This window comes from Gossypium hirsutum, chromosome A07 (genome assembly GCF_007990345.1).
Source record: "Gossypium hirsutum isolate 1008001.06 chromosome A07, Gossypium_hirsutum_v2.1, whole genome shotgun sequence".
Lineage (NCBI taxonomy): Eukaryota > Viridiplantae > Streptophyta > Magnoliopsida > Malvales > Malvaceae > Gossypium > Gossypium hirsutum.
Genome location: NC_053430.1, coordinates 95,507,322 through 95,579,410, shown reverse-complemented (window position 1 = coordinate 95,579,410; position 72,089 = coordinate 95,507,322). Strand labels below are relative to the sequence as shown.

Here is a 72,089-nt window from a genome sequence, read left to right as displayed (position 1 = left end):
CAAACTGTACGAACATGGGATTATTTTAGCCCCAGTTATTCTTCAAAAGGCTTGGCTTGGTCAACGTTGTACCATATGCATAAATTTTGATCTAATATATAATTTGATAAATGTATTTTAGTTTTGATTCAATCATATTTATTAAATTTTTATTTTGATTCAAATATATATATAGAATTTTGATTTTGATTTAATTATATATATACGAGGGTATCTAGAGAGTCTGGCAGGGACCCGATCTCCCTTAAAATGAAAAATTTTCCATTTAAGCCATTTAAAATTTTTAAAATTTTTAAAAATTTAAATTAGTAAAAGTAAAATTATATTTTGGCCCCCCTAAAATTGATAAAAAATTAATTTAATCCTTTAAATTTTAAAAATATAGGGTATTCAAATGGTGAAATTGCATTTTTACTATCATAAAAATTACTATTTAATTTCAACCCCCTAAGATTTTTTAGCTTCACCCATGTGTACACATTTAAAGAAACGAATAAATCAATTTAATTTTATATTATATAAATATACTTATTTGTATATGCAATACGCAAACAAAAAATAGTATTTTATCGATAACAATGCTAATAGTTTATGGAACTCATCAGAAATGGCTCTCTGCACCCTCACAAAATTTGTAGATTCCCACCAATGGCGAAGTCAGTGGGAGTTGGCAAGTCCCCGGTCTCTTTAAAATGAAATTTTATTCATTTAAGCCCCTTTAAAATTACACTTTGATTTAATCCTTTAAAAGAATTATAAAAACATAGGCTATTAAAATTGTGAAATAATATTTTTGTTATCGTAAAAATAAATAAACTAATTATTTTACTACTTTATTCATACACATTTCTCATATTTGGTCTTGGTTAGCTGATTTTATAATTAACGTGGACTAAATCAAATTTTTATTCTAAGGGCACATGCATTTGGGGGGGCAAATACAATGACCACAATCCATGTCTTATATAGATATAACCCTATCCATCTGCATTTTCTATACATGTTCTTCTTGATTCATAGACTTGAAATTGAAACAAAATGGAAGCATCCCAAAGAGGGAAGAGGAAAATGAAGAATGAGATGGAAAATGGGGGAGTTCAATACAGGGGAATCCGCAGGCGACCATGGGGAAAGTTCGCAGCCGAGCTTCGTGATCCGTCGAGGAATAAGCACACGGCTATGGCTCGGAACTTTCAAGACGGTTGAAGAGGCTGCTAGGGCTTATGACAGGGCTGCTTTTGCTTTCCGGGGTCACTCGGCAGTTCTCAACTTCCCAAACGAGTTCCAATGTCAGAATCCAAGCTTTTCTTCATCTTGTACTTCAGTTGGAAGAGTAAATCCCCAAAGAGGAGGAGCAAGTGAAGTAATTGAATTTGAGTACTTGGATAACAGGTTGTTGGAGGACCTTCTTGAAACGCAACATGCATGGTCTATAAAGCAAATCAAATTTTTGAGCTAATTGTTTATCATATGGCATTCATTAATTAACCTTGGAAATAATTCAAAAAAAATTAAGGAAATGATATATTACTGTATGTATATTTTATTTGGATTAGTGATTAGAAAAATTTTACTCGGAAAATTGAAAAATAAATTTAAATTTTGATTAATTAAATCGAGTTATTTGAGTTATTCGATTTTTGAATGAACTCAAATAAATAATTTAGTTTTATGAGTTTAAGTCAAATTGAGATTTTACAATTTGAATAAAGTAAATTATAAATTGGTGTAAATATACCTTAGGTCACTATCAATTTTGAGAACGAGGACATTGGTCTCTCTCGAAAAAATTACAAAAAAAAAAAAACTCAAAACAGTCTTTGTTAGTGACAATTAGAACTATCAATTTCGATGCCAATCACAACTTAAGAAAAAATCGATAAAACATTATAACTTGTCTTATTTGATTGCCTGCTTTAAGAAATCGGTTTGGGCAATTAATTGTTGAATATCAAAGATTATTAACAACTTATTTGAGAAGATTTTATGGACAAGAATCAAGACAAGTAAGATCGAATTTAGACTTTCAATGTAATCAAAGTTCTCCTAAATAAAGGATTTAATCTTTATAGGAGTTTAATTACTAGAACTTTACTGCTAGAGGTGTTCATAGGTCGAGCCAGGTTGATTTCGGATTTGGCTTAAGTATAATATTAACATATTTTATACTTGTCCAAGCTTAATCGGGCCTAAAATATGGACCTAAAATTTTGTCCAAATCTGTCCATATTTATAAATGGCTAACTCAAGCCCATATAAGATAGCCCATATTATTTTTTAATCTTTTTGAAAAAAATAATAATTTAATAATTATTTTTTTCAATTAATAATATTATATTTATATATATAAGCATCTTAACATTTTTTAATGTTTACATTATAATTGTATATATTACTAAAGATTAATTTTTTTATGTTATAAATTGCATAATATATAAAAATAATATAATATAATATAATAAATTACGAACTTAGAAAAATAAGTTTGGTAGGGTCGGGCTTGGGTTGGCCCTTGAGTGCTCAAGCTCAAGCCCTATCCATATTTAAGCGGGCTAATTTTTTTTACCAAAACCTATTTTTTCAGCATAATATTTTTCTTAAATCGTCCCAAATTTTAAATGAGCTTTTAAGCTTAGACGAGTAACCCGACACATAAACAAATTTAATCATTGTAAATATGCTAATTATTGAAGATCCTTTTAAGCGACTATTCTGAAGGAGTTAAGTGACTATAATTGATTGTATTTCAAGTTTTCACTTTAGGTTATAAGTACGAATGAGAGAGCACATTACTTGTTTAAGAACTATTTTATTAGTGTAAATTTGTAAGTAAACTGTTCTTTCCCAACTCCCGTGCAGGCTGCAACATCAACCCCAGCTTACGCTCAGCTTTGCATTGCTCCTGCCACAAATTCGGTGATTAAATGTCATTTTTTATTAATTGGATGTTGAAAATAGTCTAATTGTTTTGTTTGTTCTTTTATTAATTGTGAACTACTTAGAGAAACGGGTGGGGGCTGTGATGGTAAAAATCGCATTTTACGTAATGTCTCTACTAATCGAAAGCTTTATTTTCTTTTTTTTTATAATTTAATTTTTTTCATAAAATAGCTTTAAACTTAATGAATATGTGAATCAAAATTCAAACAAATTTTTATTTCGATATTCGATATTGACGGTCAGATCGACTTGGATTGAAGATATACTTTTTTACTCATTGATGAGTACTAATCAATTATACCAATCATCACTTGTAATTCACTGATAAAATTTTTTATAATAAAAGAAATTAACAATTCAGTGATTTAAATAAAAAACTTTAAATAGCTGAATGAATTAAATGAAAATTTAGCTTACCTGAAAAACCAAGTATAATAAAGTAGATAAACTGCAAAATCCAAATCAACCAAAACTGCAATACGGGGTCTCCATATAGGCCCCTGTTATGTTACACTACTTTTTTACAATAACTAAATGCAAAGAGGTTATACAGATGATTTTTGCTTTGCTGACAAAGAAACCATGTTATTTCCCAGGGATAACAACACCCCCTGCTTTATTGCTGAAGCAAGTCAGAGTTAGAGAAAGAAGAAACCACGTGTTTCAGTCTTTCTTAGTGTCTTTATTATCAAAATCAAGGAGTTGCTCTAACAATTCGTCATCCAAGTACTCCAACTCCAAAACTTGTGTGTCATGCTCTCTCTTCCTTTCTGCATTTTCTATGGCTGAAGAAGAAGAAGAAGAAGCCATTGATGAAGAAGGTGGAGGATTGGTGGTGGGTGAAGCCATATGTTCATCTGGGAAGTTTAGAATAGCGGAGGCACCCCTCATTGCAAAAGCTGCTCGATCATAAGCTCGAGCGGCGTCTTCCGCTGTATCAAAGGTTCCTAGCCACAACCGAGGTCCTCCTAGCCTCGTCGAGTCCCGAATCTCCGCTGCGAATTTCCCCCACGGTCGCCTTCTAACACCTCTGTAACGGATGCTGGAATCTCCCTCTCCCGCTTTCTTCCTCTTGTCACCTTCCATGGCCACCTTGAATAACAACCGTGACTTACACTTTGCCATTTATAGTAGGTGGCAATTGGCCCATATTATAACAAAATGGAAGATCCGCTTACACCTATCCAATTAACCAATGCCAAGAACTTGACCTTTCAATCACATAGATTTTGGTGCAACGAATATGAACGAATCACACCAAGGGAAAAGGTGAATTTACTTTTTGTGTATATTTTAAACATCCTGTCTGCAATTGTTTATTCTTATTGTTCCTTTCCACCAAAAAGTAAAAGAAAAACAACTCTTTATGTTCCTTTATCAATTCCTTATTTTATTTTTCAGTTTGATTCCAACAGGTAAGTTGGTGTTGATGTGAGACGGTAATTATTTCAATTAATTAATTTGATAAATAAACAACTCGAATGGTTCCATAGATTTTTAATCGGCTCGTGTCAAATGGAGTAATTTTTGTTTACAGGTAAACGCGATATGAAGATTTTTAGACACGGTCAATGTATAACTCTATTTTTGTATTAATTTTTAAAGCAATTAAATTCAAATCCTATTATCTTGAGAGGTTAAAATATAATTTTATCATTGTATTAACTTGTAATTTCAAAAACTTTAAAAAGGTTAAAATGAAATTTAATCACTTTGGGTGTTGGGAGAGAGAGAGGCACGACTCCTACATACTCTCTTAGGATTGCGGTTTGATGGTGGACATGAAGCAATTATGATAATTATGGTCGCTTTATCAAATTATCACCCTTATATATATAATTATTAAAAAGGTAAAAATATAAAAAAAAATATTAAAAAATCTATTACATTAACAAGGTAGAACAGTGATAAAAGTATATAACTCTCATGAAGGTGGTAATAGTTCTCAAGATTATACATATAGTAAAGTGGGTGATGAGTAGAGATGTTCATGTGTCAAGTCAGGTTTGGCTTAAACATCATATTAATATACTTTATGTATTGTAAAAAATTTATATGTAGGGAATTTAAACATTTTTTTAATGTTTACATTATAGTATTATATATTATTGTAAATTTAGATTATGTGTTATAAATTATATAATATATAAAAATAATATAATATAATATAGGAATAAATATCAAAGCTACACATGAACATTGATTTAATATGCAACGTTATACATAAAACTTTAGTTTTATGCAATTTTATATATGAAATTTTGATTTGATTTAATTTTTATAAATCACTGACACCATTATCAAAGTAACACTTTTTATTATATGTTGCATACATAAATAATTATATTTATCTAATGTAAAAAATTGATATATTTATTTTTTTTAATTATATATAATTGAACCAATATCAAAGTTTCAAGTATATATTTGAATCATAATTAAAGTTTCATGTGTATAATTGCATCAAATCAAAGTTGATTTAGTAAATTGCACATTAAATCAAAGTTTATATACAATTTTAAGCTTTATCCGTGTAATATATTATTACAAACTTAGAAAATAAGCTAGAACGGGTGGAGTTCGAGTTTTAAGTGTTTGAGTTTAAGCACAATTCATATTTTAAATAGATCTAATTTTTTTTGTCTAAACTTATTTTTTAAACATAATATTTTGCCTAAAATTTTTTTCAAATTTCGAATAAATCTTTAAACTTAAATGAATAAGTTAACTTTTGAATAGGTATAATGATAAAGTACAACATATGAACATTAGCCTCCCTTACATCAAAATCCTTAATAGATTTAATAGCAACAACTTTTAAAAGTAAATTTGTACTTTTATTGGTGGGATAATTTCTATTTGCATAAGCATGAGTGATGTTACTCATGAGGTCAGTCCATTACGTTAGCTTAATCCATCGTCATCTTCATAACATCATCTTTATTCTTTAGTTATGGTTTTCACTTTTCATTAATTAAATCGAGAAAACAACAATAATAATAAGATTAAAGAAAACACACACACACAGACACACCTATATGTGTAGCATCTAACGAGGTTGGATCTAGTCCTCGGGAAGACTAATTTCTCAATTAAAACAGCATCTGAAATCTGATATTCCGGAGGCGACAATTCTATGGCTTACCTAAGTATATGATTCGTTTGATATACATGGTCATGCTTTCGTGTAAGTGGCTGAGGTAATTTGATGGCGTCAACACGTTTTATCACCATGGTTATGCCAACTGATTCCTTATGTCACTTGATGAAGGGAGTAGGATTTTGAAAGAACCACAATTATTTGTTTAATTGGTTGATTGATTAGTGTTTGATTTGAAATCCTGATTGTTATAGACCAATATAGCAATCAAAATCGAAATGCAAAGATAATATAGCTGAGGTGCTAAAAGCTTTGTTGTCATTAAATTAAATGGAGATGCTGATGTTAATTGCTGGAATCCAACTAATCACGTCACTGATTTAATGATAAATTTATTTAAAATATAATTTAATTAACATGAAATTTAAGGTTTAATCTCTATATTTATATTAAATATTAAAGGAATCCAATACCCTAACTCCCTTCCATACAATATTTGGATGTACTGTTGACATAATAATGGTGGTCCTTCCTTTTTTTTATTCGATTTTGCTCTTAAAATTATTTAATCATTGTGCTTTGTATTATTAGAGTATTATATAATAGAGTTGACCCATTAGCAATAATGATCACCCAAAGAGAAGTAGCTCTATAGTTTAGGCAACCCCTTGCATGAATCTTTTTATTATTTTATCCATGGTTGAATGGGGAAATGTTCTTATATTGAAAATAGGGTATAGTGGAAATATAAATGGATTATAATAATTGGTAGGCTGATAATCAATCTATGAGAAAAGGGTCTGTTATCAGTAATATGCATGTACTTGAAATTTGTAAATGCAATCTTCTTTACCATGTGGGCTATTCCATATGTTCCAAGTTCAATGCAGGTTGGCGCTGAGCATTACAAAAAACAAATCAGGAATTTAGCAATTTGGTGGTGGCTTGCAGGTCAGATTTGAGTATAGGGATTTCTATAATATTTTTACCACCTAAAAAGCTCCGCATCCATGTAAAGCCTACCTGCAATCATCTGTTGGAACTAGATGTAAACAGATCATTTACATGGACATTAATTTTCTGTTGGCGTAAGCAAGAGTGATGTTAGCGATGAGGTGGGTCCATTACGTTTGCTTAATCCATCGTCATCTTCACAAGCATTATGATTCCTCGTTATGGTTTTCATATATAATATATATATATGTTGGATCTTGTGCTGGGGAAGAGTAATTTCTCAATTAGTCTAACAATGGCTTACCTAAGACTATGATTCTGGTCGTGCTTTGGTGTAAGCAGGTGAGGTAATTTGATGGCGTCAACACGTGTTATCACAATGGTTATGCCAATTGGTTCCTTATGTCACTTGAAGAGGACCATCAAAATAATCAAAGTTATCCAACAAGCTGTAATGTAGACCCAAACCCAAATAAAAATAAAGGAGATCACACCAAAAGTCAAGTTACAGAACTAAATCCAAATGACAAGAAAAAAACACCTCACCCTAATATAACATCTCATATTTGAGCTTAGATGCATAAAAGAAGAAGAAGGTGAACATCCAAGCTAGATCCCCACAATTTCATTTTGAAAGTTTCTGGTATGCCTTCAGTACCTACCCACAGCCAAGACCAATAGCCAACTTCCTCCATTAAACAGCCTTAAGTTGAGACCCCAGATGAGAAAACACCCCCAAACAATCCAACCAGAAACTTACAACCATTTCTTAAAAAAAATGCTTATATGTCCAAAAAAAAAAAGTCCTGCGAAAAAACTCAATTAAACTATTGTATTAAATTTGCATTCAATTAAGCTCTTTAAAAAAAATCAATTAAGTATTTCCATTAATAGTTTTCATCATTGACAATGTTAACCGTTAAAAAAATTGACAGACCAATCGAATGATGACATGTGACAGCTTCTAATTTAATCTAATATTTTCCCATAAAAAATATTAAAAAATCAGAAAAGATAAGAAAAAAATCATAAAAATCATTAAATATTAAAGAATATTAAATTTGATATAAACTTATAAAAATTAATAAAAACTTATAATATTATAAAAATAATAAATTATAAACAATTTTTAAAATTAATAAAAACATATTTACAATTTTATTAAAAAACCTATAAAACTTCTTAAAAACTTATAAAAATCATAAAAAATATTAAAAAATATAAAAATAAAATAAAAATGATATAAATTATTAAAAAATCATAAAAACATGAACTATGCCGAATCAATTAGTTGGACTAGTTAGATCGAAATCGGCAAAGGTACCAATCTAAAGAAAGACATTAGATTGGTTAACCTATAAGCCGAGTAGTTGAACCAATTTTTTTAATATATTCTTTAATTAAATTGGATGGACTGGTCAAACTGACAAACCGGTAGCCTAACTAATTTGACCTCGGTCTAATTCTGAAAACCTTGGTCAATATATTTCATATTGACATACACTAATAGTTGGATAGTGAAATTTTATAAAATTAATAAAAAAATTCAAAATTAAGTTTTTTTTAATAAAGTTAGATCAGTGATCAAGCCACCGATTTTTCAATTCATCCAATTTAATTAAATAAAATATTAAAAATTAATTTAATTTCTTGGCTCCCAAGTCGACCAATCTAATGGCTTTCTCTAGATTGGTACACTTGTTGATTTCGGTATAATCGGTCCAATCAACTAATTCAGTCTAATTCAAGTTTTTATGATTTTTTAATAATTTTTATAAGATTGTATCGATTTTAATGTTCTTAATAATTTTTTATGATTTTTATAAGTTTTTAAGAATTTGTATACGTTTTTATAATATTTTAAATATTTTCATTAATTTTTATAAAAGATTTATAATTTATTAAAATTTATTAGATTTTTTATAATGTTTATAAGTTTTTTATTATTTTTTTATGATTGTTATAAGTTTATATTAATTTTAAAATATTTTTAATTTTTAATTTTATATTTTAAAGAATTTTTAATCATTTTTATGGGAAAATATTAGATAAAATCATAAACTGTCACATGTCACCATCCGATTGGCTCGTTAATTCTTTTTAACGATCAATATATTCACGACAAAAATTGATAACAGATGGGCTTAATTAATTTTTTTGTTAAAGACAAGACTTTAATTGAATGCAAATTTGATATAAAACTTAATTAATTTTTTTCGTATTTTTTAAGAGCTTTTCAACATATAAACCAAAAAAAAAATAGAGAAAAATTTTATTAATTACTTAAACAAACTTCCATTGAATGAATTAATTGAAGTTTTAACAATTACCCAAACCGAATTTATGAATTAACCCATTCCAAATAATTTTATTTTTGGTTATTTTTGGTTTTACTAAACAAATATGTAGTATCCTATTGAAATCCACGACCATGTCGGCCCATATATACATAAGTCAAAACTAGCTATGAAATAGAAGTTTAAATGTTTTTTTAACTTCATCAATCCGGCCTAGACGTTAGAATTAAACTCGGAAGATTACTTTAGTCACCAATGACTTAGTAAACTATCGGAGTTTATAAAGCAATCATATTGAATCATTTGTTTAATTTAAAATAAAAAAATTAAATTTTCAGAAAAACTCATCAATTAATTAAAAAAAGGATTAAGTTATATGTTTTCGTATAATGGTGAAACTTAACTAATTCCTAATTTATTTATTACCCCAAATTCAATTATATCCCAGTAGCGAAAAGTGATATTCAATTTAGTTTTTAATAAAATTCAAGGTTCATGTATAAATTAATTAATATTCATAATTTGATATCCTAAAATCAAAATAAATGTCATGCAAGCGATATAAAAAAAACTCAAATCTTATGTCTTATGTCATAATCCAAAATAAAATAATACAGTCTCTGAATAATAGATGTCGAAACCTTTTTTTTGAGAAAACGAGGTCGACTTGATTTTTGAAAAGAAAACGAAAATTGGGAGTCGCCACCAATCTTTTTTTGTTTAGGTGTGATCAGATCACCTAGAAATTTTGGTCATTTTAATAAAACATTTTGATTTACTAAAACAACGATTTTGGTCTACGAAATTTGAGAAAACGGGTTCGGGAGTCGGTTACGTACGAGGAAGGATTAGCACCCTCGTAACGCCCAAAATCGGTACCTAATTGATTAATTAATGTCTTAATTTCGAAAGTTAAAAGTTCGTAAAGAATTTAAAAATACGATCCTCTCTTTTCATTAACATTTATTTTGCAAATATGTTTAGATAAATCGAAGCAGATGTTAAAGACCTTCTCGTCCCGAAGTAATAAAATGTCACATCCAACACGTTAGGACACAACACTTTAAACCCTCGAGAGTAAGCCAGTCTTTGGATTTTCAAAACTCATGCACCTTAATTTTGAAGGTTATTCGGTTACTTCGGTCAAATGAAAAAAAATCGAAACTCAGCACGTTAGGGCACGATCTCTTGAATCCCCAAAAAGCAGAATATTGCCTTTATTTTTTTAAGAATCCTTTTTATAAGAATTTTGATGAAAGTTGGTGAAATACTTAAAAATGATATACGAGTAGATTATTTAATTATACCTAAAAAGAAATCGTTTCAAACATGAAGAGGGTCATATGTGACTAATAAGGATAGTGCAACATAGATTTGAAATAACAATAGCACAATATGCATAATAAAATATCACATATATAGCCTAAATATTAATAAATCACAAAGTTAATATGCATGAACGATAATATTTATAACAATGAAATAATAACGATAACAATAATAATAACAATAATAATAATAAATCTAAATTTTGAAGGTACATGAAAAGTAGTAAGTAGATAAATAAAAAAGGGAAGTAAAATGACAATGGCAAAGGCAAAAATAAAATAAATAAGCTAATTTAAAAAAGAGTGAGTAAATAAATAAATAAAAGCTAATACAAATTTGATTTAAGGAGAAGTCAAATAAATAAATAAATAAAATATTAAACAATACATTAAATAAAATCATACATTAAATAAAATCATCTTTAAAATAAATAACTAAATAAACAAAAGGGATAAAATAAATAAAAAGAGTCCAAATCTTAAGAGAATAAGGACTTGATTGTAGTTAAAATGAAATTCAGGGTCCAGAATTAAAATAAAATAAATGCAAGGATATAAAAGATTAAATTGGAACCTAAATAAAACTTCAGGTAAGCATTTGAAATAACAAAAACGAAATAATGGACCAATTCGCAATACGCTAAAAATTCCAGGGAGCAAAAGAGCAAATGTCCCTAGCAACTATGAGCAGCGTTTTATGTGGCAAGGCAACGGATTAAAATAAAAATGAAACAAAATTAAAGGGGCAAATTGGTAAAAATAAAAAAAGAAAAAAAAAGGATTAGATTGTGGCGCTCCGCAAAAGCAGAAGGGATGATCGCGTAAATAGCCCAAATGTTGCAAAAACACGCAGATCCCTTTGTGGAGTGGGTCGGATCTCGGGTCACCATGCCAAATGGCGCTGTTTGGCGCTAAAACACCCTAAGTGAAACAACGTCGTTTTGCTTAGGTTATAAAAGCTAATTTTTGACTCAAAAAATTCACTCAGCTTCCATTTTGGAAAAAAATTCAGAAGCCCTCTCACTCTCTCTCTCGCGCTCCCTGGTCCGATCACCGGACCGACGTCATCCACCGCACAGGCCACAGAACTCGGTGGCCGAAAATTGAAAAAAAAGGTAAAATTTTATTTTATTACATTTATATATAAATATATGTATACTGTTTTTAAAAGATAAACTAGAGAAAACATGTATAAAATAGATTCGAAAAGAAAAGAAAGAAAATAAAATAAAAAAGAAAGAAAAAATAATAATAACAGTAACCTTTGGTTTTTTCTCCGAATCTGTTTTGTGGATTTGCTATTCATGTTTTTTAAATCTCCTTTTTTTTTTGTATTGATTGTCTAAAAAAAAAATTCCCCTTACATTCGAAATGTGATTGCCTTTATAGCCATTTTACAATGCATTTTTTTAATCTACTGCTTGCATGTTTGTTTCATTTTTGCAGTTTAGTTGATGGCGGTGGAGCAGGTGGCTGATAGAGGAGTGGCGGCAGGTGGTGTTGGTAGACCTAGGTGCGGCGCACCTAGGGTTTTTTTGTTTTTTCTTTAGTTTTAGGTATTGGGCTAGAGTTTAAAATTGGGCTTAGTTGGGTTTGGGTAGTTGATTTAGGTTTGGGTTTTGGGTTTGTAATTGGCTGATGGGTTTTTAATCTGGGTTTAGGATTGGTTTTGTTCATGGGCCCAAGCAAAATTTGGGCTGTACAATAGAAACATTAAATAAAAAGCCTAAAATATTTTAATAGATAAAACCCGAGCCAAGACCATCCGGATGTTGTGTTCGCATCCTAACTTGGTGAGTTATCTATAGAGAAGGAAATAAAAAGAGAGTAAGCTATGAAGCTCAGAGTGAGTTCCATCATAAGAAAATCAATGCAAACGATTAAGCATATAGAAACAAGACACACAAAATAACTCACAATAGCAATTTCAGATTATCGATATTTCAGATCACTCAACAAAATATATATATAATAACATCATAAATCCTATAATTGTATGCACATGCTTTATGAATGCAAATATAGTTTCGATTTAACAAAACTTGTCTTACCCTACCGCTATACACCACAATGGGAGTTCCCCTGAGCTCCAACCACCTACACATCAGGTTGTGGTTTTAACCACCAATGGTTTGTAGATAAACAACCAATGGATATGAGCACACAACAAAAACACCACCGACAAAATCTTCTTATGACTATGGATACACAACGAAAACACTGCAGATGAAATCTGCCAATGGTTGTGGTTACACAGCAAAATAATGCAGATAAAATTTGTCACTGACTGTGGATGCACAACATATTTGTAGGTAATAGTTGTCGATGGGTTGTGGATGCATAACATATTTACAATTAATAGGAAAACATTGTCAATGGCTATGGGTGCATAGAAAAATTTGTAAATAAACTACCAATACTTCCTCTGTACATATTGTCCCACCTCACATAAAGCAATAAGGCATGCTCAAAACAGGTTAATACGGTGGCATTTAATATGCTTTTAACAGAACAATATGGTAGCAACCATTATACTTATAACAATTCTATACAGTAGCAAATAATATGTGTATAACCGATAAATTCAATAGCAAAAGACATATTATCATGTGTTTGGTTTAACGGTAACATAATGCATGTTGAACATACAATTAGTAGTACAAATGCAATAGGCATATGTTATTCACATTACATATACAATAATAGTTTGGTTAATTAGAACATGTGTGCATTTCAATATTCATATTCTCATAGATTCAATTGAAAGAAATAAATCTCTAAAAACAATTCGGGGACTATCCAGAGACTAAACTGAACAAATTATAAATTTCTGGGTACAATTATAAAATACGAAAAATAGGGATTACGTAGCCATGTGACCAGGCCATATGAGAGTGGTTGAAGTCGTGTGGAGGAGTTACATTGCCGTGTGGCCAGGCCGTATAACAAACTGTGGCCGTGTGGAATTTGCAAAGTTAAGCTATAGATGAGACACGATTGTGTGAGAAGCCTAGGGTTTCAGAGGCACATGGTCGTGTGAGGGGTTGTGTGGTCCACATGCCTATGTAGCCCTAATCCTAGGCATAGTTTGCCCTAATTCACTTGTAAAAAAAACACACACACCTTTCACCAAAAGCCTGAACGACGTCCCTTGCAGTCAACTCTGATTCGATGCACCTAAAACAGGTCCTTCAAATGGCGTATTCGCACGAATTAGCAATTGATTTTAAAACTTGATGAGATTAATGGAAAGATCCGACAATAATCGCAAGATAGTGTAATCGAATTGAAAGATTAGCGTGGATCAATGTTATTTCAGATTTTATGAGTTCTACTAATTGATACGAGAATACTTATCGAATTTTTAACGAAGAAGAGCTATGGATGTTGAATTTGACAACTGGTAGAGAAATGGTTTAACGAAATTTGATTTTGATTTAGGAAATGTCAAAATAATTATCAGCAATAAAATGGAGATATGATGAAAAAAAAGGGGGGAAGAAAAGAAAATAAGAAGATATAGAGAAAAGAAGGAGCAATTCTAATTGGAATGAAAAATAAAACAAATTATTGGTTTGTTTGAACTTATTTTTTCTATATAATCAATATTTTTGTTTCCATTAGTCCTTTAATCGATATTTTGAGAATGCATCTTATCTAAAATATTTAAAAAATCCCAACCAAAAAATATGAATTTGATTATTTGAAATTCAAAAAAAAAAAAAGAAAAAGTTGAAGCATTAATAATGTCACAAAAGGGAGCTCTTGATAAACAAAAACCTCTAAAAAAAAGTAGATTAGAAAATTTGGGTCATTATTCTATGAATGAGAAAGTTAACAATATAGATATAGATAATAATGAGATTTTACTTTAGAAGAAGAAGACGAAGAGTTATTAGTTAACAAAAACACTTATGCTGATCCCGAAGCTCATTACGAAGACAATCAAGTTGATGAATTAGATGATTCAATTCCTAAAGCAAAAATTATTTATAATCTTCGTAGGTGGACAAATAGCATTGATACAAGCTTGAAAAACCATATAGTAAAAAAAAAATCCAAATAAAATTGTTGACATAGACTTTCCAAAGAATAATTTTTCAAGACATTTTTCAACTATGCATTATATTTTTTTTATCGAAACTACGCATTATATTCAAAAGTTGGTAAATTGAAAGAAACATGAAAGAAAATAGTTAGTTTTTTTCAAAGACTTAGACAAAATATTTAATTTTTGTTGTAAATTGTTTAATGTTATGCCTAGTACAAGTAAACTAGCTAGTGAAGATACTAATAATTGCAGAAATCTTAGTATAAAGCTTTAAAACAAACATGAAATAAGTAATGAGCATATTACTAATATGAGTTTGTAGATAGATTTAAATTTAAGATTATTAAAAAGTAAAACAATTGATAAACATGTCCAAGATCGAATAAATAGAGAAAAACAACATTGGTGAAATGTATTTGTAAGAATAATTGATGTTGTAAAAACTTTTGTTAAAAATAATTTGGTCTTTCGTGTAAAAAAAGCAAAGATCTATTAAGGTCTTTTTGATACAATTAGAAAAAGTCTTTTTGATGCTATTGTAGATGAAGTAAATAATGTTGGACTTGATATAGATACCATAAGAGAACGAGGATATGATAATAGATCTAATATGAAAGGAAAACTGTCTAGGAGTGCAACAAAGATTTTTCAGATATTAATCTTAGATCATTTTCCACTCCATTTGATTGTCATAGTCTAAATTTAGTACTCTGTAATTGTTTCATCCTTTTCTTTAACGAAAAGATGAAAAATTTTATAAAACCATATACTGAGCCTAACTCTTAAATCATTGTCACAAACAAGTTAGGAAAGTTGTATTGAAAGTAGTAAAACTATATTTTAATCTCCATAAATAGGAGATGCTTTATTGAAATTAGTTGAAATTAATGATGATCCTTGTTGCGGAAAGGATCGATTCGAGAACTCCGATATGACTACAAGTAAATTGACCGGAACGAAAAATAAAGTGAACACAAGGATTTACGTGGTTCGGCTTTAATGCCTACGTCCACGGGCAGAGGCGAAAAGAAATTTCACTATAACAAGATGAAGATTACAAGTGTTTTACACTCAAGACACAACCCGAGAACCTCACAACTCTCAACCCCTATAGAAAACCCGAAAGCTAAAATCCTAGCTTTCAAAGAACAAGCTTTGCTCTCTCTTGGTTTGGGATGATGAATATGGCTAATGAACCTCTCTATTTATAAGAGAGTTCAAGGACATAATTGTCCAAAACTTTGGCAAAGATTTGTGGTTGAAAATGGACACCAACAACCATCCACTAATCCACTACCACCAACAACCCACTACCAACAACAACAATCCACTACCAATTTTAAGCCATTTCTTAACAAATCTCCACCTTGGCTTGAAATTTACCAAGCTGAACATCATAGTGAATTCCTCGAACTGGATCACCTCTTCCAAACGCCTCTCTGGCGCTAATCAATCCCGAATACCTATCAAGTCCAAGCAATGCTTGAACTTATATGCAGGGATCACCTTAGTTAACATATCTGCAGGATTCTTCTCGGTAGCAACCTTGCTGATAACAATGTCACCTTGCGTAACATGTTCCCGAACAAAATGATATCTGACATCAATGTGTTTGGTCCGTTCATGAAACATCTGATTTTTAGTCAGATGTATGGCACTCTGGCTATCGCAAAATACAACAGTGAAATCCTGTTGTAAACCCAAACTGCTTACTAGACCTTTCATCCACAATGCTTCTTTCACTGCTTCTGCTAACGCCATATATTCCGCCTCAGTCGTAGATAAGGCTACGGTAGACTGTAACACAGCTTTCCAACTAATGGCTCCTCCAGAATAAGTGAAAACATAACCCGTCAGAGATCTTCTTTTGTCCAGATCTCCAGCATAATCAGAGTCCACATAGCCCGTGACACTGCTAGTGCAGTCACTCTGATCATATACCAAGCATAAATCTGCAGAACCTCTCAAGTACCTGAGAATCCATTTCACGGCCTGCCAGTGTTCCTTGCCAGGACAACTCATGTATCTGCTGACCACACTAACTGCATGTGAAATGTCTGGACGAGTGCAAACCATTGCATACATCACGCTTCCAACTGCACTCGAGTATGGAATGTGAGACATTTGCTGCTTTTCTTCATCAGATTGTGGTGACAACTCTGCAGAGAGTTTGAAATGTGGTGCCAACGGAGTACTCACAGTTTTCGCTTTATCCATGCCGAAGCGTTGAAGAACCTTTTCAATGTAGTTCTTCTGCGACACACGAAGCTTGCCCGCCTTGCGATCTCTGTGAATATCCATGCCCAAAATTTTCTTGGCAGCACCCAGATCCTTCATCTCGAACTCACCACTCAACTGCGACTTTAACTTGTTGATTTCCGACATGTTTTTGGAAGCAATTAACATGTCATCAACATACAGCAACAAATAAATGTGCGAACCATCTGAGAGCTTCCGATGATAGACACAAGCATCATAGTCACATCTTGTGTAACCATGCTGAATCATGAAGCTATCAAACCGCTTGTACCACTGCCTTGGGGATTGTTTCAATCCATATAAAGACTTCTTTAATAGACAGACATGGTCTTCTTTACCAGGAACTGTAAAACCCTCTGGTTGACGCATGTAGATTGTTTCCTCGAGCTCACCATGCAAGAACGCCGTTTTTACGTCAAGCTGCTCAAGTTCTAGATCAGACTTGGCCACCATGGCAAGTAATACACGAATGGAAGAATGCTTTACGACTGGGGAGAAAACTTCATTGTAGTCAATCCCCTCTTTCTGAGTGAAGCCTTTAGCAACCAATCGTGCCTTGAATCTAGTTGCTTCAACCCCTAGGATGCCTTCCTTTTTCTTGAAGACCCATTTGCAACCAACTATCTTCTGGTTACTTGGCGGCTTAACCAACTCCCAAGTATGGTTCTTGTGAAGAGATTCTATCTCCTCACTCATAGCAATTGCCCACTGTGCCGACTCATCACACGTGACAGCCTCATTATAACTGGAAGGTTCTATACCAATGGACTCCGCCACACTGAGCGCGAAAGACACCAGATTAGCGTAACGCGGATTTGGTTTGATTTGTCTCTTCGTTCTTCCAGTGGCAATGCTATATGGTTTTTCTTGAGGTGACTCATCTTCATCGGAATCTTGCACCTCAACTTGATCATCCTGGACTGAAGTACCTTCCGTAGGAATTGGAGCGTCCACCTGACACTCCACCTGCTTCTCAACACCGTGATCTCCCATTCTATCTGACTCCTCCTTTTCCCGGGAATTTGTGGTGGATCGAAGCATGGATGACTCATCAAAAGTCACATCTCTGCTGATGATGAACTTGGACGAAACCGGATCAGGACACCACAACCTGTATCCTTTCACCCCTTGGCCGTATCCAAGAAATATGCATTTCTTCGCCCTCGGTTTGAGTTTTCCCTCATTTACATGAGCATACGCAGGGCAGCCAAACACTCTTAAACCAGAGTAATCAGCAGGAGAACCAGACCATACTTCCTCAGGAGTCTTCAGCTCAATAGCTGTTGACGGAGATCTGTTAACCAAATAACAAGCAGTATTAACAGCTTCAGCCCAAAATTCTTCACCGAGCCCAGCATTTGATCGCATGCAACGAGCTCGCTCCAAGAGAGTTCTATTCATGCGTTCTGCAACTCCATTTTGTTGTGGTGTTCGACGAACAGTGCGGTGTCTCACTATTCCTTCATTTTTGCAGAACTCATTGAATTCACCTGAGCAAAACTCCAAGCCATTATCCGTCCGGAATCGCTTGATCTTCTTTCCTGTTTGATTTTCGATCAAAGCTTTAAATTGCTTGAAGTTGATGAGAACCTCATACTTGCTCTTCAGAAAATACACCCAAACCTTTCTCGAGTAATCATCGATAAAGGTAAGCAGATATCTGTAACCACCTTTAGAAATTGTCGGAGAAGGCCCCCAAAGGTCAGAATGGAAGTAATCCACTGTGCCTTTTGTCTTGTGAATCCCAGTGCTGAACTTTACCCGAGTCTGCTTACCGAAGACGCAGTGCTCACAGAAATTCAACTTTCCTGTACACTGCCCAGACAATAATCCTCGTTTGCTTAGCACCGATAAGCCTCTCTCGCTCATATGCCCGAGCCGCATATGCCATAACTTCGTGGTGTCAGAATCTAGATCATCTGATGATGACACTCCCGCAACACCTGTAACCGAGGAACCATCGAGGAAGTAAAGGCCCCGCTCCAAATTACCACGTATCACAGTCAAAGCACCCGAGAATACCTTGAGAACTCCACCTTCAGCAGAGTACCGAAAGCCTTTCTTGTCCAACGTACTCAAAGAGATCAAATTTTTCTTCATTTCTGGAATGTGCCGAACATCAGTTAGAGTTCTAACAATACCGTCAAACATCTTTATACGAACTGTGCCAATCCCCATGACTTGACATGCGTGGTCATTTCCCATTAGTACTGAACCAGAATGCTTCTCGTATGTTGAGAATGCATCTTTCGAAGTACTTATATGAAATGTAGCTCCCGTATCAAGAATCCATCTCCCACCAGCGTAAGAGTCGGATACTGCAAGAACGATCTCGGCATCACTTGAAGAATCTGCATCAGCTACATTCGCACGATCATTTTGTTGCTCCTGTGATTCTGATTTCTCCTTCCTTTTCGGACAATCTACCTTCATGTGCCCGTACTTCTTACAGTAGTAGCACTGTATTCTCTTCTTGGACTGCGATCTAGGATGGCTTTTACTTGAACTTCCACCCTTTGCCTTGGATCTTCCTCGAGCAACCAAGCCTTCGCCTTCATTGTTTTCGACCACCTTACCAGTGATTTTCTTCCTCAACTCACTGGAACTTAAGGCATTTTCACCTCCTCTAGAGTCAGGTCATCACGACCGTACATCATTGTATCAACAAAATTCTCATACGAGGGAGGCAAAGAACACAAAACAATTATTGCTTGGTCCTCATCATCGATTTTGTTATCGATATTATTCAAATCCATGATAATGGAATTGAATTTATCCAGGTGCTGGGAAACAGGTGTACCTTCCTCCATCTTCAGGGCATAGAGTCTTTGCTTGAGGTAGAGCCGGTTCGTCAATGACTTCGTCATGTACTTGCTCTCTAACCGGAGCCACAAACCGGACGCGGTTTTCTCATCCGCTACTTCTCGTAGCACTTCATCTCCTAGACATAGCAGAATAGCACTATGTGCTCTTTCTAGCATGTCATCCTTTTGCTCTTCCGAAAGCGTGCTTGGTAATTTATCTTTACCAGACAATGCTTTTAGCAATCCTTGTTGAACCAGCACTGCCCGCATCTTGATGCGCCATAAACTGAAACTATTTTTCCCGGTAAATTTCTCGACATCATACTTAGTCGATGAAACACTTGTAGCCATAATTTGGAACCTTTGAATGAATGATAATATTTTCTTCCTGATGTGAAAGATCAGACAAAGCTGCAGTCACAGGGCAATTCAGAAAATATTATCACTCCTTCAACTACGCTCTGGTACCAATTTGTTGCGGAAAGGATCGATTCGAGAACTCCGATATGACTACAAGTAAATTGACCGGAACGAAAAATAAAGTGAACACAAGGATTTACGTGGTTCGGCTTTAATGCCTACGTCCACGGGCAGAGGCGAAAAGAAATTTCACTATAACAAGATGAAGATTACAAGTGTTTTACACTCAAGACACAACCCGAGAACCTCACAACTCTCAACCCCTATAGAAAACCCGAAAGCTAAAATCCTAGCTTTCAAAGAACAAGCTTTGCTCTCTCTTGGTTTGGGATGATGAATATGGCTAATGAACCTCTCTATTTATAAGAGAGTTCAAGGACATAATTGTCCAAAACTTTGGCAAAGATTTGTGGTTGAAAATGGACACCAACAACCATCCACTAATCCACTACCACCAACAACCCACTACCAACAACAACAATCCACTACCAATTTTAAGCCATTTCTTAACAATCCTAAAGTCAAAAGTGAAGCTTGAAATTTGAGTTTTTGTTGTGCACGACTAGTTGGTATGAAATAATATTTGCTATGAACTCGATTAGCAAAAATTTACAATCTAAAGATATGCTAAATAATGTAGCTATAAAACAATTAAAAGGTCTTCTTTCATTTTTGTGAAAAATATATAGATTCCAAAAGGGTATGACGTGTGCTAAAGAAATAACTATTGAGATAGCAATAGAACATAAATTTCATAAACAAAACATATTGTTCGTAGAAATAAACCATTTGATGAGAATGTTGATAATGAAACAATAAAATCTCCTCAAAAAATTTTTAGGATTGATTGTTTTTTATACATAGTAGATCAAACAATTTTTCTCTCCAAAATAGATCGGAACAATTTAAAATATATGAAGATATTATAGCATGATTGAATTGAAATTTGGTTTTTTGTTCTTGCTTGGGGATTTGAACTTGTTGCAGGGTTTAGAATAACGAAGTAGCCAATTTTTGGAATGGAAAAATGTTTTTAGAATAATTACAGAAAAGCTTGTAAGCTTTAGTCAATTATTCAATTGATTAATGTGTCACGTCAGCAATTCATTAATGGATTAATAAAATTTTTAACGGCAATAATAAATTCGAACATTTGTTTTAATTAGAGTGATTAAATTAAGAAAAAAATTAAGTGATTAAAATAGAACGGACTCTATTTTAAAGTGATCTTACGTATAGTGAATCCAAAAAAATTTCTTAACTCATACTAAAAAATAACATTAACATATCAACTTTTGGCTTATCCATTAATGTCGTTAATTAAACTGAATTAACTTATAATTAAAATTTTTTAAAAATCTCATCAATTAATCCAACAGTTTTTTTTAATGGTTAACTCAAAGGGCGTAATCAGAAATTTTTTTTAGGGAAAGTCAAAATTAAATTTTAACTTTTAATAACATGTATCTTTATAATTTTTAAAATATTATATCAAATTTTTATTATTTTTAGGAGACTAAATTATAATTTTATCTTTATTAATTTTAAATTTTTGAAATGCTTAAATCAACCATTTTTTATTTTAGTGGCTAGGCCCGCCAGCCTTAGATACACGACTAGTTAGCTCAGTAACTAAATCGAATTAAAATTTGGTTGGTTAATTGGATTAAAACCAAATAATGAATCCCACACTCACAAACCAGCAAAGACCAACTCCCTTAATGCAATGAACTCACCTATTAGGTTAGTACAAAACAACAACAGTAAACCACTAATGTTACTACGCATTTGTCTTTGAGATTGAACACCTCACCACTTGAACCCGTCTAGAGCACCTTATCTTTGATAAACTCGAGATCGGCCATGGCCAAAACAATCTTTTTACCACGATGGCTATTCCATATGTTCCAAGTTCAATGCACATGGCTGCATGTTGGCCGCTGAGCATTACAATCAAACTTGGTGGGAAAATAAAATTAATAATTGAGAAATGATGGCTCCATACTCAGATCACATGTATGGATAACCTGAACTCTTAACAAAGACATGGCACGGTTGACTCTGGAGTTATGTGATTATAGCCTAACAAAATCTATGTTTTAAGATGGGGATTCTGCTCTTCTTCAACCACCCTTTACCATGCTTGTTACCCTTTTGTTGCATTTAGAGAATTTCACGAGGATAAAATGCAGTTTTAACCCTACCAACCACAAGAAGATGTTAGCTTTAACAATAACTGGAGAACTGAAAATCAAAAGGAGAAAGAAACAACACAATCATCAGTTCTAGATTAAAAAAATCAAAATCACAAACCTTATTTTTCTTTTCAACTCAAATTTTGATCAATACTAAAATTTCATTTCATACTATGGAAGTTATTACATTACAGACAATGGCAATAAACCAAAGACAATGATTCTCAACAACCAAGAGGAATCATCACCAGTCACTTTCGCGTCAGTAGTGCGTATGATCTCCGTTATTGAGTGACCGTTTCCACTGAAGACCTTCCTTACAAGAGAGGGAGAAAACAACAGAACACGAGATTCATCAATCGCTAGTCAGGAGACACCTTGGAGCCACCTTAGAAGATAGTGAAAGCCACCAGCAACAGGAACAGCCACCAAACGGCAGCTGGCATCTGGAGGCTTTTGGGCGCTACCATCCATCCACCACTCGTAGCTGCAGCAAAACTCTCCCCTAAAGCGGGGGACATCATCGGCAACGGAAGACCCCCGGGAGATAGAGATGAGCCACGCAAGCTCAGATTCGTACTTGATGATACGAGATTTTGTTATTTTAAATCAAATTTTGATAATTTGTGTCTTAATTATTTTTATTTTTATAATCATATTATAATTGAGATATATTTGCACTGTGTATAGATAAGAAAAACATATAAAGGTAGTGTTAGCTAAGCTTGCAATTTAAAACGCCCCATAACGACTTCGTTGTCTTCCAAATTGGGGAAGTAGTGAAGTAGGAAGTCTTTGAATTCAAAAGCTCTATAGAATGGAGAGTCGTCAACTAGAGATTTCTCTGGCTCTATAATGCTATCCTCGGAAGGGCCAATGAATAAGCCAGCTGAAGTTCTAGCAACCCTCGAGTTCGTTACAACCCGATGTTCAACGCTCTTCAGCTTGTTGTTACTTATAATCTATATATGCATAATCAAGGAATCAGTCTGTATTTCTATATGCTAGTTTTTAAAAAACTGGGGGATCGTAAAACAGATATATACCCACCTGTAACTGGTTGCCAATGTTAACCACAAAAGCATCGTGCAACGGCTCCACACCAATCCATTCCCCATTGTTGAAGACTTGAAGCCCACTTACATCGCCCTGGTGGAGAAGGGTTAAGAGATTAGGGTCGCAATGTTTAGCTACTCCTAGAGTCAAACTCGGGTCCGGACAGGGTGGATAATGGTTGATTGATAGTATCTCAGATTCACTTAATTTATCCCCAAAGTATCTAGATTCTAGCCCCAACCCTTCTGACACTAACTCCAGGATCCTTAATCCCAATTTCTTCGCTTCAATCGTATATGTAGCCACAACTTCCCTGCAAAGGTTTTTGGTACTGAGAAAACCAAACAAGAGAAAAAATTCAGGGGGGGTTACCTTTACCTGTATCGAGTTGGCTTTTGAGGCCAATGCTTGATGCAACTTTGTAATGGATGACAAGGGTGTCGCAAATTATCACGCCAATGGTGAATCTTTTCCCGGGCATAGTTTACACTGCTTGTGGAAAGCCTGCAACTATTTTTGGGATCCTCGGAATAGAGCATGGCTTTGTCCTCCCAAGGCATCTCAAAGAACTCCTTGAACACATCCATGCTTTCATTCATCAGACTTTCAGGAACTCCATGGTTAACAACCTGTTTACAAAGATCAATGACGAAGCAAGTAACACTTTAAAAAAAATCAAAATCAAAACAGTTATAGTGATTAGAAATTGATAATAAAGCTTCTTTCAAACTCGTGTTTGACCTGGAAAAATCCATACTCTTGGCCGGCCTTCAAAATCTGTTGAACAGTATGGGTTCGATTTTGACCCTCAGCCTTACTGAGATCGATGACTGGAATGGAATTGCAGGTAGGAACAACGAGATTGCCGGGTCTTGTTTCTGGTGGGAAGATATAAGATTCAGGCAAAGGTTTGTTTTTGCACCAGCTTGAAACTAGCTTCTCCATCTCTTGAATGTGTGAATTTATGATAGATGTTGTTGCAGACAACTTAAAAATCTGGTTAAAGATGAGACTGATCATATAAGAGATCTACAAGTTGTTGTTGAACACAGAGCCAATAAAGAGATAAACAGATGATTTAGAAATTCATGGGCCCCAGCTTTTGTCTTGCTTCATGCTTCGCTCATCCATCACATCACATTGCTGTAAGATATTAAGAAGGGTAAATCACACAATTAGTTACTCAACTTTTAGTAAATTTTAGTTTTAGTCATTTAATTAAAAAAAGTTACAATTTGATTGTTAATGTTCTTTTTTGTAGGCTAACGATGATACTTTTAATTGGTATAATAACAATTTTATTCTTTAATTTTTATATTTTTTATTAATTTAACTTTAATTCTATATAAAATAATCTATCTTTACCATTTGGATTTTTAAAATTAATTTAAATGACTTGAATTTGGAAAAGAAAGTTTTGAGGTTATATTAAATTTCAAGATATTATTAATTTAGTTTTTCTCTTTTTAATTAGTTATCGGATTCTATTGAATGATCATTTGCATTCTTATGCCTCAACTGTAACGCCCTAAATTTATTAACTTTGTTTTTGTGAATTTTGTTATAAATATGTATTTGCTTCAGTGGTTAAGTGTTTTGAATGTGTATGAGGTCTTGGATTTAAGTCTCATTTTAGGCAAATTTTGTTATTTTTTATCCTAGGTTTATCTTTGTTGGGTGGGCTTATATTTTATTTTTAGTAAACTCATATTAGAATGAACTTATTGGTTCAAGTGATAAGGAGTTAGCTTGCCTAAAGGTCTTGTGTTTGATTTTCTGTGTAAGCATGGATGATATTTTTGCTTCGGTTGTGTGATAGAGTCTGGGTGGAGTTAGAATTCTCAGGTAATTGGCTGTGGTTAGTGGGTAGAATTTTGGGGGATAGGGTGGCTAGTCGATGGAGTGGGGGAATTTTGTTAAAATTTTAATTTTAATTTATTTTTATTATTTTTCTTTTCTTTTCCCCAAAAATTTCCTTTCCACATCTGAAGTCTTTTCTTCTCCAAATCCTTCTTCCAAACGTTTTTCCCTGTTTGACCTCTGCAAACTTTTTGGGTTCTTCTTTCTTTGATTTCTATTTGCAATACATTTGTTTAATAACTGCGTTTTGGTTCCATGATCCCTATTCGGATTGTGATAGGTAAGTGTTTTTGAAGTTCGTGCAATTGTGGGTCGTTTTCAGATGTGTTAATGTTGTGAATTCTTGTGGTAGGTGTTAATTAAGGGGATCGAAATTCGTCTTCTATCGTGTACTATATGTGGGCTGTCGTAACTATTTTGGCAAGTGATTGAGCCTTTCGATTAAGTAATACTTTCAAGTATGCCGATTGAGGTTTTGATAAATTGGAGTTTTGGTACTTAGAATTGATCGCTTGAATAGTGTTTTTAGGTTTCAGAGATCTCAAGATGCTATAGCATCAGAAACAAACTAGGTGTGTAACAAAAACACGAGAAATCGAGGTTCAGCAAAAGCCAAAAAGTGGCCAGTCGATGCCACATAGGCGTGTACTGACCATGTGGTCGGCCGTGCGCGACACATAGTTATGTGATGGATAAGTGTGTGGCCATGTGGGCCATACGAGCAAGCCAATTTGGGCGTATGGGCCAAAAATTCTGAAATTATCCCTAGGGTTGCACGTGTCATTCCGATCGACTGTGGGCTTTCCATATGATCGATAAGGGCTAACTAAACCCTATCGTATGAGATCTGTTAATCTGATAGATTAATTGAGTATAGGAAAACCGATATGTATGTCTGACTGATTTGCATAAGTTTGTATGATATTTGTATTCGAGTATGTTAAACTGTTATGTTCGCATATCTGTTTTCTGTATCTATATATGGGGTAGGATTGTATATGTAGATGAAGTGTTTTGTGAGACAACATTTCGCCGACATTTTGACAACTTGACTGTATATTATTTTCATAAGTGTCGTACAGACGCTATGTGGTGTGTAGGGATGGGTCGGTGTTTTATACCCCACATTGTGTGTTGGGATGGACGGAGATAGTGTGTAGAGGATGGGGGTAGGATTCTGTATATATGTATATTTCTGATAATCTGATTCTGATATGATCTGATTCTGTTGAGGAATGTCTGCTTCCGTTTTGATATACTGGAAATCTGAATTTTATGCATGTATGTTCCCGTGAGTTACAAACTGAGTTTATGAAAACTCACATCTGTTTGTTGTTTTGTAAAATTCGGACTCTTTTTAACAAGTAACTATTCAAGGTTGTATTGAAGTAACATTAGTTTCAAAACTCTTTTCCGTAACACTCCCTGATTCGGCCATAACATCTAGGCTGGGTTTGGGGTATTACATTAATATTGAATGATTTTGAGCTTTATTGTAGTAGAATCTTGAGTTTTCTTATATGAACATTAGTTTTTAGTCCTATTTAAGCTTTATACCATATGAATGTTATGTTAAAGAGATTGAAATTTATTTTTTATCCGTTTTCATTATTTTATGGCAATGTTGGAAATTCTTGATTTTTCATATAATTAAAAAAAAGAATTGAGTTTTTTTATATAATTTTTATATAAAATTAAGGTTAAATTGATAAAAAAAAGTATAAAAGTTAGGACTAAATTTTTTTTATACCAACGAAAAAAGTGCAACAATAAGCTGTTTAACAACAAGGTGATTAAAAAATAAATTTTAAAATATTAGTGATCAAATTGTAATTAATTAATAACCAAAATGAAAATGTCTATAATTAAGGGATTAATAATGTAATTCACACTATTGCTAATGTGTTTGGACTTTCATGTAATTTCTTCGATTTTCACTCTTTTGCAGTCTTCTCTAATAATAGGAAAGTGCTAATGGATGCTTTAATTACATCTAATTCGGTAGATATATTAATTAAAATAGAGAAAATATTTAATACATTGTAATTAGAGATTTTAGATTTCACAAATAAGATCGGAAGTTGAGAAGTGTTTTATAGAAATATAATAAAATATTAAAATAAATAAATACTAACAAAAAAAGATATGTGATCATTTTTTAAAACTACTTATAGAATATAAAAAAATATATGCTGCTAGTGTACTAAATATTAACCCGTTAAAATAATTACTTAAATATGTCATTGATATATAATTAGAAATAATTATTACCTAGTGATGAATTTTCAAAGGGTAAACTACATGATTGATCATATAATTTTTATAAATTTTCATTTTGAGCATCAAAGTAAGAAAGGGCACCGTTTTTACAAATAGTTTTCATTTTGGGCATCTGACGCTAATTTGTGGTTAGGCAATATTACTATACACTCATTTTAGTCACTCAACTTAAATAAGTTTTTATTTTGGTCACACATTTTCTTTTCTAAAATTAATTTTATTTTTTTCAAAAAAAACTTAAATTTTTACGAGAAATTGAGTTATTCAACTACAAAATGGAACATCAGTTTTCCCTATAATTCAATACCCCATAAAAACTCTGGTTTTTCCTAAAAACTCAAGTTTTTCATGTAAAAAACCTAAGGTTTTCCTATTTAATGAAAATTTTAAAATTAATTTTAAAAAAGAAAATTTTAAAAATAAAAATAGTTTTTTCTATAAAAATTCAAGTTTTCCCCTATAAAATCCCAGTTAATTCTTAGCGTTTTACTAGAAAAAAAACAAAAATTAATTCTAAAAAATAAAGAAAATTAAAAAGATAAAATAATTTTTTCATGTAAAAGCTCATGTTTTTCTCTTTATTGAGAAAAAATTAAAATTAATTCTTAAAAATAAAAAAAAATAGAAATTTAATAAAATAAAAGAGTGACTAAAATAAAAACTTATTAAAGTCGGATGACTAAAATGAGTGTATAATAATATTGCATTACCCCAAATAAACGGTGAGTAACCAAAAATTAAAATGGTTTGTAACAACGGATCCCTTTTTATAACTTTATTTTAATTTTTGATGCCCAAAATTTAAACTTATGAAATTGACTTACTAACTATTTTCAAGTGGTTGGATGACTTTTTGAAAAGAAAATTTTTGTTGTTTGACAGATTTTCTTAAAAATAAATTTTTGAAACAAGCACACATTAGAGATTTTCTTATCCATGAAAGTAGGGGTAAGCAAAACTTGATTCTATTTGAAAGAATCGAAAAAAATTCGAATTTTGAGTTATTAGAATTTTTCGAGTCAACTCAAATAACTCGATTCGAATTTCAAGTTTGAGTCAAATTGAATTTCACAATTCAAATAATTCGAATAATAAATTAGTGTAAATACCCGTTTAGTCCCTGTCAACTTTGGAAAAAAACAAATTGGTCTCCCTCATAACAAAAATTACAAACAAAAATAAAATAATTTTAAAAAATTTATAATTTATAATTTATAAAAAATTATAAAATTTAAAAAAATCTAAAAATATATAAAAAAGTTAAAATTTTAAAAATTTTCTAAAATAATAATTTTGGGACCTAATTAATGATTCAAATTTATCATACTCAAGTATCTTATTATTTTATTGTTTTGCTTTGAAATTTGAAAGATTTTTCAAATATATATGATTTCAAATTTACGTACTCTAACATGGAATTAGTTATAATATAACAATATTTTTATTTGATATGTTTACTTTTTTTAATTTAACTCGAATAATTTCACTCGACTTGATTCGAAAAAAATTTAAATTGAATTAGAATGATAAAATAGGACTCGTGAACTCATCAACTCAAAAAAAAATTTACTCGATTAGTTTAGCCTAAATGAGATGAATGTGCTTTAAAACTTACAATGAAAACTAAAGTCGCACCACCATAACATCCAAAGAACACAAAACGTACAATCAACCATACAAGTAATCTATTTCTGTTCCATCTATATGTGCTGTAAAGCCCAAAATCTGCCCGGGCCCATACCAGCAAACCCCCGCATGCCCATCACCGTCTGCACCACATACCCCCACGCGTCTGACACCAGCTGCCACCGCCCAAGCACCTGCCACCACCGCCCATGCCCACTTGCTCTGCAAAACCTGCAAAACAACAAAGAACAGAGAGCAAAAATAAGGCTATAAAGCCGAAACAAGCATGTAAACAAAGGGGCTTCGATTTTCTGGGTAAAAAACCCACATCAGAAATCAAAAGCTGAATAGAAAATTTTAAAGGTTGAATCTGTGCTATTTTCTTCTTCGTTTTCTCTTATTTATTTGTTTTACCTTATTTTATTTCATTTTTTTTCGCCTTTTGCAAATCTATTTTAAATAACTATAATAAAAAAAAACAAAAGCAAAAATAAAGGGGGAGGGGAACTCACCGGAAGTGGCCATGGTTGCGCCGTCGGAGGGTCTCTCATCCATCGCCCGAATCGGGTCCAAGAGGCTGAGAACTTCCTTTGTTTTCGACTCCCATGGGTTGAGGGAGCTTTGGCTCTCAAGGATGCCATGGAGCAGGGGCTAACGGGCCCATTCTTCGGCGGCGGTCGCCGGCCACTTTGGTGGTGCGACGGAGGTCTTGAGAGACCGTCGGCCATTTGAGAAGGGAGGATGTTGAGAGAAAAACTGAGGCCCCTTCAGTTTTTTTTAGAAAATATGAAAAAGTGAAGTAAAAAAAATATTTTTTGGTTTATATTAGCAGTAAAACGGCGCCGTTTGGGAGTGGGGGGTCCAGGTGCCAAAACGACACAGTTTTGGACCTCCCACACGCGACCCGCCCTACGCCCACGGAGGATCCGCGCATTTTGACCGAATGGTCTATTTGCGCATGGGATCCCTCTACTTTCTTAGCGCATTTCAATGTGTCCTCCCTTCCTTTTATTTTGAATTCGCCCCAAATTTGTGTTCCAAAATTCAATATAGTCCTTTTTTTTAATTAATCAACTTTATTTTTATTATTAATTCTATTATCGCTACTTATTATTATTGCCATTATTCTATTATTTCTTATATTTTATCATTATTGTTGTTACTATTTATATCACTGTTTTACATAATAGTTATAATCATTATTATTCTTTATTTGTTATTGTTGTTATTCTATTATCGTCATTGTTGTTAATATTGGAGCTATTTTTGTCCTTATTATTTTATTGATATCATTGTGTTCTATGTCATTATTATTGTGTTATCATTAGTATCACCACTATGTTATCAAATCAACCAATTTTATATTAAATTTGTCATATTATATTATTTTATTTTCTTGTTTCTTATCTACATTATTATTACTATAATTATTGGCATTATTTTGAATATATCACATATTATAAATCATTACCAATTTTAAAAGTTTTGCATATATGTTATTTCTTCTGAATCATCATACGTAATATTCATTTTAAATTTTTATATGTATCTTTATACTCTAAATTATTATGTATATATATACGTACTTATACATACTTAAATATATCTTTCATATTTCATAATTCTTATATACTTACATATATTTATGCATATTTTACATCATATACATACTTATATATATTCTTTATATTCTTAAAAATGCTTTTTGTATATTTCACATATTTTATAATTCACATACATATATTTTATATTATCACAATTTGTAAATATATATAAACACATTTACATTTTTTGTTTTTATAATACTTACTGATTTTATATATATGTATATATTTATCTATGTTTCATATTCTATAATTTATATGCATTTCTTATTTTATGGCTTTAAATTATACATGCATATACATTTTTACATAATTGTATTTATTGCCATCATTGTTGTTTGATGTTTGTTTATTTATTCGTGTACACTTGTGCCTTTTTTAAATGTTAGTTCTATTTATTTATTTGTATGCTTTGTTTATGTAATCGCCTCGTCATTTCATTTTGCCTATTGCATTGTTGTTACTCACTTTACTTTGCTCACCTTGTCGTATTCGTTATTGTTTTGTCAAGCATTGACACTAAACACCAAAAGGAAAATTTTTCTAAATAAGGCAATATTTCGCGTTTGGAAACTCGAGAAAACGTGCCCTAACGTGCTGGGTTTCGATTTCTCGTTTGACTAAATAGCCAAATATCCTCTTAAAGCTTCAAAGTATGGTTTCATTAAACTATAAGGTGATCTTGGTTTCGATGGTTTAGAGTATCGTGTCCTAACGTGCTGGATGTGATATTCCTTCGGAACAAGAGAATCTTATGTTTCAATTCATGATATCAGATTTTCTTTTAAGGATCGTATTTTTTAAAACTCTTCAAATTTTCAATTTTCGACACTAAGACACTAATTAATCAACTAGGTACCAATTTTGGGCGTATCGAGGGTGCTAATCCTTCCTCGTGCGTAACCGGCTCCCGAACTCATTTTTCTGAATTTCGTAGACCAAAATCGTTGTTTTAATAAAATTAAATCATTTATTAAAAACAACCACTTTTTGAGGTGACCCGATCACACCTCGTCAAAAAAGGATTGGTGGCGACTCCCGTTTTCATTCTTTTTTTCAAAATCCAAGTCGACCCCGTTTTCATCCAAAAGATGGTGTCGACAGCTTGGCGACTCCACTGGGGACAATAAGAGAGTCAAGCCACGTGTTGATTATTTCTTGTCTTTTTGTTGAAAGTGGAAAATTCGATTTAAATTTACGATCCTCTCATTGCATCTCTTTTGTTTTGAATTATATTTTTTTTATCGTGTTCTGTATTTTATTTTATACCTCGGCACATTGCATTGCATGACCGCTGGTCATACCCTTTTAATTGGGAGTGAGAAACTACGCCTTCGTGAGGTTTTCACCTCCGCATGGGATAGTGAATCGCTTCCGGGATACATCCGTACCTATGTCTTCGTGAGATTTTCATCTCCGCATGGCCATAGAGAAATGTATCCCCCTGAACCGAACTCGGTCCGCATGAGCCTACAATGGGTGAGGATCGAGGAATCTGCTGGTTCAGGTACCCTTACTTTAGAACCAAACCTCATGTAGTGAACCTTAGGAGCTCACCCTAGGTAGAACCACTTCGAACCCCTAGTATTCACCCAAATAGGTGTTCTATTTATCCTTGCTTGCTTTTGCTTTGTACTAACATGTTTTCTTTTTGTCATGATTGCATTGCATTTTCATCATAAAAAGAGGTGTTGATTCACGTTCAATTGCTAAATAGAGAGCTTGTCATAAGAAAATGGGTTTCTTGATAAAGTGGATGACGATACGGTTGTCCTAATACGGTCCGAGAAGATATAACAAAAGAAGGATGATAATTCAGTAGAGGACTATACGACTTTGCCTCGTTGCCTGAAGACTCAAGATGACAAAGATTATTCGAGAACCGCTAAACTTTTTAAAGAGAAGCCAACGAGCATCACAAGGATGAGTGAGTAACGAGTCGCGGCCCAGATGAAGAAAAAAGAGATAGAAGGGATGTCCCTTTTGAAGAGTTCGGGAGATTTATCTTAACGCTCGAATGAAGAAGAGGATCGAATGTCCCCGCCTATGACGGCAAAGCCGTATATATATCTGCTTTATGTAAATGGATTTGTTTTCTATTCCAGTTGTTCTAATAGAATTGAACCAAGAATCAACGTTTCTTTTGGCATTCATTTCATGCATTTGCATTACATTGCATCATATGCATTAGACTTTCACGAAGTGACCCTAACTAGGTAAAATTATTTCAGTTACCCTGGAAACCAACAAAAATCTAATCAAATATCACTACGGTACTCGTCGCCAAACGAAAGCAATGGATCAAAGGTTGGAAAGATTGGAACAGTTGCAACGAGAGATTCAAGATCAGATGCACGAACGACTGGAAAAAATCCAGCAAGACATGTTAGAATCCCAGAACACTGTGATGAACCAATTAAAGCAGTTATTGACTGTAAGGAATGACAAAGGAAAAGGCCCTTTAGTTGATGCTGGGGATGATCACGATGACCCTGCCTATCCTCCAGGTTTCACCCCAACTAACATCCAAGTGCAACCAGAGGTGTACCCGCAGAGGGCAGCTGTTACCATTAGATCCCAATACCAGGTCGGTGCCCCGGCATCGATGAACTTTCCAATAGGCTCGGGTTCTAATCCCGGTGATAATCCTACCAACCCCGTGTTTCCTGATCTCGATAACATGGCAGAGATGGAGAAAGCGAAAACGGACTTGTCAAAACAACTTGAGGACCGATGTAGATGGCTAGAGGAGAAATTTAGAGCCATGGAGAACACCGACTACCATTGTGGAGTCGACGCCAAGGACTTGAGTTTGGTACCTGATCTAGTACTCCCTCCCAAATTCAAAATGCCGGAGTTTGAAAAGTACAACGGGACTAGTTGTCCTGAAGCTCATATAACTATGTTCTGTCGAAGAATGACATGATACATCAACAATGATCAACTGTTGATCCACTGCTTCCAGGACAGTCTGATCGGGTCTGCAGCTAAATGGTACAACCAGTTAAGTCGCGTCAACATCCATTCATGGAAGGACTTAGCACAGGCTTTCATAAAGCAGTACAACCATGTGACAGATATGACACCCGATAGAATCACATTGCAGAACATGGAAAAGAAGCAACGTGAGAGCTTTAGGCAATATGCCCAAAGATGGAGAGAGGTCGCGACACAGGTCCAGCCACCTCTTTTAGAGAAAGAAACCACGATGCTTTTCATCAACACTCTGAAAGCACCGTTCATTAACCACATGTTAGGAAGTGCTACCATGAGCTTCTCAGATGTAGTGATGTCTGGTGAAATGATTGAAAATGCAATAAGAAGTGGGAAGATAGGTGCGGAAGAAGGCATCAAGAGATCAACCCCAAAGCACAAAGACAATGAGGTAAACAACACGAGTACATATAGCAAGGGTTATTCAAAACCAATTACGGTGAATCAGCCAAGAAAAATGGTCGCTAACCAACAAGGCTCATTGAGACAAGAACCTGGAGTGAAACCAGGTACTGAGAACCTTCAGTTCACACCAATTCCAATGTCATATGAAGAGTTGTATCAAAATTTATTCGATGCGCATGTTGTTTCCCCTTCCTACTCAAAACCCCCACAACCTCCATATCCAAAGTGGTATAATGCGAACACACACTGTGACTACCACGCAGGAATTACGGGGCACTCAATAGAGAATTGCATCACCTTCAAGAAACTAGTTGAAAAACTCATCAACATGGGTATTGTCAAGTTGGGTGACTCATCTACTGCAGAAAATCTGCTACCCAATCATGATTGACAATAAGGTGAATACGATGTATGAAGAGATATTGGGAAGTGTTCACATCAATGACATGCATGAAGACACAACTGAAGAGGGAACTTTGTTAGATGTCTGCCCTCATAAACTTGGAAGTGTTCTAAATAAATCAGACTGTAAAAGAAGTCTCTGTAGTATTTAGAGCCTACTTAGAGTAATATTCAGAACAAACTGGTTGCTTTTAGCCTGAAGCAATACGAATTTTTTGTGAAATAGGCTCATGTCTGAACGTCGTTATTTTAATGAAATGCATCTTTGCGATCATTTTTGAGCTAATATTCTTTCATTCTTTATGAATAATTATTTTTAATCTTTCATTCTTTCTCCAAAATCATTCATTTATTCATAATTATACTGTACAGATAATTATTCTTAAATTCATACATTCTTTGTATATTCTTTTGCACCAACAACAGGTCCCTGAATATCAACGACATGAATGACACTGCTACAGACTCAGAATCTCCTTTTGAGCGAGACATGTGTTTAGAGAAATCTCATGACTTCGAAGATGACATAGATTGTGGCCTATCTCCGTACTTATTGAGGAGGGTAGAACAAGGTGAAAACAGATTCCACCTTACGAAAAATCAATGGAGTCCATGTGAGGCATGAAGGTTACTAGGTCGATCTCGCAAAAAAAAAGGTCTGGTGGTCATCAGTTTATCTTCACGGGAAGAAGCTGCTTCATATGCCAATGTCACGAAGTCGACAGTAAATTTTTTGAAAAATCACGAAAAGTCGAAAAGAATCATACTTGACAATGCACTAAATTTGAACAAGAGCAAAATATAAGAAGTTTACAGTCTGTTCAAGATTAACACCATATCGCCAAAAAAAAACTCTCTCAGGGCAACGCCCTCTTTTTGGGCTTATTGCGGTTTCACCTATTGAGGTCGAGATTTCCTTCTCTTTGAGTTTTTGGATCCAATCCTGGTTGGAGAGGAATGTTCAAAATATCTATCATGGTCAAATGTACCAAAAGCAAATGGTATGAGTTCACCAAAACAAGGTTTGCTCCAGAGAATTCCACAAGGGGGACCCGATATCAAAGAAGATCCTTCCCATACAAAGGGGACTTCAGAAGAAAGTGGATGTCAAACCAGAAGGACCTTATGTGGAAGGCTTTATCTGGGAGAGTGTAGGTATTGACCAAGATAGATGGCAAGAACTTGCCTAATCTTGAGAATTTTGATTCAAGGAACAAATACTTCACTTAAAAAAAAAGAGAATCAATGAAAAAGAATAAAAGAAAAATGAGTGAAAAAAGGAGAGGCCAAGGTGAAAACCCGCAAAGGGCGCCTTGAGACCAAAGGGGCTTGAGTTGAAAACCCTAAAAAAGGGGCGACTCAAATTTTGGATCAAATTGGGGCATGAGGCGATCAGAGCATCTCAAATTTTGATCAAATCGGGGCATGTAATGATCTTGCTATACCTGATTCAACAGGAAAGGGTAGGTAGCATCTTGGGGCATCGACAAAGTCTTGTAGATCTCCTAAACACATGTCAAACACAGAATAGTCTTTCAAAGAGTTGGTACAGAGAAGTTCAAGCTACGATATCTGGGGCATCTTGTCCTCATACTTTTTTTTCTCTTGGAATACTTCATTCTTTTTCAAGATACGTGTTCCCAATTAATTCCCCTTTTATTCTTGCTATCCTTGATAGTTTATCCATTTTGAGTTATGCTCTCAAATCAATTCTATTTTATCTATCGTTATGATCTTTTGCAAGCATGTTGCATTGGAATAATGATTAATGGACTAATAAAATTTTCACGAAGGAAGTTTTGCATATTACTCTAAAAAGTTTCTAAATAATATAGGAGCCTGAAGCAGGACAATTGTTTAGAACACTCCAAATTTAAAGGTTGGAAATTTGGGAAGGAATAGTCTAAATTTAGACTTTCTCTTTGGATTTTTGTTGTCAAATGCGTTGATTGACAAGATGCCATGTTGGTGACAAAGCTTGAATAAACAAGAAAGTGATGATCTTCAGGCAATAGGAAGAGGTTACCTCGGGAAGGAGAGCCCTTGTTTGCGCATGAGTCTTTGGTACGACACCTTGGGAACGATGTAAGGGACCAAAAGGATTTAAATCTTATACCCTTGAATTACGATAGGAGAAGATTGAAAAAAGCCATATCTTTCTACCCTTGGGTTACAGTAGGAGATTGATGGTACAAATTTTATGTCACAATGGATTGAACTACGATGTTCACAGTGGGGGCAATCAGATTACGTGTTTCTTTGGAAATGCCGGCTGGTCAAGAAGGCATTGCGACACGTTAGTGATAAAGCCTCAATAAGCTTTTGAGCGATAATAACCTAAGCATTAAGGAATTATTTTCATGACATTCTGCATTCATTCAAATACCATTCACACATGTCTAGTTAGGAGCATTTGATTCATTTTGATCATGCCATCCTAATCATTAGGCATAATTAGGTTCATTATACAGGTCATGTTCCCTAGAGAACAGATCAGTAAAAATTGAAGATAAACCTTGCCTCTCTCGGTCGTAGCAGAGCTGGTTGAAGTTATCAGATCTTGCCTTCCTGCATTGACAGCGAAGCAGGTCGAAGACAAACCTTGCCACTCTCGTTTGTAGTAGAGCTGGTTGAAGATAGCAGATCTTGCCTTCCTGCATTGACAGCGAAGCAGATCGAAGACAAACCTTGCCACTCTCGTTTGTAGTAGAGCTGGTTGAAGATAGCAGATCTTGCCTTCCTGCACTGACAGCGAAGCAGATCGAAGACAAACCTTGCCTCTCTCGTTTGTAGCAGAGCTGGTTGAAGATATCAGATCTTGCTTTCCTGTATTTGGCAGCGAAGCAGATCGAAGATGGCAGATTTTACCTCCCTGACAACAGTGGAGTACATTGAAGCCGATAACTCTATCTCCCTGTATTTGGCAGTGGAATAGATTGAAGATTGCAGATCTTGCCTTCCTGTATTTGGCAGCGAAGCAGATCGAAGATGGCAGATTTTACCTCCCTGACCACAGTGGAGTACATTGAAGCCGATAACTCTATCTCCCTGTATTTGGCAGTAGAATAGATTGAAGATCAAAGATGGCAGATTTTACCTCCCTGACCACAGTGGAGTACATTGAAGCCGATAACTCTATCTCCCTGTATTTGGCAGTGGAATAGATTGAAGATCAAAGATGGCAGATTTTACCTCCCTGACTACAGTGGAGTACATTGAAGCCGATAACTCTATCTCCCTGTATTTGGCAGTGGAATAGATTGAAGATTGCAGATCTTGCCTTCCTGTATTTGGCAGCGAAGCAGATCGAAGATGGCAGATTTTACCTCCCTGACCACAGTGGAGTACATTGAAGCTGATAACTCTATCTCCCTGTATTTGGCAGTGGAATAGATTGAAGATTGCAGATCTTGCCTTCCTGTATTTGGCAGCAAAGCAGATCGAAGATGGCAGATTTTACCTCCCTGATTACAGTGGAGTACATTGAAGCTGATAGTTCTATCTCCCGGGGCAAGAAGTAGATCGAAAATAGCTGATCCTATCTTCCTATATTGGTAGGAAGTGGATCGACGACGCAGATCTTGTCTTCCCATATTGGTGGCGAAGTAGATCGCAGAAAGCAGATCTTGTCTTCATGTATTGGCGTGAAGTAGATCGAAGATAGCAGGTCCTATCTTCCTATATTGATAGGAAGTGGATCCAAGATACAGATCTTGTCTTCCCATATTGGTGGCGAAGTAGATCGAAGAAAGCAGATCTTGTCTTCATGTATTGGCGTGAAGTAGATCGAAGATAGCAGGTCCTATCTTCCTATATTGATAGGAAGTGGATCCAAGATGCAGATCTTGTCTTCCCATATTGGTGGCGAAGTAGATCGCAGAAAGCAGATCTTGTCTTCATGTATTGGCGTGAAGTAGATCAAAGATAACAGGTCCTATCTTCCTATAATGATTGGAAGTGGATCGACGACGCAGATCTTGTCTTCCCATATTGGTGGCGAAGTAGATCGCAGAAAGCAGATCTAGTCTTCATGTATTGGCGTGAAGTAGATCAAAGATAACAGGTCCTATCTTCCTATAATGATTGGAAGTGGATCGACGACGCAGATCTTGTCTTCCCATATTGGTGGTGAAGTAGATCGAAGAAAGCAGATCTTGTCTTCCCATATTGGTGGCGAAGTAGATCGAAGAAAGCAGATCTTGTCTTCATGCATTAGCGTGAAGTAGATCGAAGAAAGCAGATCTTGTCTTCATGTATTGGCGTGAAGTAGATCAAAGACATCAGATCCTATTTTCCTATATTGGTAGGAAGTGGATCGAAGATGCAGATCTTGTCTTCCCATATTGGTGGCGAAGTAGATCGAAGAAAGCAGATCTTGTCTTCCCATATTGGTGGTGAAGTAGATCGAAGAAAGCAGATCTTGTCTTCATTGGCGTGAAGTAGATCGAAGATATCAGATCCTATCTTCCTATATTGGTAGGAAGTGGACCGACGATGCAGATTTTGTTTTCCCATACTGGTGGTGAAGAAGATCGAAGAAAGCAGATCGACGATGGCGGATTTTACCTCCCTGACTACAGTGGAGTACATCGAAGCCGATAACTCTATCTCCCTGCATTCAACAGTGGAATAGAGTGAAGAGCACAAGTCTTATCTCCCTAAGCAGTAGTGGAGCAGACTAAAAACAACAAATCTCATCCCCATGGAGTTGCAGCAAAATAGATTTAAGTCATGTTTCTCTGGAGCACAGTGAAGTGGATTGAAGCAACGAGACACAGTAGAACAGAACGAGGCTACTTGAAGAAGAAAAGCACCAAAAGAAGACAAGGCTCGGCAAGCCCGGGCAAATTTGGTCTTTCTTGGTCTTTGCTCTGTTTTCGTTACACGACAACGAGCAAAGAGGGGCAGCTGTAAAGCCCAAAATCTGCCCGGGCCCATACCAGCAAACCCCCGCATGCCCATCACCGTCTGCACCCCATACCCCCACGCGTCTGACACCAGCTGCCACCGCCCAAGCACCTGCCACCACCGCCCATGCCCACTTGCTCTGCAAAACCTGCAAAACAACAAAGAACAGAGAGCAAAAATAAGGCTATAAAGTCGAAACAAGCATGTAAACAAAGGGGCTTCGATTTTCTGGGTAAAAAACCCACATCAGAAATCAAAAGCTGAATAGAAAATTTTAAAGGTTGAATCTGTGCTATTTTCTTCTTCGTTTTCTCTTATTTATTTGTTTTATCTTATTTTATTTCATTTTTTTTCGCCTTTTGCAAATCTATTTTAAATAACTATAATAAAAAAACAAAAGCAAAAATAAAGGGGGAGGGGAACTCACCGGAAGTGGCCATGGTTGCGCCGTCGGAGGGTCTCTCATCCATCGCCCGAATCGGGTCCAAGAGGCTGAGAACTTCCTTTGTTTTCGACTCCCATGGGTTGAGGGAGCTTTGGCTCTCAAGGATGCCATGGAGCAGGGGCTAACGGGCCCATTCTTCGGCGGCGGTCGCCGGCCACTTTGGTGGTGCGACGGAGGTCTTGAGAGACCGTCGGCCATTTGAGAAGGGAGGATGTTGAGAGAAAAACTGAGGCCCCTTCAGTTTTTTTTAGAAAATATGAAAAAGTGAAGTAAAAAAAATATTTTTTGGTTTATATTAGCAGTAAAACGGCGCCGTTTGGGAGTGGGGGGTCCAGGTGCCAAAACGACACAGTTTTGGACCTCCCACACGCGACCCGCCCTACGCCCACGGAGGATCCGCGCATTTTGACCGAATGGTCTATTTGCGCATGGGATCCCTCTACTTTCTTAGCGCATTTCAATGTGTCCTCCCTTCCTTTTATTTTGAATTCGCCCCAAATTTGTGTTCCAAAATTCAATATAGTCCTTTTTTTTAATTAATCAACTTTATTTTTATTATTAATTCTATTATCGCTACTTATTATTATTGCCATTATTCTATTATTTCTTATATTTTATCATTATTGTTGTTACTATTTATATCACTGTTTTACATAATAGTTATAATCATTATTATTCTTTATTTGTTATTGTTGTTATTCTATTATCGTCATTGTTGTTAATATTGGAGCTATTTTTGTCCTTATTATTTTATTGATATCATTGTGTTCTATGTCATTATTATTGTGTTATCATTAGTATCACCACTATGTCATCAAATCAACCAATTTTATATTAAATTTGTCATATTATATTATTTTATTTTCTTGTTTCTTATCTACATTATTATTACTATAATTATTGGCATTATTTTGAATATATCACATATTATAAATCATTACCAATTTTAAAAGTTTTGCATATATGTTATTTCTTCTGAATCATCATACGTAATATTCATTTTAAATTTTTATATGTATCTTTATACTCTAAATTATTATGTATATATATACGTACTTATACATACTTAAATATATCTTTCATATTTCATAATTCTTATATACTTACATATATTTATGCATATTTTACATCATATACATACTTATATATATTCTTTATATTCTTAAAAATGCTTTTTGTATATTTCACATATTTTATAATTCACATACATATATTTTATATTATCACAATTTGTAAATATATATAAACACATTTACATTTTTTGTTTTTATAATACTTACTGATTTTATATATATGTATATATTTATCTATGTTTCATATTCTATAATTTATATGCATTTCTTATTTTATGGCTTTAAATTATACATGCATATACATTTTTACATAATTGTATTTATTGCCATCATTGTTGTTTGATGTTTGTTTATTTATTCGTGTACACTTGTGCCTTTTTTAAATGTTAGTTCTATTTATTTATTTGTATGCTTTGTTTATGTAATCGCCTCGTCATTTCATTTTGCCTATTGCATTGTTGTTACTCACTTTACTTTGCTCACCTTGTCGTATTCGTTATTGTTTTGTCAAGCATTGACACTAAACACCAAAAGGAAAATTTTTCTAAATAAGGCAATATTTCGCGTTTGGAAACTCGAGAAAACGTGCCCTAACGTGCTGGGTTTCGATTTCTCGTTTGACTAAATAGCCAAATATCCTCTTAAAGCTTCAAAGTATGGTTTCATTAAACTATAAGGTGATCTTGGTTTCGATGGTTTAGAGTATCGTGTCCTAACGTGCTGGATGTGATATTCCTTCGGAACAAGAGAATCTTATGTTTCAATTCATGATATCAGATTTTCTTTTAAGGATCGTATTTTTTAAAACTCTTCAAATTTTCAATTTTCGACACTAAGACACTAATTAATCAACTAGGTACCAATTTTGGGCGTATCGAGGGTGCTAATCCTTCCTCGTGCGTAACCGGCTCCCGAACTCATTTTTCTGAATTTCGTAGACCAAAATCGTTGTTTTAATAAAATTAAATCATTTATTAAAAACAACCACTTTTTGAGGTGACCCGATCACACCTCGTCAAAAAAGGATTGGTGGCGACTCCCGTTTTCATTCTTTTTTTCAAAATCCAAGTCGACCCCGTTTTCATCCAAAAGATGGTGTCGACATGTGCTTTTCACCAAGTTTATTTGCTCTTAATATGGCGTTCAAAATAGCCAAGAAAGCAAGCAAAATTGTGATATCCTTTTACTTAGACCACCAATGGAGGAAGTTGTCGCGCCTTTTGATCTTTTTTTTGGCAATTGGCCATGGGTGGACAACCAGGAGCATAGATGTCAACAAGGGCTATTCTACCACAACCTCTAACAACACAGCTCGAGTAGCGGTTGTATCCACCACCATTCGCACAATTCCCCATAGAAATCACCCGCTTAGGTTTCGGCATTTGGTTGTAAACCCAGCAATAAATCGGAATCAAATTGAATATTTATAGTGTTTTAATAACTATAAATAAAATTATATAATTAATTAAAAGTCAAAATTTTTTATTATCAGTCAAGAGTTATATTATTTGATTTTTTGATAGAATTATAATTATTCAAACAATATTACTTGAATATCTGTAATATTAAATGAATAATTATGTGTCCTTTTAAAAATATTATTATTCAGAAAAGATACCTATTGAGATATGTCTATATGAAGAGATATAAAAATTCCTATAAATAGGAATGAAATTTCATTTGAAAATCACACTAACAAATTCTAATATTCTTTCTGTCCTTCATTCTTTTAATATTATTAGATTATTTTATAAAGAATTACTTTACTGTAGAAATTATTTGTAAAAATTGAGTTTCTTGTTATACATTACTCAATACTTAGTGGACTATTCTCGTCAGTGTAAAATGCAAATAGATATCGGCTTCATTGTATCATCGAGGTTAATTTGCTTGAAACTCATTTGCACAACGAATATAGGTGGGGCGGATATAACCTTAAAGATAGTTGCTTGATACATGCCTTGGAGCATTGTCGTATTTCTTTATTTTTTGTTCGAGTCTCATTCGTGTATTCGAAATTTTCCTGACCAAAAATTTGCACTGACAATAATAACTCTGAGCAAACGTGTATGAGTTACCGCAAGGGTAAGATATTTATTTTGTACTAACTCAAAACAAAATGCAAATCTAAATTCATGCAAATAATTAATAAACTCGATCACAAGCAAGGTGAACTTAGGTTTGAGTAGTTTTCTACATGTTTAGACAAACCACTAACGAAGGTTTGAATAGAATAAACATCAATGTTGATACTATATATTGATTATTATCAACCTAATTACTAACACATCAAGCTTATTAGATAATATTAGACTTTATCATGGGTCGAATAGATGCAAAATTTTAGATCCGTTTTCTAGATCTGAGCTCAACCTGAAAATAGGCTTAAAATTCTGTCCAAGCTCTGTCCAAATTATAGATGCTACATTCAAGCCTAACCCGGTTCGCCCGTATTTATTTTTTTAGATTTTTTTTATATAATAACAAACTTAAAAAGTATAATACATCATATACACTAAAAAATATTAAAATAATCTTTTTTCTCAACAAATTAAAAATATATTAAAAAATTCTTTATACTTAAATAACACTAAAATAGTTGCAACTCAGCAAGCAAATGCCTTTAAAATAAAAACAAAATTAATAATAAAATAAAAATTGTATAATATCCAAACAATAACAACAAAATAACAAAAAAAACAGTAGTGAAACAACAAAATAGTAAGAAAACAACTTATTTGGGTCGAATTGGGCTCGACCTAGATAAAAAATTCTACTCAAGGCTCGGCCCATTTAGAAAACGAGTTTATTTTTTGTTCAAACCTATTTTTCAAGCTTATATTTTTACCCAAACCCTCTTACTTTTCGAGCGTGCCTTTGGGTCTGGACGAGTAGTCCAGCGCATGATAAAGTCTAGATAGCTCAAACTTAGGGCCCTTTTGGATGGACAGTGCAATTAACTGGGATTAGTGTAAAAATAGTGGTGGCGGTGAGATTAAATATTGTAACGATAATGCAGCATGAGATAAAAAAAAAACACTACGCATCGCACCGCACCGGAGGTAAACACTCGGTGCCTTATTCAATGACATGACAAATTTGATATTTGCGAACAAATTTGAGCATGAATAAAGCAGGAAAAATAAAAGCAGTACAATAAATAATGTAAATCAAAGAAAGAAATTAAGGAAATGGACTTATTGTTAAAGCCAACAGGGGTACCGTTAGTTAAGCTTTGGGATTCAAAACGCCCCAGTACGACTTCATTGTTGCCCATGTGGCAGAGGTAATAAAGTAGGAAGTCTTTCTATTCAAATGCTCTATAAACTGAAGCTTCGCCAACAAGAGATATCGCTGACTCTATAACGCTATCCTCAGAAGGGGCAATGAAGAAGGCAACTGTTGTTCGAGCGGCCCTTGAGTTTGTTACCACCCGATGTTCACCACTCTTCAGCTTATCGTTACTTATAATCTATATATAAGCAAAAGCAACCAATATATTTTAATCAATGAGTAAACTAGGCTTTTTGGTGTGTTTGAAAATTTCGAATCATCACAGGGGAACTAGCAGTACCTGTAACTGGTTGCCGATGTTAACCACGAAAGCATTGTGCAGCGGTTCAACACCAATCCATTCCTCACTATTGAAGATTTGAAGGCCGTTTACATCTCCCTGGTGGAGAATGGTTAAGAGGATAGAGTCGCAATGTTTGGTTATTCCCAGGGTCAAACTCGGGTCAGGACAGGGTGGGTAATGGTTAACAAATAGGTGCAGAGATTCACTTAATTTATCCCCAAAGTATCCAGATTCTAGCCCCAACCCTTCAGAAAATAACTCCAGGATCCTTAAACCCAATTTCTTTGCTTCAATCGAAAATGCAGCCACAACTTCCCTGCAAAGCTCTTGTACTGAGAAAATAAAACAAGGAAGAGGGGTATACCTTTTACCTGTATCGAATTGGCTTTTGAGGCCAATGTTTGATGCAATCTTGTAAAGGATGACAAGGGTGTCTTAGATTGTCACGCCATTGATGAACCTTTTCCCGATCATAGTTTAAGCTGCTTGTCAAAAGCCAGCAAATTTTTTGGGGTCCTCGGAATAGAGCATGACCTTGTCTTCGTCAGGCATTTCAAACAACTCCTTGAACACATCCATGCTTTCATTCATTAAATTTTCTGAAATTCCATGGTTAACAACCTGTTCACAAAGAACCTTTTATGAGGACGAAGCAAATTCAACACAGCAGTTGGTCATAGGAAATTGATAATAAATCTTTCATTTGTGTGTGTTTAACCTGGAAAAATCCATACTCTTGGCTGGGCTTCAAAATCTGCTGAACGATATCGGTTCGATTTCGACCCTCAGCGTTACGGAGATCGATGACTGGAATAGTTTTGCAAGTAGGAACAATAAGGTTGCCGGGTCTTGTTTCCGGTGGGAATTTATAAGATTCAGGCAAAGGTTTGTTTTTGGACCAGCTTGAAACAAGCTTCTACATCTCTTGAATGTGTGCTGCTTTTTCTTTTTCGTTTTTGAGAATTATAAGTCAATGCAACGAAATATTTTATATTTTAATCACCCCTGCTATAAGATACAAGAAACATTCATGGCGGAAATTATAGATATAGTCGTTTTCAAATAACCTAAAAAATATGAAGAAATTGCATTCTGACTCTGCAAGGACAAGACCTTGATGGTTTTTTTTTTTAATAAGAAGGATAAAATTAAGATAAGTGAAGTTGAGTTATTCCAGAATAATCATTATCTAGAGGACTTTATCCGACGATTATATGTAGATATAAGTCTTTTTATCCAATTAACTCCCCAAAAAAATAAATATTTATAAGAATGAGTCAACTTAAAAAATAATGATGGGAATGACCTAAAATGAATAGTGTCAGGTAGTGCAACAGATACCCAAATCAATCATCCCCCAATCATTAGTTGTTGATTGTATGGGGGTTTAAAAAAATATTTTTTTTGGTGTTGGCACTACAATGGTTGGCATTGGAAAAAAATTTAATTTTTTTCTAGTATTTTCTTATGTTGGTATTGTGGTGGCTGGCACCCATGGCAAGAAAAAAATTTTAGCGTCGGCCTTTCCTCCGCCAGCATCGGTGTGATTTTTAAATTTTTTTATCGGTGCACCCTAGTTGTTAGGATTGGTGCCTATTTGGTTCTTCTTCAAGCTTGGGATAATGTGACTCTTACGGTTTCATCAGTCAAGGAAACAAGAGAAGAAAATGAAAGAAATGAAGAATTTGACATTTACGGTTTCATCAAAGAAAAAATAAAGTTGTATATGAAATTGCATTAATAAATTTAATTAGCGGTTTTTTATGGTTTCAGGGCAAGAAGAAATTTAATGTAATTTTATAGTTTCAATAAGAAATAAAGTTGTATATTGTTTAGAAAATTTCAAGAAAAAAATTTGTAATACATTATTTAGAAAATTTCAAATCATACTATTTAAAAATAATAATGCAGATATCTACCACACAAATACAAGCCAGTATTAGACCATCACAAATTATTTTATGAGCAGTAAAAACACATCTAGCTAATGGCAGCATTATTTTCACAAGAACAAATAAATTAAACTACAAAGACAGCAATAATGTTTCTCTTTTAAGCATAATTCTTGCATAACAATGAAAATAAGGGTGAAAGTTCTGTCAAAGATGAAAAGGATAGAACCTCGAATATGAAGAAAAACAGCAGTTGCAGAATGTTGAGAAGATCGAATATGAAGAAAAACAGAATGCCGATGTTACCGAGCTGAAAAAAATGTGAAAAAATTAAACTATATTTCATAATTATTTCAGAAAATCAAAAAGAAGAATATGAGAAGGAAAAGATAAAACTCACTGGCGGTGGAGAAGAGGAACAAACCAGAGAAGAAAAGGGGAAAAAAATCTTCTAAAGTCTAGAAAAAATAACAAGATTAAAATAGTAAAATACCAGTCAAGAAGCACTTTTAGCTGAGAAAAACCAACAATTTCTCATTTTTCATCTGTATAAAAGTGCTTAATTTAAGTTAAAAAATTCTAACACTACTATTTGTTCTCTATTGCTTTTAAAGAAAAAAAAACTTTTTTGAGTAAAAGCCTATCAGAAAAAGAATGAAGAACGGGGCCTAAGTGCATTTACATGAATCGAAACCTTTGTTAGAACGGGTTCCTCTTGCTCCAATTCCAAGACATACCTTAAAAGGGAACCCGCGGGACGTAACGGGCCAATTTGGCGGGAATACACGTGTCAAGTATAGATAGTAGTGCCAACTTAGATTTCCCGCCACATTATTGCCCTCTTATATTCTCCCACCCTTTCTCGTTCTCCGCCGTAAAGCCCCTCCTCTCTCCGCCGCTAACTCCCACCTCTCTTCGTTATCTTTTGTAATTTTTCGAGACATGAACTCATCAGATTCTCTTCAATCCACCTCTCTGAAATCCAAAAAGTCTCTCAATCTAACCTCCAACTCACCCGTTTCTAAAACCCCCGCCAAGCGCGCCTCTCAGCTTCCCAGTCGCCCTCGCGACCGTAACGCTGCTCTCTCCATCAAGGAGGTCGGGCAAGCGGCCCAGATCCAGCCCCAAACTCAGACCAACCAGATCAAATCGGCTCGAAAACAGATCTTACCATGGACAGCCGAATCTCCCCCTCCCAAAACCTCCAGTGACAGTTCCGATAAGCTCCCTGAAAAGTAAGTCTCACCTCTTCTGACCCAATTTTCCTTTTAAACAATGTATGTTTTTATTGATTGAATATTTGTGAAACAGGTACGAGATTTTGTGCGGGTTTTTCGATAGCTTGGATTCTGCAATCCTGCTGCTAAAACTTAAGGGTTCGATGCCAACTTTTACTAATATCTGCCCCAAAGTAGAGTGCTTAACCGACAGGTAACTCGATTTGGCTTTATCATTTTTATTCTGTGTAAACTGCGTTCTTTACTTATTCATCTTTTGGGGGGTTGATTTACAGGAGGTTTTCATATGGTCACTTGGCCCAATTGAAGCATATTCTACCGGAGGCGATTGAGATAAAGAGATTGCTGATATTTGATGAGAGAACTAGTTGTATGAAACCAGATCTCCACGTTAGCATCATTGCCAATGCGATTGACTGTGGGGATAACTCTAAGTCTGAGACTAAGAATCCGAACATGAGGAGGGTTTTTCGAGCGCGGCTTGCAGGCTATCTCGACGCTCATCCTGAGGTATTCTCTTCAGTTTAGTAATCTTTGTGTGGTTCTTGCTATCATATTTGGATTATTTGGCTTAGTTTTATAATATGAGTAACTCTTTCTAATTAAGCTGTAACTTTTAAGATTGAAGTTTGCTAGATGTAAAATTAAGTACTCAAACTTCATTGTAAAGTATGTGAATAGCTCCCATGGCTGGTATAAACTACCCTTGTTAGTAAGCTCACATTTTGAGGCCTACAAACGTCTTTAGTGGTCTGGAAACTAAAACTTTACTAATGTTGTTCTAACCATTTTTTTCATGTATCATGTTGTGTTGACTTTAATTGTTGTGCTTTCAGGTTGATGAAATTCCGGAAGATGATCTCCCAGAGCCATTCAATCGTTCAAAGCAAAATTTGCAGTGGAGTTCATCAGCTGAGACAGTGACAGAGCAGCAATCCTTGACATTGCAAGGTGAAGTTCTTAAAGAGGAAGCTCAACCACAACCATCTAAACACACAAATTCCAACTCAAAACTGGATGTGGAGACATTACCTGATGCAGTTAATGACCAGCTACCTGTGGTAGCATCTCATGTATCGAGATCATTTCGAAAGCGCTTTTCCAGGAAAGCCACAAGCAAAGCGCAAGAGGTTGTCGAAAAATGTTCAAAGGTTTCTCTTCAGTCTTCACAAGTTGCAGAAAAATGTGCTCGCAAATCTGTCAACGGCATTGAAACTAACTCTGCTCCAATTCAGTCCCCAACTAAACTTTTATCTAAACCAACTATATGTGAGCCAAGTTCCAAACTTTGCCTCCCTGCAACTCCAGTCAAAGAGATAAATTCATTGGAAACTGAAGATAAGTCCCCTACAAAATCTGGCTGTCTTCAGTCCACACCTGCAAAACTAGCTTCAACTCCTGCTAGGCTGATGACTGCCACACCTACTCTGCAGCCGCAAAAGAGATGTTACATGAGCCCAGATGAGGTTTCTTCCAATCTATCAAGCAAGTTAGTCAGGCGGCCACCTCGCACCAGGTCCTTGAAATTTGACACTCCTGTTAAGGAAGAGAAAGTTGTTGATGAAGTGCGTAAGATTGAAAGCATTCCTGTTGATAATGATGACGACATTCTGTCTACCCTACCTGAGAGCCTTCTGCATTCAGTAAGCCCTCTCTGAATTCACTTTTCTATCATCATTCTAGAGCATGAATTACATCTGCATACATTACTAACTACTCCAAGTAATTGGTCACCTACTGTCTTTTCTTTTGCATTTCCTTTTAGATACAGAATTAGGGACAGTTAATCAATATATAAGATGAGACACCCACTATTCTTATCCTATGGTAACAAGAATGAAGGATCTTGGACAAATGCACTTCTGCATATTAGTTAATGAGCTTAGCAACTAATATATCCTGCAATCTTACTCTTTATTGGCATCATTTAGCATAGTATCTAGTTGGAAGTGAACATTGAATAGCATATGGAACCGTGTGAGTTAGGCTTTGGTATAATTTAAAGTAACCATTAATTATCTTTGCAGATAAGGGAGAAAGAGAGGAAAGCAATGGAGGAGCTAGATCCAGCAATCTCACAAGCAAAAAGACGACAACGGATGATTGCCTGCCTACCTAAGCTCTTCAACATGATTCACTATCTATTTCAGTCCTTAAATCGCTCTGTTATTACCAAAGAAGAGCTAACACACAAAATGATTGCTGGTCATTGCGATATTGCTGATAGAGGTAAGTTTTTATGCTAAACTGATAGCCCAGCTCGTGATATTTGTTTGGTTCATGAAAACATTAGTTGAACCATGTCTTGCCCTGCTTTCCCAGGAGAGGTTGAAGAGCAGCTAAACCTGTTGCTAGAACTAGTTCCTGAATGGATATCTGAAAAGACTGCCTCTGCTGGGGATTTACTTGTTTCGTGAGTATAATTAATTTGATAACTACTATTGCCACCTTTTCCCCTCATTTGGCATGGTGATAGTTGCTGGATTATTGTTCACATATTTACTTATAAAACACAAAAATGTTTGTATTTTCTAAGACATTTAGCACAAAATGTGCTTATTAGAACAAATCATATTCATCATAACATATGTTGGTGAGTTCTAAGAGAACTAACTAATTGACTTTCCATTGATTGTTTCAGCATCGATAAAATGTCAAGCCCGGAGTCAATACGAATGCGACTCCAAGAAGCAAAATGAGCTGGGAAATCAGTGCTCAGGTTCGTTAAATTATATAAGAAATCATGTCGTCAGCTGGAGTTCATCCATCATTCAGCTTTTGTAAAGTTTTTGTACAAAGTTTAATGTATGTAGGACCTTATTTAAGTAGAAGATTTATGAATGGTAAGATGAACCCTACTATTGAGTTTGATTAATCTTGTCAAAGCAAGTGCTTTACTTGACTAATATGTGACTTCATAATCTGCAAATTATTCTGAGATGATTTAATAATACTGAATGCAGTATTTCTGATTAACAATTCTCTTCTACTTTAAGAAAAATAGCAGCACTTAAATTTTCATCTTGTTGCTTTGTCTTTTCTTCCCATCCATCCATAACTTTGTTTCTTCAGATTGGTTGGCACCTAAATTTAAACATTATATTTATCTTCCCAAAATAAAAATGGATATCTACATCATTGAGTTCTTGAAAGAATCGTCTTCCTTTGTCTCCTGTGAGACTAAAAGCCAATTCATATTTCATGTTTCCAAGTTTCCATTTCTACCAAAACACTGGAAAAAGGCCTTTGAATTTGGTTTTTTATCTTTGGTATATATTTCAAATTGGGAGAGGGGAATCACTGGGGTGCCAATAAGGTGTTTAATTAATCACTGCTAATTTATGTTGTTGGCGTTCTAATATGTCAATTACTTGCAACACTGTAAGATGCTTAATTAATGCAATGATCAGTTTAAATAAAATTTTAGTCATTAAATGTTTAACTTACCAACACTGTTCATTCTATGTTTGCTAAAAGCTGCTGCTGCCAAATTTGGGTTTCCATCCAATATCACCAACCTATAATTCGTACATGGGACTTGCACATACACAAGTTTATCTACATTCGTTTTCGTAAAGCACTCGTATCCGACATTTGTATTCAACACATAGTTGATATGTGTAAGGTATAATCTTTTAAATATATTACAAGCTGTTAAATTGAGTGTACTGTTGTTGTGAACAAACTTAAATTGACACTAACCTCAGAATCTTGATAACATAGGGTTAACATAAGGGTAATAAAGTGAGTTTTGAGATCAAAAGTTAAATATTGGAGGTAAGTCCAATGCAGCCTTGAAATGTTCTCCCATAGAAGATACCAAAGATACTGGTACAAAAGGCCTGGAAGGTGGGCCTAAATTTAAGTACCAAAAAGCAGGAATGAGGCAAAGGGAACTTTTGGAGTTCAGAACTCCACAGCATCCTTCTTTGGGAACCAACAACTGGGGGGGTGCTTCTCCATTGTTAGCAAGAGACATACCAAAGGAATCACTTGAACAAAGGTATCTAAGGCTAAATTCTATTCGCAATCGAGACGAGATCTTTCCCGCCAATGCCGATCATTTCAACTGCAACACTCCAACTCAAGCAGCCAAACATGGACAAGCCCCCACACCAAGCCGTAGAGGCAGAGGCTTCCTATCCAAGCTTATGTTCCCACCGAAAGAGACTGCAACCTTGGGTGCAAATTCGAGTAGAAGGCGATGGTTTCCAAGATGGGATCCCAAAAATAGGTGGCCTCAAGGCTGGTGCTAGAACAGCACATGCATTCAAGTAGCTGCTAAGATCTGTTCTATTAGAGACGTTTTCATTAGCTTTAATTTCCTACTTCTATGTTCCCCCATGTTAAAGTATTACAACTAATGAATGGTGATTGAATCAAAAAAAAAAAGTTCATCATTTGACATATAGAAATTATGCAAATCCCAGGAGTAGACAGACACAATCCTGACTGTAAAAACCAATATATGTGACAGTGAACAATGCTGCTGAACATGTGTCAAATTCATAACCATACAACCATAGCCTGCCATGGGGGGTCCCAAATGCCCCAAAGTGCATTAGGACCTTAGAGCTACCCTACACATGTTCAAGCCTAACTCTTTTATGTTCCGTAGGGAGAAAACGTGGGGGGTGGGGGGGGGGGAAGTCAAAGAAGCAAATGATGTATAATCAAAGATGATCTAAAGGGGAATAAAATGGTGGACTTTTGCAGCATAAGGTGGCAAATGTGAAAACTGAAACCGGATTTAGGACAAACTACAAAGTGCTTTTGATTGGGCTATGTATTTAAAAATTGGGTTCAGTTCAGCTCTCTTCACTACATTATTAGGTCACTGCTTATGTCAGACTTTGGTGCTAAAAGCAAAGCAAAGCAGCTTCTGTGTTTCACTCTTACAGTTCTTTTAAAAGCATGCATTTTGCATTGTTGCACAGATTATCAGGAAATTGCAAAGCTTATTCATAATTCATGACCAAAAATAAAAACTCCTTGGAAATATGATATCCTTTGTAATACTCTAAATATAAAAAATATATATATAACACAATGAAAAAATATCATAAATAATTTTATAAAATAAAATAAAAAAGCCAAAAGATAGACATTGGCATGTCAAGTGAAAGGAAAGACAAGAATTCCTTGAACCCATGTGATGGCTTAATGGTTAAGGGTGTTCACCAGCTCAAGTGTGACTTAGATTTGAGTCACATTAGTTACATTTATTGTTTAGGTTTTGTCCTATTATTATATTAAAATTTTAAATATAAAATTTATATTTATGTTATGTTAGGTAAGGTAAGGTAAGGTTGGTATTTGAGACACACCCTTAGTGAAAATTTTTAATTTAATAAGAAGTGTTCCAATAGTGCCATGTGTTCCCTTTTCCAATATTCTTTTATATATATATTAAAAGTATATGTCATTGTGGAATATAAATCTTAATTCAAATTTTAGATAAATAATTTTAGAGTTAAAATTAAATTAATATAATAATATTTTACTAATTATGAAAGGAAATAGATAAAAAAAATTAAAAATAAAATGATTATGACTTAAATACATTGAAAAGTGTATAAAAATATCGATTGGGCCTTAACTCTATTAACATGGGTTTGTTGCCAATGTAAGAATATATGAGTTTGAGTGCACTGAAGCGCATTATTATACTATTTATGTGTTGGTAAGGGGTTACGGGTAATTTTAGGTATTGTCTCAAAAAGAACATATATGATCAGAATCTATAATGAGATTATTCAAAAAAAAAACTACATAAAAACAAATTAGTATCTTTTAAATTTACAATGTTATTAATTAGTCCAACTAATTAATATTATTAATTATTTGATTAAAAAATTACGTAGTTATATAGAATACACGTGGTTAAAAAATTACATGGTTAATAGTTAATATGTCTAAATATATGTGGCTTCCCATTTCTTTTAAGACAATGGTCAAATTTCAATTTTGGCCTTTAAACTATATTAAAACTTGAGATTTAATCTATATACTTAAATTTTTAACGTACTTTAGTCCATCTACTATTGTAAAGTAATTATTTAGTCTAAATAGTTAATTTTATTAACTATTTCAATTAAGATGCTGAGGTCAATTTTTCTTAACAACAATATAATTCCAATAGGAAAAAAAATCCGAAATAAAGGACTATATTCTTGAAAATAAAACCAGAAACTAAATTCCGAATGTAGAAAGTGTACGGAGACTTAAAACTGATTTTAACTTTTAAATTTTTACTCTACAATTTGAAATAAACAAATAATTAACCTAATAATAATAGAGTTATCTAAAATGAAATTGATAGTATAAATTAGGTTAAATTTGGCCATTAGTCCTTATGCTTTGTAAATATTGTGGATCTAGTCTTTATCCTTTAATTTGGTCAAATTTTGTCATTGTACTTTTCAAATTTTAAAATTCCAATATTCACCGAACTATAACTGTTAAATTCATTAAGTGAAATTTTGCTATTTCAGAATCTAATGCGACAAACATACTATCATATGTGTAATGTCATGTCAATTTATTATTTCATCTATTACTTACTAAAAATTAAATTAATGGATTAATAACTATCATATGTGTTTAGATTGAAATTTCAAAATCCCAAAAGTATAAGAACTTAGAATGATCCAAATGGAGAATATGGATTAAATCTACAACTGTTGACATAATACATGACTAGTAATTAAAATTTGACCAAATGAATTTAACTACTATTGTTTGGGTCAGAACTAAAAGTTCAACATTTGAAAATTAAATGGACTACAATTGACCAATTCGAAAAATACAGATATTAAAATTGATCAAATTAAAATATAAGGACTAAATTCATAACTTTCATAAAGTATAAAGACTAATAGTAGAATTTAACCGTATAAATTATATTCAAGATAAAACATAAAACGGATAGCCTCTTCCCAAATCATAAATAGGAGCACAATGCGCTTTAGCACACTCAAACCCATGTCCTCCTACATTGACAATAATGTCTATACCAATTAAGTTAAGACTCAACCAACAATGCTTTTTTTTAAATGCATGAACAATGGTAGATAAATATATTTGTTTGATTGCAAATTTTTATTTTTTTTCATTAGTTTTTAGAATAATAGTTGTTAATTAGCTTTTTTAGGAAAATGGTTGCTTATAAGAAGTGAAAGTGATTGTTAAAAATAAGCAATTTTTCGATTAAAGTATGTTATAAGTTTTTGTATTTTTAGTACATTTAGGATTTAACTTATTTACTTTTATTTTAAAGAATTTAGTCATTTTATTTTTTTATTTAAAAATACAAGTTCAATTGTTAACATTGATATATATTTTTATTAAATTTAGGTTCATCGTAATATTATTTTTTTTAGTTACTGGCTATTAAAGGAGTATTTTTCTTATTTTAACATGTCACACCAACAAATTTAATCAAAAAAAATTTTAATGTTAACAATAAGACCCGAAATTTAAAATCTAAAAAAAATAGGGAGACTAAAATTTTGAAAACAAAATACAAAAACTAAATTTTAAGTTTACAAAAAAAATTATAAGGATTTATAGCATACTCTAAACCCTTTTTTTTTTCCCTGACTTGAATGCTCAAGAAGATATGGAACACCTACTCAATGATTGTCAATTTACTCGTAATGTTTGAGATTCAATTTTTGCCTTTGCCAAAGTTCTCCTCATTCCTAGCATAGAATGGGTAGACTGGCTATTAGGTAATCTCTTTGTTAAGTTCTAGCCTTTGAAGTCAAAATTCCCTTGGAATGCGATATTTGTCTTTGCCCAATGGAAAATTTGGCTTACTCGCAATGTACTAGTATATAAAGGTGTTTAATCAGTTAACCGACTCGAATAACTGTTAACCGAATTAATTAATCTTTTTAAACCTTTAACCGTTAACTGAACTGCATTTTTTTCAAAAAAAATAACCAAACTAAACTTTTTCTGTTAATTTGATCGGTTAACTGAATTAACCAAAATCTATATTTTTTTGGTTAAAACATGTATAAAACATATCAAAAATTAACCGACTTAACCGACCGATTAATTTATATTTCTAAAAAATTAACCGAACCGACCGAATACTTATATATTATAATAATATTTATTAAATTTGGTTAATTTGGTTAATCGACCGATTTCGAATCGAATTAACCGTTAACCGAACTTTCAAAAAATTATTAACCGACCCCTGACCGAATTAATTCGGTTAACCGACAGAATTTGGTTAATCGATCGGTTAACCGAATTAATTTGATTTTATCCGAAATTTGCACACCCTTACTAGTATGTAGAAATGATCGCTATAAAGAAAAACTTATTAAGAGAGTCTTTACTGCGGGAATAGAATTATGTGCTATTTCTCTAGTGATAAATAAGAAAGATTTACCTTGTTTTGTTCCTATGTCTTGGAAACCACCTATGGTGAACTGATTCAAACTTAATATTGATAGATCTTCATTAGGAAACCCTAGTAAAGCGAGGGTTGGGGTTCTCATAAGAAACCATTTTGGTGATTGGATAGTTAGAGCTTATTGCAAGAGTCACAAGTGTTGAGGTGGAATTTTGTGCATTGAGAGATGGTTTATCTTTGGCTAGGGACATAAACATTACTAATCTAGAAATAGAAGTGGATGCAATTACCTTTATACATTTTGTCTCCTGGTAAAGTCTTTAATATTTATTTACCCTCTCTTATTATTAAGTGCAAGATGCTCCTCCATAGTATGACATCTAGGTCACTTAAGCATGTCTATCAGGAAGGAAATAAGTGTACAGATGCTTTAGCTTGACTTGGAAGTAAGTCCCAACATGATGTTTCTATAGTTGAATATGTTTCAATCCACAATTAAATTTGGTTATCTAGCTAGGACTCCTCCTAGTTGTTTAATTTCTTTATTAACTAGTGATATGCAAGGTAATGTCTTGCACCGAATAATATATTAATTTCGATTTAATCACATCTTCCTTTATTTGATCGAACAAAAAAGTATCACTTGTTTATATGGTATAAAGAAAAAAAAATTAACTAAATATGACATGAGCTATCAAAATTACATATACTAAATTATAGCACACTCATGATATGAATGAAAAACGTTAACTGAAATGGTAAAGTTAATAGTCTAAACTTATAATGTTTTAAGTTCAAGCTACATCATGTGTGGATTTTTTAATTGAATTGGTATTTAGTTGTCTTATGACACCAACTCAATCAATAGCTTTAAATATAATACGAATAACGTAAACTATAATACAGATATTATATAAATATGAAAATTTTATATAATATGAATTTATTAATATACCTTAACAGACTTTAACACCCTTTTAAACAGACAGGGTGAGATCAAATACTGTAACGATGTTATAGCATAAGACAAAAAGAAAAATTAAACACACTATATTAAAAATAAACCTTCATTCAGAAAACATCCATAATCTTATCAGAAATTATTGGTGGTTTCCAAATTTCTTGTACCTTCCATTTCTATGGTGGGTAGGAGATCAACTTCTTCATTAATATAAAAAAAAATTACTACAAATATTCAACAGAGCAAATCCAAATCAACTCAAGGTAAATAATAAAATAATAATTTAAATTCAAATCGATTCACTTTCTAATCCTATTATTCTGTGTCATACGCTGATATCAAATCACAATGTTTTTACCTACCTTCAAACTTTTAACCCTACACTATTATTGCTTTTATCTTCTTCCAATCATTGTAGTAAAAAAAAAGATTAATTGAAAGTTTAATGCAGGTCTTAACTTTCATCTGTTTATTACTACGTGGCTTGGCTTTGTATAAATTCCTGTTTTCAATCACACTAATCATGAACCTTTGCTTTATATTTATACCAAAAGATATGTAAATCACAATTGCTAATCATAACTAGATTCCCCCTAATCCATAAATTTATATATTAGGTCACCACCTACTATTTTCTCAGTTTAAGTAGACTAGTTTGAGCTTAAAAGCTTGTGAGAAAGAAAAGTAGGAATGCATAAATAATTTTTTCGGGATCAAAATGTTATTTTATCGTATATTAATTTAAAATTTCAGTATTCGCAAAAGAACTAATCAATGACAGTTTTCTTTTTCTTTTTTAGGAGGTGGAGTTAGGAGCGAATCTAGGGGCTGACGGGGGTCCCGACTCTCCTAAAATGTAAAATTACTATTTAGCCCTTGAGATTTTTAAAAAAATTTAAATTAGTAAAGTTAAATTTGTACTTTGGCCCCCCTAAAATTATAAAAATTTAATTTAATCTTTTAAAAATTATAAAGATATAGATTATAAAAAATTAAAATTTCACCAACTCCCTCTAGAAAATTATTCTGGCTTCGCTCTTGGGTGAAATACTAATTAAATTGTTCTTATATTTACCCTATATATACTAACGATATTAATTATTGGAATAAAATTTTTAAATTATAAAAATTAAATCTTAAATTTTGTCACGAATTAGCAGCACATTTTGACCTTATATATAATTCATAATTAAATAACTCTTGTAACTTTTCTTTCTTTCTTTTTGAATTTAGAACTTTTGAACTTTTATTTGAAGGATTGGGGTTTTGTTTTTTGTTATTTATTAATCTAATCTACTATTTTGATTAAATTTAAGGGTCAATTTAGTATTGTTTTAAAAAAAATATTTTTGGGATAAAAAAAATATTTTTAAGACAAAAGTATTTTTCAGAAACTGAAAATTTTAATTTTTCTTTAAAAACATTTTTGAGAAGTATTCCTAAACTAAGTCTAAATAGGATTAAAAGTTGAAATTGTGAAGCTGATGAGTTGACTACTGTGGATGTTTAAGTAAAATCTTTTTATGTTATGTTTTAAAAAGGGAATTAAAAGGCAGCATGCAGCCTCTAAATCCTTAAGAAGGATAATTAAATTATGGGGTAATGGCCACTAAGCTCACATACATAGAAATCATATGAAAACATTGGATTTCAAATGGGTGGCTCCATTTTCTCGCCCATCTATATTGACCTAAAAAACCCCAAAAAATAAGACTAAAATAAATGAAAAAGCATCAAAACCAACCACTCATGACTATAGAGGCTAATGTGTCAATAGTCATCCCTTTAGATTACATGTTAGTAAAAAGCTAAGCTACAAAATCTAATTGGGATGATTATGGTTTCCCAACCCTCTAGCAACAAAGGAATGAAAGGAAGAAAGAAAGAAAATTTTTAAAAAAAAAATTAAAGAAAAAGAGAAGATTGAATTGATAAAAAAAAAAGCTTGATTTTCGAATATATGTATTTTGAAAAAAAATTTTGTGGGTTCAATTCTTATATTTTAATTTGATTATTTTTAGAAATGATAATGGTTAAATTTATTAAGTTTTGTTAATTTCAAACTTTGATACGTCAAACATATTATCATATGTGTAATGTCATATTAGCTTGATATTTTCATATATTACTTATTAAAATTTCAATTAATGGATTAACGTACGACTGCGTCTAGAGTGAACTTTCAAATTCATGACTTAGAATGATTCAATTGAAAAATATGGACTCAATCAATAAATAAATTTAACAAATACTATTTGAGTCAAGACTAAAATTTAAAAATTTAAAAAGTATAAGAATTAAATCTATAAATTACCAATCCTACTAAATTTTTTTGCAGTCACATCTTTTATATATATATATATATATATTTAAATCTTTATATATTTGGGAGCATTACATTAGCACTTACACCATGTGGGAATTGAAAGGGCAATAAGGAGGTGTAATGGGTTTATTCAATAAGAGATTAGAAATAATCAAGTTTTTGAAAGAAAGTGAGGTGGAATGAAGGATTGAAAGATGGAGAAAACATGTCTTTACTTGTCTCTTGACATTCACCATCATCATCCTACTATTTCTTCCTATAAACATGACTTCTTCTTTTATCATTTAAAGCCATTTTTGGCTTATTTGTGCATTAAGCCCGCTAGTGCTAGTTGACTCTATTTCTACATGTTAAAATCAATGAAAATCCTTTGGTAGACATTAAATTCATGATAGAAATCAACTGGGGTTTCCCAACTAAGAACCAATAGCAAAATTTAGCATTTCTAAAGGGTTTAATTGGCAGTAAAATAGCAAGTTAAATCAAAGATAATTAATGGTCAATCTTTTACATCATGATTTTGGTAAGTTGATGTTTTGACCCAAAGAAACTTTTTGGATGATAGCAACATCGACAGCAAGTTTATTTCGATCCGATGATCGTATTTTATAAAAATTAGTAAGTTATTTTTTATCGAACCCTTGATTTTCTAAAATATGAAAGCAAAAATTATAAAAATTTTCCTAAAATAAAGGGATTAAAATTTAAAATTCAATGATTAAATACTTTTAATTTTAATTTTTTAAATAAATGTTTTAATTGATTTAGTGTCCCTTTCATGATTTTAACTAAAAAATATTATACCAATAGAAATTTGACCGCAAACCCTATGACTGATTTGAAAAGATAATAATGCTTTCAAAGATAAGAAGAAAAAAGTTACATGAAAATGTGCTTTTATAAAAGGATAGATATAAATAATTTTTTTTCTAATTTGATTTTATTTTATAAGTTTATGTATCAATATGCTGTTGGGTATAATGGTCATATACATTATATTTTAAAGGAGGGAACGTAAATTTAAATATTAAAAATAACGTTATAAGGAAGAGTAGTTATAAACTTCGAATATAAACCGTAAAATGGATAGTTGAAGTTGAATATTATGATTGGAAAAAGAAATGTTTTTATTTGGTGCATGGCTATAATGGCATGCATGGAAAAACATATACATAATGAATAAATCATGATTAGGCATGTTAATATAGGCAGTAAACTAGGTAAAATCTCTTAAATTACATCCGACAAAATTGAATCTTTTAGGCTAAAGCTATTATATATTTATGAAATTGATCACATAATCATTCCATTTTAATTTTTGTTTTGTAATATTGTTGTTGATGGTGAGTAAATTTTGGCCCGACTCTCTTATTTTAATGTCACAAATGGGAACATAATAATAATGAGTTTAGGAAAAGGTGAAAGAAAATGAATAGAGATGAATGGCAATAATTATCAATAAATGCACCACTGAAAAAACATATACTATCATGGGATTCAAAACAAATGATGTTGAATTGGTGTGGTGCAAGAAGCTAAAAAAATTGAATATGTCATCAATTTGAAGATAAAAATATTGGTTGATTTTTAGATTTTATAAATGAGACTGGTTTTAATGTAACTAATTGTTATAATAAACGTCGATAATAGAGGTAGAAAATTCGTAAAGTAATAGAAAAAGAGAAAAATCAGAACATACAAATTTTACGTTGAAACTTTTTTGGAAAAAAAAACATCAGTAGAGGAGGAGAAATTCACTAATGTTAAGAAACGAATGATACAAGAGAAGTTTCGAATACATATATTTAAGGGTTGAAAAATCCTTCTAATCAAAATCAAATAAAAAAAGAACAATTCTATACGGATTCAACTTGTGCTGTATGGTCTATACCGCAACGGGCGGTTGTAACCCTAATCTAGTTTTAAAACTAATTTTTATTTAAATTTTATATTTAAAACTAAAAGAATATATATTTTAACTTTTTTTATTTGTTTTCATATAAATTCATTTAACAAAAGAATTTTTTAATAAAATTAGAAATCTTATTTATAAGTAGGGATAAATCTCAAAACTATACATGAACTTGGTTTAATGTGTATACATGAGTTTTGATTTTGTGCAATTTTATATATGAAATTTTGATTTGATTTAATTCTCACAAATTATTAACACAATTATTGACATAACATCATTTTATGTTTATATATTGCATACATGAATAATTATACTTATCCAATATAAAAAAAGTTGATGTATTTATTTTTTAAAATTTGTATGATTTAATCTAAATTAAAGTTTTCATGTATACATTTGAACCGCAGTTGTATTTTCATGTGTATAATTATACCAAATTAAAGTTCATGTATAAAATAAACATTAGACTAAATTTCATATATAATTTTGAAATTTATCCCTTATAAATATGATAAATATTTTCACCAAATAATCAATAAAACTAGAATACTTATTTACAATTTCAAAAAGGAAATTAAAATGTATGATATAACTTCAAATTTGAGTTGCTGTCGAGTTAACTTGTGACATCAATTCAATCAATAACATTATCAATATATGCAATTGATGATGGTAATAACATGTGCATGATAAAATTAAAATGAATAAATAAAACTTCAAAGTAAAATTTTGATTGAGTGATAAATTTAAAGTTTTACTTATATAATTGGTACAATGTAATTGGCACGAGTTCAAATGTCATTATGTGTATACTTTTATTGGTTTTTAATAAAAAAATTAAAATACCATTGAATAATTTAATTTATTTTAAATACGAAAAGACGTCAAAGTAATTTTTCTAACTGAATTAGTGCTCGATTAACTCGTAACACAAATTCAATTAGGATTTTAAACCATGAAGGAAATGAAAATGAAAATTTTTTATTACTTAATGTTTTATTTTAATATTTTTTTATTTAAAAATATTCTTTGTCTAAATTCTTTGAAAAGGAAAAAAAAGTGAAAATGAAAATAAAATACATGATATAAAAGCCAATCATATTGAAAGAAAATATTGGTATAGAAAGGAAGATAAGGTGCAAAATCCTATCTTGCTTGGGAAATGATTTTGTTGGCCATAAAATCACCCTTCTTAGACTTACAAAGTGTACTCAATTACTCCCATTTCATAAAATTCTTTTCTTTATACTTAGATTTTCACTCTTATGGAATAAAAATTTATTTTTTTAACATAATAATTTAAAATATTATATAATAGATAAATAGTTTTAAAATATCAATCTTGAAATAGATAAAATAATTTATACTTAGATTGTTACAGGTGATGTACCTAATTTACCTTTTTTCTCAAGAAGATACTTTCGTTAGTCCAACCATTAAGTTTATTTAGAAAAAGAGACTTAACCTACAAATTAGTGCCTAAAATATGTCCCTTTTCTTTTTCCATTTTGGTACTTAAATATTTTTTTGGTCACAACGGTTATTCAAATTCTTAAGTTTAATTAAAAAAATAACCAATTAAAAATTATCATGTGGCAACAACTTCTATATCTATGAGCTTTTTGGGCTTCTTGGTTTTGATCAATGTTTTCAAAATAGAAACTTATGTTGAACCAATTAGGCCATCAATTCTCGGTTAGATCGGTTTATTCAATTAGATCAAATAAATTGTTAAAAAATTATAAAAATAAAAAAAATAGAGAAAATCAATTCAACTGGTATTTTAGCTCGATTCAATCAGCTTGTGTCAGCTTGTGAGTTAATCGATTCAACCCCACCCAATTCCCAATCCAACTAGCCTATCAAATTATTAAAACACTAGTTTTGATCGATGAAAGGACTTTTTTAATCTTATTATATCAAGCAAGTAGGTGGCGAAGTTCAAAAACAGAATTAATTGCTAGCGTCTTGAACTTAGGAGGGCAAATTTCGAGCATTGCTGACATTGGTAGACATTATAAAAGAAGAAGGAAAAAAATAGAAAAAATAAAAATAAAGAGAGCTAAATAATGTAAGAAAAAAATAAAAAAGTATTTTTTAGAGTTTATATGACATGAAAATCTATTATTAACTAGAATTTTTTTTAACGAATATAATATTTTTGTGTAAAATTGGTAATGGAAAAATAGTTTAGGTACCACAAGACAAAAAAATAGTTTAGGTACCACAAGACAAAAAAAAAGTTTAGGTACCAACTTGAGAAAAATGGTATAGTTTAAGTACTAATTTGTGGGTTAAGTCATTTTTTTAAATAGACTTAACAGTTTGACTAATGGAGGTACCAACTTGAGAAAAAAAAGGTAGTTTAGGTACCACTTGTGACCCAAAAACAATTTAGGTACCAAGATGAAAAAAATGTTTAGCTTAGTTACCAATTTGTGGATTAAGGGCCAGTTCTGCATTGCTTTTCAAAAGCATTTCTGACCCCAAAAGCACTTCTGGAAGAAAAGCTGTGCAGAACAAGCTACTTTTGGCTGAAATTTTTAGCTTTTCAGAAGTGCTTTTCAAAAGCACTTCTGAAAATGAGAAGCTAAAATTTTTAGCTTTTCCTCTCCCAAAAGCACTTTTAATGCTCAATTACTTTTTCACCCCTCCAATAACATAGTACTTCCCTTTTTTTTTCTTGGTACTTAATTACAAATGTATTAAAATCATTAATTAAAAATAAAAAATATTTTTTAAAATACTAATTACAAATATTTAATAGTTATATTTAAATATTTAAAATATAGTTTATATATTCTAATTAAATTTTATAAATAATTAATATTTATTGTTTAAAAATATTTAAAATTTATATTTTATATATTAAAATATTAACAAGAAGTTATAATAATTTTTTTATATTCTTACTAAAATATAATAATATTAACTAATTTAAATATTATTTAAATGTATATTTTCTTGATAATAACATTTCTAAAATGGACATTTTATTTCTCAAAAGTACTTTTTGACAGCAATGCTAAACACTCAAATTTTAAACCAAAATTTTCAAAAGCACTTCTCAAAAGTATTTTTCCATAGCACTTTTCAAAAGCACTTTTCAAAAGCATTGCCAAACTAGCCCTAAGCCAAATAAAAATATAAGTTTTATAAATTTTTAATATTTTTTAAATCATTAAAAAATCAACCTCTTTAATTCTAAAATCATTAGCATGTTCTAAAATTTATCTCCATATTTTTACCTTAAAAATCACCATATTTTTAAATTATTGTATTTTAAAAGAAAAAATAATTTTTTTAAGAATAAAAATGGAGTTAAAAAATAAAAATAAAGGTTTATGAGTTAAAAAAAACCCTTAGGAAAAAAAATAAAAATGCAATTAAGCCTTTTGGGTTTAAGTTCATCCTATTGATCCCTCATGAGAAAAAAAAACAATATGTCGTCTATCAAGTTCAATTGGGAAAATGTTTTGTCTTAAGCTTCGGAGCGGATGACTCCCAGAAGATAGTGACATAGATATGACTGATTGAACTGACAATACATCAGACATGACCCAAGTAGATTATATCTTGAATCTGTTTATGGATTTATTCACTTGTGACGTTTATAGTGTGGCATACCTAAATCTTTAGTGGATGATGGACTATGTACACGTAACTCGTATACTTTGATATAAGTAAAAACTTGAGCTCACATAGGTAAGGAATCAAAAGCTAGTACGTTAGGTATACAACTTCTTTAGTATGTAGCATCATTCACAATAGTGAAATTCATAACCCAAGAAATAGGTAAATGATATCCTCTCAATGGAATTACATTATAGATGAAAAGTAAATGTGGCCGCAAGTAATTTTTCTTTGTGATAAATGACTTGATCACTAGTTGATAGTAATGATTACCATATGAGTCAATATAAGATCATGTTGGTAGAACAAATTTATCCCAAAGAGATTAAGGACATCCTATGAAGGAACACATTTATGATAAGATCATTGGAGGAGCACTGATAGAGTAGCTTTCATAATAGTAACTAATTAGGGAGAACTTAGTCACGATACTATAGTGGAATAGATTCGTTACTAAATGAGTTCAAAGTAATAGGCGAAAAGTTGGAACTTAATTATAAATCATTTGAGCCCTAATTATACATGTCTAATCGATACCTCTGCTAACTCGATGAAACCAATGGAATCAAATAAACATAAATGGACGAAAATGGTAAATTTAGAAAAATGGGTCACATTCGAAAATGATTGTGTTTTTCTACTAAGTATGTGTAGCACCTCAAACCTAGCCTAGACGTCATGACCATATCTGGAAGTGTTACCTAAATTCATTCGGAAATCCAGAAACACTTTTGAGACTTATAAAATTAAAAGTATTAGCTTTTGATAAAACAGTTCCATTCATTTAGAAAACACCTTTTCATCATCAAATCATTAAGTTTTTTTTAGGCTAAATTCTTATAAAATATCTTAATTTTACAACGAAATTTCTTATCTAATAGGAATTTTGGAAAACACGATTTGATTTTGGAAATTTGATATTTTGCAGACAAAGTAAATGTAAAACGTTCAACCAGTATAAAATGAAAGTATTACCCAAGAATTAAAATAGTTTTAAATGTCCAAAACAGTCCAAAGAAATAAAACAAATTTATCCAAACAAACTTTAAAGAAACACATATTTAAAATGTTTAGCCGAGCACCTTTCGCACTGATCCGTCTTATGTCTGAGGATTACTTGGGAATCAAACAAACAGAGAGTGAGCTTACAAGCTCAGTGTGTAACTTAAAATAAAATCAACAGTTACAATTTCAAACATGCTTTCAGATTTCAGTTAGTCATATTTCATATACAGAAACATAATCAGAATATATCAGATGTAGATATACAATCCTACCCCAATCTACTACACACCATCTTCGACCATCCCTACACATTATATAGGGTATTTAATACCCATCCAGCCCTACACAACGCTAAGTGACTGTATGTCACTTTTCAAAATATTTGCGATCTAGTTGCCAGATCATTAAGCTGCAATCTGCTAGAAACCGATATGCCACCAGATACGACAGATAAATTTAACTACACACACTTCCTCTATAAACATATCTCCCACCCCAATGCACATGTAGAACTAACAGATATCAGAAATGTATATGACATACATGTTTTTTTATAATAGATTCAAATCATATTTACATAATACAGATCAAACCTAACATATAACTTGTTAATCATGTGTAAATAACTCGTATTTAGCGCTAATAGGACATCAAAAATCATCATTTATAGTTTAATTCATACCATACGGACCCTATGGAAGGCCTACATTCAATTTGAACGACGAGTACAACCATAGGGAAGAATTTCATAAATTGGGCCCACATGTCTTGACACACGATCTCATATATGCCCATGTGACCTATACGGCCTAATTGGCCTAGACTGTATGGCTCACACGATCTAGCACACGGCCGTATGTCATACATGGTCTACCACACGGCCTGGCACACGATCATGTGGCGTCAACAGTCCCATATTTTGACTTTTTTCGTTTGATATTTTCTCGAGTTTTTGTTACACGTCTGGTAAAATTCCGATGTAGATTCAAAAGTCTAGTAATCCAGTACCTAAATTAACAATTCATACGAACTAATTAACACGATTCTACCAAACCCAAACATTAATTCAATAACCAAAATTGACAAAATCAACGTTGATCGAAGTCGCTACAGAAAAATTAGTCCTTAACATAGCGAATAACCACTTACCCCAGCGAAGATAGCCGCCCACCAACAGGTTCTAACTCGTCAAAAGATTGATCGTCTCGTGGACTTCACCTAGAAGACCCAAATGATTATTTAATAGAATTCATAACAACTAAAAATGCTAATTACGATTAAGAAATCAACTAAACCTTGTTAATGGAAACAATGACACTTACGCCAAGATTGCTTATGATCAAACTCCTTGAAAATCGCATAACCACCACACCCAAATCAACAATCATCAACCTAAAACAAAAGCAGAAGAAAAATATTTGAAGGCAAATGAGTGAATGTAAAACAAAAGAAAGAAAAGAACTAACATGGAAACAAAGGCTAAAGCCAAAAGAAATGGCAAAAGGGGAAAGGGGGAAAAACGTGAAACCTGTAGAGAGAATTGGAGGGTTTTTCCTTAAAAATCAAATAAAATCAAAATTGGGATAAAAACTAAAATTTTAAAAGAAAATCTCAGATTTTCTGTTAGCTTGTCAACTGGCCAAAGTTTAAATTTTACCCAAACACCAACCACATGGGAGGCACACGAAGGAATTAATAAAAAATATTCTCAATTGCTCACGTAGAGATTTGAACACAGAACTAAAGAGTAAGATGAAACTTGACCACTAAACTGGTAAGCTCATTCTTAGCATAAGTTGTGCAAAAATTAATATTAGCCAAATAAACAAAGATAAAACTAAGAGTAAAAATAACTAAATTTTCCCAAAAGAGATATTTGAACCCATGACCTCCAACACACAATCAAGGCCCTTAACTACTGAAACAAATACTTAATTATAACAAACTTTAACAAATCAAAAATTTAAATTTTGGGGCGTTACAGTATGGAAATGACTTGAGAATTAATTTAATTTTTTCAAATTATTATTTAACCAAATAATTGAAGTTTGAATATTGAATTAAATTAATTGTTCATTGTGAATCCATTGAATATGAAAATTAAATATATTTTTTCATAGATTCTCTTACGGTAAAGTTGCAATGACTTTAACAGAATTAAAATTGGATTGAGAAAATTAATTTAATCTAATTAAATTAATTTTAGTAAATAATATTTATTTTAGAAATAGAAAAACATGTATTGGATTGGATTTAATTATAAAGTTCAGGGTTAAAAGCTCAAGAAGTACATATAATTGAACCTAATATAGAAGAGGCCCAAAATCCTCTCAGAATAAATATGAGGGACGACAACCCTAGTATATTTAACTAGGCCGTGCCACCCCTTCTCCTAGATAAACTAGGAGACTAGTTTTTCTATCAAATAAGTATTATTTAAGCTCTATTAATTCAACTAGAATTCTCTTATCTCTCCCAATAAATAGATGACATTAGAGGAGCTAAAAACACACAACTTTAAGATATTTTATTCAGCCCGAAAAGAGTGAAAAAAGTATTTTCTAAGTATAAATTATATTTGCTAGGAATAACAATTCTGCCAATTTCTATTGAGAGAGAATTACTTTCCTACTGAAAGTAGGAGATTGTTTTTTGATTCTATGTTTGATTCAAGATTGTTTGAGCTCACACTCGAAATGATTCATGGTACAAGAATTGCAGAGAAAACTGTTCGATTGAAAGCCGGGAACATCTAGGATCCATCTCGCTCAAAGCAGATATATTTTTTGAGAAAAGTTTATTGCTATAAATATCACAAACCGACTCGATTTTTAAAATTTTAATTTTCCACTGTGACAGAACACCATTTTTAAACCTGATTTTTTTCCAATAGTTGGTTTAAAAAAGAAACCCCATGAGTGAAATCGAATAAAAAAAGATTGTTTGATTTGTGGATTCAAAATTGAAAGTGCAAAATAGATTTAAAGAACCCTAACCCCTTTTTTTTAAATCATTTGAAAAACCATAACCTCTTTTTTTGTACAATTGAATCAGAAAACCCTAACCCTTTTTTTAATCTTAATTTAACTAACCCTAACCTCTTTTTTAATCTTGATTTAATCAAACAAAAACATTTGGATTTCATGAATTGACAATGAAATGCCAAAAAAAATGTTTTATACTATTATTGTTGTTCAATTAATCATGTTGAGTGGCTTGGAATATGTTGGTATTGTTCATGTATGAATGTTATATTTATGGAAAAAGTCATAGTAACCTTTTATGCTTGGAATATCTAGGTTCTATTCATGAAAGAATATTATATTAACCTGTTATGTTAACTTGTTGCTATTTTGTTTTGTTTTCGGTTTAAAGTTACACAATATAATGTATACAAACTATTATGTTAACTTAGTTAGTTTGCTTAATCATGACACATTTGACAGCTTTCATAATAAGACTTGGAATTTTTTTAAAACTCGTTTGTATGTTGAATGAAAGATGAACTAGAAGTCATCTATGTTTTAAATTATTATTATGGTGGGAAATTTGTAACAAAACCTAATTTTGAATATATTAATGGGTTCATAGATAGATCTAATGTTGACCTTAATTTGCTTTCTTATTGGGAATTATTAGAGCATGTTAAGACATTTATGGTACACATTTAAGAAAGAGGAAGAGCCATATTTTTGCTATAGGGTCTATGGTAGTCAATTAAATGGAGTTGGGTTTGTGTTAGTTCACAATGATGTAACTGTGAATCAATTAGTTAAATAATTGACATAAAAATAGCAGTGTAGAAATATATATGGATAATAGAAGTAACGATGTAAAGGTTGGTAAGGGTATTGAAGATACTGGTTAGTGTATGAAAAATGTTGGTGAGGGTATTAAATATGGTTATTAGTGTAGTAATGAGGGTGTAAAGGCCTTAATAAGGGGTGATTGGTGTACAAAGGGTAATAAGGGTGAGGATGTTGACCTTGATACTAATAAAGGTGATGAAGAAGTGTTTTTACATAATGCGGAGCTAGGTGGGGACATTGATAATGAAGTAGAGGAAATTAGATATAATTTGAGAAGTAAGAAGAAAAAAGCAAATCTATGAGAGAGCGAGATGGTTTAGAGTCACAGAACAGTGTTAAAGGTTTATGTGAGGGGGATGATGGGTTAGGTCATACTATTGAGGGTAAGTCAATTTTGTTAGATGATTTAGGGCTTAACGATAGAGGTAGTGATACTAATGGTAACATTGAGGATAAAAGAAATCGGTAGGTTCATGAGAGTGAATACATGTCATCATCTGACCTTGGGGAGTATAGGGATGTTGATCAGTCAGATGATGACATTAGGAAGTTAACAAAAAAGGGGTTGTGGGGATGATGTATGATTCCTAATATGTCATTCCTATGTGGGAACAAGGGACGAAGTTTGAGGACAATAATCAATTTAAATAGGTAGTTAAAAAGTAAGCATTTTTAAAAAGTGTCCAGATTAGATTCAAGAAGAATAAACCAAACAGAACTAGGGTAGTTTGTATGGAATGGTGTCCATAGTTCTTGCATGCTAGCTATGATAGGAAGCAATATAACCCTGTGCATAAATGCTTTAGTAGTAATAAGAATATGCTACTTTCATGTATATTTACAAAGTTTTATAGGGATAGGATTATGGATGATCCAAAATTAAAAATTAAGACATTGAAAGATATATGTAAGAGGGAGTTAGGGGTTTATGCTAACTTCAATATGAGTTAAAGGGCTAGGAGGGTAGTGTTGATAGAGATAAAAAAATGCATATGTAGATGAATTTGCCAATTTAGAGGGGTATGTTGTTGAACTAGTTGGAAGTAACCCTGGTAGTATTGTTTCTATTCAAATATATAAGCATGGTAGTGGTCAAATAATGTTTTATGAGATATACGTCTATTTACAAGCAAAAAAGGAATGGTTCAAACAAGGAAGTAGACCTTTCTTAGGAATAGATGGATACTTCTTAAAAACTGAGAGAAAAATAGGAGTTCCTTATGGCAATTGGTAGAGATGCCAACAACCAAATGTGTCCACTTGCTTTGGTTGTGATTGAAGGGGAATGTGCATCATCATGGAGGTGGTTCTTGAAGAAGGTAATGATTAATGTAGACCATCCAACTAGAGAAGGGATAACACTAATGATAGACTAGCAAAAGGTATATTCTTATATGTTTTAAGTCTTTTATTAATGATGAGTCATTTCTAAATTATCACATGGTTTAACAGGCTGCTTATTATGTTCATTTATTCTATGTAGCACTTAGTTAAATTTCTTTTTAAAGAATATCCAAAAACAAAGCATAGAATGTCTGCAAGACACATTTATGCTAACTGCTAGAAGACATGAAAGGGTATGTATACAAAAAGAAATACATTTCTAGAATGGTGTTAGAAGCACATATGTGGAAGAATTTAATGATAATTTGAAGTAGTTGGAGTCTCTAGGAAAGAAGTCTAAGAAACACTATTGGCCACTCCTGTCCATCATTGGACCAAGGCATACTTCAAAATAACATCCAAGTGTGCTATTGTAGGCAACAACCTAGAAAAGGCCTTTAATGGTTGGATTGTAAATGTAATATGCAAAACAATCATAAGCATGCTTAAAGAAATAAAGGTGATTGTAACACCCCTCGCCTGTATCCGACGCCGAAACAGGGTTTAAGGTACTACCTAAATTAAAAAATAATAGACGAACAAAACCGAGTCATAAATTTGTATTTCAATTTGAAAATTTCTTAAATTTCATCTTTAAGTCCCTAATATGGACCTATGAGGCCCAAAATATGCTTAGGAAGTGAATTGGGACTAAACCAGGAACTTTGGAAACCTTTCCTTGAAAATAGGGGCACACGCCCGTATGGCCTAGGACATGCCCGTGTGGCCTGCCCGTGGGGCTCCCATGGCCGTGGAACCAGCCCGTGGGCAGATCTATCTTATTCACACGACTGTGGATTAGCCTGTGGGCGATTCTGACTTTCCCACATGGCCTGGGCACACGCCCATGTGACTTGGCCGTGTGAAAACCTGATTTTTCACCATTTTAAAGCTATTTTCACATATCAAACACATCTAGTTCATGCTCAAAACATTGACTTATAAATCTTGATCAAATAACATTCATTTATCCATTTC

General features: G+C 32.8%; 5 protein-coding genes and 2 pseudogenes across 5 annotated transcripts; 2 read left to right on the top strand and 5 right to left on the bottom strand.

Moving 5' to 3' along the window:
* Window positions 1-1,038: 1,038 nt before the first annotated feature.
* Window positions 1,039-1,459, top strand: LOC107956353 (ethylene-responsive transcription factor ERF098-like; annotated as a pseudogene).
* Window positions 1,460-3,544: 2,085 nt separating this feature from the next.
* LOC107956884 (ethylene-responsive transcription factor ERF098) lies at window positions 3,545-4,126 on the bottom strand. Its single transcript, XM_016892370.2, has one exon. The coding sequence runs from the start codon at window positions 4,063-4,065 to the stop codon at window positions 3,604-3,606; it is 462 nt and encodes a 153-aa protein (XP_016747859.2). The 5' UTR covers window positions 4,066-4,126; the 3' UTR covers window positions 3,545-3,603.
* Window positions 4,127-22,489: 18,363 nt separating this feature from the next.
* Window positions 22,490-24,449, bottom strand: LOC107955443 (protein DOWNY MILDEW RESISTANCE 6). Its single transcript, XM_016891238.2, has 4 exons — window positions 24,146-24,449; window positions 23,783-24,033; window positions 23,399-23,717; window positions 22,490-23,310 (listed from the first exon to the last, which is right to left on the bottom strand). The coding sequence occupies exons 1-4, from the start codon at window positions 24,422-24,424 to the stop codon at window positions 23,068-23,070; spliced, it is 1,092 nt and encodes a 363-aa protein (XP_016746727.1). The 5' UTR covers window positions 24,425-24,449; the 3' UTR covers window positions 22,490-23,067.
* A 4,763-nt stretch (window positions 24,450-29,212) lies between these two features.
* On the bottom strand, window positions 29,213-30,188 carry LOC121203773 (uncharacterized). The gene is made up of 2 exons (XM_041074226.1): window positions 29,683-30,188; window positions 29,213-29,401 (listed from the first exon to the last, which is right to left on the bottom strand). Exons 1-2 carry the CDS (start codon window positions 29,896-29,898, stop codon window positions 29,213-29,215), a joined length of 405 nt encoding a protein of 134 aa, XP_040930160.1. The 5' UTR covers window positions 29,899-30,188.
* Window positions 30,189-33,120: 2,932 nt separating this feature from the next.
* Window positions 33,121-40,416, bottom strand: LOC121203772 (uncharacterized). Its single transcript, XM_041074225.1, has 4 exons — window positions 39,911-40,416; window positions 39,516-39,631; window positions 33,323-33,517; window positions 33,121-33,136 (listed from the first exon to the last, which is right to left on the bottom strand). The coding sequence occupies exons 1-4, from the start codon at window positions 40,124-40,126 to the stop codon at window positions 33,121-33,123; spliced, it is 543 nt and encodes a 180-aa protein (XP_040930159.1). The 5' UTR covers window positions 40,127-40,416.
* Window positions 40,417-44,106: 3,690 nt separating this feature from the next.
* On the bottom strand, window positions 44,107-45,500 carry LOC107955445 (protein DMR6-LIKE OXYGENASE 1-like; annotated as a pseudogene).
* Window positions 45,501-46,876: 1,376 nt separating this feature from the next.
* Window positions 46,877-50,579, top strand: LOC107955444 (CDT1-like protein a, chloroplastic). The gene is made up of 7 exons (XM_016891239.2): window positions 46,877-47,705; window positions 47,782-47,901; window positions 47,984-48,218; window positions 48,545-49,351; window positions 49,736-49,937; window positions 50,031-50,121; window positions 50,350-50,579. Exons 1-7 carry the CDS (start codon window positions 47,413-47,415, stop codon window positions 50,405-50,407), a joined length of 1,806 nt encoding a protein of 601 aa, XP_016746728.1. The 5' UTR covers window positions 46,877-47,412; the 3' UTR covers window positions 50,408-50,579.
* The last annotated feature ends 21,510 nt before the right edge of the window (window positions 50,580-72,089 follow it).

Coding starts and splice junctions, on each gene's coding strand:
- LOC107955443 (XM_016891238.2), bottom strand. CDS start 24,424: ATGATCAGTCTCATCTTTAACCAGATTTTTAAGTTGTCTGCAACAACA. Junction 24,034..24,145: donor AAGAGTATGGATTTTTCCAG/GTCAAACACGAG, acceptor CTTTGTAAACAG/GTTGTTAACCATGGAGTTCC. Junction 23,311..23,398: donor ACATTGGCAACCAGTTACAG/GTGGGTATATAT, acceptor ATGCATATATAG/ATTATAAGTAACAACAAGCT.
- LOC107955444 (XM_016891239.2), top strand. CDS start 47,413: ATGAACTCATCAGATTCTCTTCAATCCACCTCTCTGAAATCCAAAAAG. Junction 47,902..47,983: donor GTAGAGTGCTTAACCGACAG/GTAACTCGATTT, acceptor GTTGATTTACAG/GAGGTTTTCATATGGTCACT. Junction 49,352..49,735: donor CTGAGAGCCTTCTGCATTCA/GTAAGCCCTCTC, acceptor TTATCTTTGCAG/ATAAGGGAGAAAGAGAGGAA.
- LOC121203772 (XM_041074225.1), bottom strand. CDS start 40,126: ATGGCCGACGGTCTCTCAAGACCTCCGTCGCACCACCAAAGTGGCCGG. Junction 39,632..39,910: donor CGCAACCATGGCCACTTCCG/GTGAGTTCCCCT, acceptor GTTGTTTTGCAG/GTTTTGCAGAGCAAGTGGGC. Junction 33,518..39,515: donor GGGCATGCGGGGGTTTGCTG/GTATGGGCCCGG, acceptor TTTCTCCTCTAG/CCATCTACATCGGTCCTCAA.
- LOC107956884 (XM_016892370.2), bottom strand. CDS start 4,065: ATGGCAAAGTGTAAGTCACGGTTGTTATTCAAGGTGGCCATGGAAGGT.
- LOC121203773 (XM_041074226.1), bottom strand. CDS start 29,898: ATGGCCGACGGTCTCTCAAGACCTCCGTCGCACCACCAAAGTGGCCGG. Junction 29,402..29,682: donor CGCAACCATGGCCACTTCCG/GTGAGTTCCCCT, acceptor GTTGTTTTGCAG/GTTTTGCAGAGCAAGTGGGC.